The sequence below is a fragment of the Megascapheus bottae genome, chromosome 37 (genome assembly GCF_031878675.1).
Source record: "Megascapheus bottae isolate mThoBot1 chromosome 37, mThoBot2.hap1, whole genome shotgun sequence".
NCBI lineage: Eukaryota > Metazoa > Chordata > Mammalia > Rodentia > Geomyidae > Megascapheus > Megascapheus bottae.
In genome coordinates this window covers 25,867-94,122 of record NC_143545.1, presented here as the reverse complement: position 1 = coordinate 94,122, position 68,256 = coordinate 25,867, and the positions used below count along the sequence as shown (strand labels likewise).

Genomic DNA, 68,256 nt, shown 5'->3' with positions numbered 1-68,256 from the left:
AAGACTGGCAAAAAAAAAAAACAAAACAAAATAACCAGGAGCTGTGACTCAAGTGGTAAAACACCACTTTTTTTTTTTCCAGTCGTGGGGCTTGAACTCTGGGCCTGGGTACCCCGACTCTTCAGCTCAAGGTTACCATCCTACCCCTTGAACAACGGCACCACTTCTCATTCTCTAGTGGAGATAAGTGTCTCATGGACTTTAGTGCCAGGCTGACTTTGAACCTTGATCCTCAGTTCTTAGCCTCCTGAATAGCCAGGATTACAGGACTGAGATACCAGACCTGGCTCCTCCCTCTCTCTTTACTCTTTCTCCTCTCTTTCCTTTCTCCTTCTCTCTCTCTTCCCTCCCTTCCCTCTCTTCCCTCTCTTTCCTGTCTCCCTGTCTCTGTCTCCTGTCTCTGTCTCTGTCTCTGTCTCTGTCTCTGTCTCTGTCTCTGTCTCTGTCTCTGTCTCTGTCTCTGTCTCTCTCTCTCTCTCTTTTGTGCTCATGGATCTTGAACTCGATCTGGGAGCTGCCCCTGAGCTCTTCATCTCAAGGCTACCCCCCTACCACTGAGCCAAGCCCCACATCCCATTTTCTAGAGGTTAATTGGAGGGAAATAAAAGTCTCAGGTCCTTTTGTGCCCTGGCTGGCTTTGAACTTTTATCCTCAGATCTCAGCCTCCTGAGTAGCTAGGATTACAGGCCTGAAATACTGGGCCTGGCTCCCTCCTCCCTCTCCTTTCTCTCTCCTCTCTCCTTCTCTCTCCTCCCTCTGTCTCTCCTCCCTCTCTCTTTCCTTCTTCCTCTCTCTTCTCTCTCCTCCCTCTTTCCCTACCCTTTCTCTCTCCCTGACCTCCCCCCTCTCTCCCCTCTCCTCCCTCTCTGCCTATCCATCCTCTCTCGAATTCCTCTCTTCTCTCTCCCTTCTTCAAGGGTAAGCACTTCCTGTCTTTCCCAAGGCCCAGTCTATCTCCATATTTGGGAATCTGGAATGGGCACTGGGAGCTTGGTCTTCTCCCCGTGTCTGCTGGGAGCTGTAGTTCTCAGTGAGTGAGGGCTGGCTGTGCCCAGCAGGGGCCTGTACTTTCTCAGGAGCACCTAGAAAACGGGAGATATGTGCCCAGTGTGGTAGAAGGGCTACCAGGAGGCATGCTTTGTATTTCCAGTTCTGGTTTTAAGTAAGGCAGAGCTCTTTTATGGCTAAATCTGCTAGCCTGTAAATTGGGAATAATTACCTGTCCTCTTAGCTGCCAGATTTTTTTTTTGGGTGGGGTAATAAGCCAGTATCTATTAAGTGCTTTGAGCTCATTCCAGCAAGGATTGCTTCATAAATAAAAATTATTATCTCTAAGGGGGAAATATTCATTTTGATTGCCCAATGGCCTTCGTAAACCAACTTTCTGCCTACTACACAAGAAGATGTTGCTTAGTTCCTCATATCTTCCACCCACCCTGTGTTTAACTGGTTTTCCTGCATCTCATTCTATTTTCTTTCATCATCTCTAGTGGACCTGGACCTGATTGTAGCTCCAACAACCTCACTTACTCCTCCACAGCCTCTGTGGAGGAGGGCAATTCTACTGTGGTAGGAGAGGTGTTTGAGGATCTTAGTAAGAACTCCCCTGTCGGAGGCACAGAAATGGAGGGGCAAGGGTGAACGAATGAAGCAGTGGTCCTCACCGCACACGATATTGAAAATGAACTATTCAACTGTGGGTGGGCATAGGAGGAAAAAATTGGGAGAGAGCCAGGGAAGGGGTGACATTGCCCAAAAAGAAATGAGTAATTTATCCAACTTTTGTAACTGTGGCCCCTCTGTAGGATAAATTTTTTTAAAACTTCTAAAAAATCCCAAACATCCCCTGTCTGGAGGCTTGAAAGGAAGGCTTGGACACCTAGCACCTTTAGGTAGAGGAGAGAACCCGATACATGATGGAGAAAGCAGGAGAAGGTGTAGAATCAGAATGGCTAGCATCCTGGTTCTTCAATGCCAGCTAAGTCTCTTACCTCTCTAGCCTTCATTTCTTTTTCCGTAAAATCGAGATCACAGTCTATGATACAGAGTGTTTTGTAAAGTGCTGTACTAAGATTAGCTGTCCTAAGAGGCAATATGATGTAGTAGTAACAGGACTTTTACAGTCACACACCCTAGAATGGAATTCCACTTAGATTAGCTATGCAGTTTGGCCACAATACTTAGCCTGCTTATGCTTTAGGTATAATATTCTTTTTTTTGGGGGGGGGGGCGGTCATGGGACTTGAACTCAGCCTGGGCGCTGTCCCTGAGCTCTTCAGCTCAAGGCTACTGACCTACCCTTGAGCCAAGCCCCACTTCCTGTTTTCTAGATGTCAATTGGAGATAAGAGTCTCAGGCTCTTTTATGCCCTGGCTGGCTTTGAACATTGATCTTCAGATCTCAGCCTCCTGAGTAGCTAGGATGACAGGTGTGAGCCACCATGCCTGGTTAGTTATAATATTCTTAAGATGGAGTAATAAGGATTGAATGAGACAATGTACTGAATGGACCCAGCACAGAGCCTAATACACACTCACTTCTCAATAAATGAAGTTATAGCTATGGCTACCATTGCAATATTGATTATGTATCGTGTGTGTGTGTGTGTGTGTGTGTGTGTGTGTGTGTGTGCCCGCATGCACTAATCCGGAGACTTGAACTCAGGTCCTGAACATTGTCCTTGAGCTTGTTTGCTCAAGGCTAGCACTCTATCACTTGAGCCACAGTTGTATTGCTGTCCCTCTTTTTTTTTTTTGCCCAACCTGGGTCTTGAACTCAGGGCCTTGGGCTTTCTCAAGGCTAGAGCTCTATCACTTAAGCCACAGAACCACTTCTGGTTTTTTCTATGTATGTGGCACTGAGGAATTGACCCGGGGTCTTCGTGCATGCTAGGCAAGCACTCTACCACTAGGCCAAACTCCTGGCCCACTTCTGTCTGTTTTGTGGTTAATTGGAGATAAGAGTCCTTGGACTGCTGGGTGCCTGAGGTTCATTCCTATAATCCTATCTACTCAAAAGGATCACAGTTTGGAGCCAGTGTAGGCAGAAAATTCCCCATGAGACTCTTATCTTCAATAGACTCCAAAAAAAAAGCTGTTATGTGGTACTGTAACTCAAGTGGTAGAGTGCTAGCCTTGAGCACAAAGAGGCTTAGGGACAGTACTCAGGCCCTGAGTTCAAGCCCCAGGACTGACAAGAAAAAAAAAAAAGCATCAGGTGATTGACAGAGGTCTGGAGCCTGGGAGGCCCGCCCATGGGCGGTCCTTTCTATCTCTGCCACATTTATTTCTTTGGCTTTTATCTGGCCCAAGTCTGTTGCTGGGGGAACATTACCACAGATGTTAAATACTTAGGGGCCCTGGCCAGTGGACAGGATTTAAGGAAGAGCCATATTTGCTGCTCATTTTCCTGAAATATTGAACCAGGTGGAAGGCAGGATAAGGGCTGACCACAGATGTGGACAACCTTTGACATTTACATGGAAAAGTCAGGAGTCTGGGACCAAAAGTCAGTTTCGGGAAACTGGAGATAGAATACGATTCTGAGCTGTTCTTCACTATGTAACTAGTATCAGCCTGAGCAATCCCAGAGACTTAACAGGGTTCGTGTGCTGCCACAGCCTTCTTCTGCCTCTTAGAGCTGTGTTTTATGGCAAGCGATGGCATTCGTGTCTTCAGAGAAGACTGAGGCATAGAGAACTTGGGTGGCTGTGTATGGATCAGTTGGCCTTGTCAGCATTCTATCAGCATTCTAACCATTGGCCTGTTTTCCAGTCTAGGGTGCTTGTACTACAGAAGCATCAGCAGCCTTTGGTGGTATCCCAATGCCTTACCCTGCCTGTGGAAGGAGGAACACCAGTGCCAAAGCTTAGATCAGGTTAGGGGCAGGGCCACACTGAGGACAGAGATGTCTCATTTGCTTGACTGGGTTTTCCCACAGTAAAACACGTTAATTAGATATTAATTAGGGTTAGGATTTATAAGCTGGCAAGGCCTGATCTATTTCTACTCCTCGCTTTACCCCAAGATAAGATGAGAGGAAGGTAGGTGCTTTCTAAGTTTGCAATCATGGGCCCAGAGTTAGAAAGAAAGCTGTCTGGTTAGGAATATAATCGTGTATAATGCAGAGCACAGGTAGAATAAAATAGCTTTTCAAATTGTTAAGTAGTTATACAAAAAGTTTCCATTCTAAGTTAGGTTATGAGTGAGATGCATCTTGATCAAGACGAGATGCATCTTGATCAAGACGATCCCCTACATGGTTCTTTCCCCTTTTCCTCTTCCCATTTCTACAGTCAAGGTTATGCTGTTCAATCTTTACATAATGTACATTTGAATATAATGACCGCATTTGCTCTTCAAGATTTCTTGAGATGAGATGATGGTCACAGTGGTTGGGTGTTGAAGAATCAATTTGTGGGTATAACTGTGACAAAGGTTAGGCAGTTACAGACCACTACAGAACCCTGCACAATGCAGTTCAAAATTGGGTAAAACAGAAGAGAATCTAGTTGTTTTTATTTTTGTTTTTTGTTTTTTGTTTTTCCCAGTCCTGGGCTTTAGCTCTCTCCCTGGATTTTCTCAAACCACTTGAGTCACAGCACCACTTCTGATTTTTTCTATGTATGTGGTACCGAGGAATCAAACCCGGGTCTTTGTGCTGGCTAAGCAAGCACTCTACCACTAGGCCACACTCCCAGCCCCGAGAATCTAGTTTTAAAAAGTTATTTACTAAGGAAGCTGAGATCTGAGGATTGTCGTTTGAAGCAGGCCTGGCAGGAAAGTCCGTGAGACTCTCATCTCCAATTAACTACCAGAAAACCCTAAGTGGCACTGTGACTTAAAGTAGTAGAGCATAGCTTTGAGTGTAAAAAGCTCAGGGAAGGCCTGGAGTGTGGCCTAGTGGTTAAAGTGCTTGCCTAGCATGCATGAAGACCCGGGTTCGATTCCTTGATACCACATATATAGAAAAAAGCCAGAAGTGGTGCAGAGGCTCAAGTGGTAGAGCTCTAGCCCTGAGAAAGTCCAAGGACAGTGCTCAGGCCCTGAGCTCAAGCCCAGGACTGGCAAAAAAAAAAAAAAAAAAAAGCTCAGGGAAGCAACAGAAAAACTTAGTAGTGTAATTGTACACCATGATGGTGACATTCCCTTAGGTTTTTCTTATTACTATGTTCTCGCATATACATTATGATTTGTATGTGACATCCATTTTTTTAAAAAATAAAATAAAAATAATATTTCAATAAAAATATATGTGTAGATACTTTCTACGCTCCTCAACTTCATTCTGGCTGCCCCCACCAGCCGGGGAGCACATTTATTTCCAGAAAGGTTGTTTTTTTTTTCCCAAAGGCTGTTGTGACACCTCCTGGATCAGTGTGGCATAGCAAGCCCTTTGCTACTGGCCACAGAAGGGCTTCCAGGCCCTTTAGAGGTGCCTGGGTGTGGTCGTGCAGACCCACCTGGCCTGGGACGCTCAAGGTGTACTTTCTGCTGCTTTCCTGACTTTTCCAGGCACTCTTCGCGCCAGGACCGCACTTGACCAGTCCGCCGTCTGTCCCCACTCCGATTTCCCCACCCCGAAGCTGGAGCCCGGGCACGTGTCTGCGGGTCCAGCGCGTAGCATGTTGGGAATTGTAGTCCGTCCTGGCCACCCACTTCTAGAGAAGCCTCGAGCTGGAGAGCGGGACGGGACTGCAACTCGCAGAGCTTCACGGTCCAGGACCCCGTGGGTCAGCCCGCTTGGACGGGTGAGATCTCTCAGGGTTGGGACAGGGTCCTGCGCGCAGCATGCTGGGAGTTGTAGTCCTACCAGTTCCATCCATGTTTAGAGAGCCGCGAGTCGGAGAGCCAGGGACTACAACTCCCAGAGGCCCGGGCGTCCGCACACCTGGCTGGCGGCTGAGGCACTCCGCAGGTGGCAGGGCCGGAGACGCTGTCCGGGGGTCGCAGGTCCAAGTGTGAAGCGGCACCGCCTTTAGTCCGGTGCCCGGGGCGGGTCCGCGGCCATGAAGAGCGACCCCTCGGTCTCCGCAGCCCCCTTCAGGGGATCCACGGGGTCCGTGCGGGGCGGGGAACCTCGGCGGGCGGCCGCGGCCCCGGCCTCGCCCGGGCTCCTGTTGGAGGAGGCGAGCGACCTGCTGGTGGTGCACCTGGACTTCGGGGCGGCGCTGGAGGCCTGCGAGCGGGCCCTGCGCGGCCTGCCGGGCGGCCGGACCCGCGACGCGCCGGCCGCGGAGCCCGCGGGCGCGTACGTGCCGGGCACCCGGGCGGGATCGCGGCGCCTTCCGCCCGGCCTGGGTGGGCGCCTCCGGCCGGGGTGGCGCGCGGCCTCCCGGGGTCGGGAGGGGGCGCCCGGGAAGCCCCCCGGGGACCGGGCTGGGAGGCTGGGCGGGAGCGGGGACGGCTGTGGTTTTCGGGAGTGACAGGGTTCGTTGCATTGCCTGTGGATGGAGCCTTTTATTATTATTATTATATTATTATTATTAATATTTTCTTTCTCTGTCATCTGGAGTGTTAGGTAACTTTAGAAGGATACTTGTGGAATTTTTCTACTTACCTTTTTTGTTGTTGCGAGAATTAGGTTCCAAACCCATTCCTTCACTAAGCCTACGCTGGGCCTCACACCCACGGCTCCATTACCTTCCCGCGGATTCAAACCTTATTTCACCAGCACCTTAAGCTCATTTGCATCTAAGAGGTTTCCAAGAATTTAAAGGGGCAGCTTGTGAGGCCAGTTACTACCGTGGGAAGGCAGGGAGGATAGCTGTCCAGAGAAGAGGGTGGGGTGTGGGAATGGAAGTATGGGGATGACTTCTGAACCTGAATTGGTTTTTCTGCTGACAGCTCCATGGAAGTAAAATGCTCCCTGTGTATTGTGGGAATCCAGGCTCTGGCAGAAATGGATCGGTGGCGAGAGGTCCTCTCCTGGATACTTCAGTATTACCAGGTTCCTGATCTACCCCCCAAAGTCTTGGAACTGTGGTAGGTCTCTGTGGCTGATGTTGGGATCAATGCAGCAGCAGGAATGTTGTCCTGTCCGCTCCTGAGTCAGTCTTCCTCTTTTCCTGCCCCCTACCATTTCCCCTCAAAAGCTCATATCCCGCCCCCTCCCACCCCCAGGAATTCCTAATTCTTTCCATAGTGAAGGTGTAGATAGGACACAAAGAGGGGTTATGAGGATGAACCAACTGTGGAGCACTGACTCTTCCTTTTTGGGGGTTGCATTATTTGGGGAGACAGCATTCTTTTATACAGCAAAATGCAAGAACCTGGAGTTGTGCTGGATGTGGTCAGTGCCTGGCTCCAGGACTCAGACAACCAAGGTCTTCCAGAATATAGAGTTGTGGCTGAGCTGCACCTGCAACGAGTGCTGCTGCCCCTGGGCCTCGTGTCTGAAGCTGAGGAATTCGTGATGGGCTCTAGAGTCTTCGTTGAGGAGCAACGGCAGAGAGTACTGCAGGCTGTACATGCAGCGAGGCAACAGCTCGAAAAGAAGCACTCAGGCTTCCTGGAGGCCCAGAAGCTAAACCAAGAAGGTAGGCTTTTTCTTTTCTTTTTGTGATATCTACTGGTATACTTTCCTTGTACCTTAGGTCCTTTGTAACTTCTTTCTGTTTTTTTTTTTTGCCAGTCCTGAGGCTTGAACTCAGAGCCTAGGCACTGTCCTTGGGCTTTCTCAAGGCTGTAGCTCTGGAGCCACAGCACTACTTCCAGGTTTATCTGTGTATGTGGGTACTGAGGAGCCTACCCTTGAGCCAAGCCCCACTTCCCGTTTTGTAGAGGTTAATTGGAAATAAGAATCTCAGGTCTGGGCTCAGCCTCCTGAGTGGCTAGGATTATAGGAATCTCAGGTCTGGGCTCAGCCTCCTGAGTGGCTAGGATTATAGGCGTGAGCCACTGCATCCATTGGGTACCGAGGAATTTAACTCAAGGTTTTGTGCATGCTAGGCAGACTACTATTAGGCCATGTTCCTGGCCCCCTTTGTAATTTTGTAAGAGTTTGGGAGCAGCCTTTATGTAGGTAACTTCACAGAATAGAAACCTGATGAGTTGCTTCACAGAACCAGCCAGCCCCTGGCTGGAATGAAAGAAGGGTCTCCTGGGGAGATGTTACTGGGTCTCCTGAAAGTCACCTTCCTTTTTTTGTTGTTGTTGGTCCTGGGGCTTGAATTATGGCCTGGGTATTGTTCTTGAGCTTTTTTGCTCAAGGCTAGCACTCTTATACTTTGAGCCACAGCACCAGTTTTCTGATGGATAATTGGAGATGAGTCTCATGAACTTTCCTTCCCAGGCTGGCTTTGAACCTCAATCCTCATATCTCAGCCTCCTGAGTAACTAGGATTATAGAGGTGAGCCACCAGTGCCCGGCTCACTTTCCCTTTTATGTCTGATTGATTGGTCATTTTCTCTTTAGCTTGTGTCTCTTGCTTGCTTCTACCATGCTGGTCTGGCTAGGATGTCATTCTTCCTTTCACTTTTGTCCCCAATACAGACACTTCTGAGACATCCTGGTGTAGACAAACTAATACAATAACCTGGTCACTTGACTTAGGAAATAAAAGTTATTTGCCTTCAGAAGCTGGGAGTTTGGCCTAGTGGTAGAGTGCTTGCCTAGCATGCACAAAGACCTGGGTTCAGTTGTTCTGTACCACATTCATAGTGGTGCTGAGGCTCAAGTGATAGAGCTCTAGCCTTGAGAAAATCCAAGGACAGTGCTCAGGCCCTGAACCCAAGCCTAGGACTGGCAAAAAAAAAAAAAGAAAGAAAGAAAAGTTATTTGCCTTCAGCTTTAGGCTGCTGGGTGCAGCCTCTCATCTCCCTGACTATCAGCATGCACGCTGTTGACTCTACACTAAAGACTTCTAGATAGTGTTCTGAAGGGTCCCTTGCATGGGCGTGGGATGAGAATTGTCCAGATACAAGGGACAGTATAGATCCTTTATTCTAGACCCCTCCTTGGTTCCTGAATCCTTCAGCAACTTTTTTTTGCATCTGCTTAAAAATACTTCCAAGGATAGAAAATTCTGTTTTCTGAAGCAGCACATCTGTCTCTGAACAGTTATGTAGGGATGTTCTTTCTTATGCCTGATTTAAAAAAATTTTTTTACATCATATTTCAAATGAAGTGTTTAACAAACAAGTATTCAAGAAGGGAATCTCTATATACAGTCACTGGCACTTAGATTTTAGAACATAATCGAAATTAGGCTGAGGGTTTGTATGTCATAGATACGTATTAATCTATGTAATAAAACATTATGTCTATGTAGTTGCATTTATATTTCCAGTACCATGTCCATAGCATTGGGTATGCAACTTTTGAGTCCTCGCTCTTATACTGTTTGGATCTAATAGTCACATACTAAGGATACCATGCGCCTTTTGTTCCTTTGGTCTTGTCTCACTCAACATGATTTGCTCTAGATTCATCCACTTTCCTGCGAATGCCATTATTTTATCTTGTCTATTGTCTTATGCCTGATTTTTAACTATTTCACCAGGTAGGCTTTATCCACTGATTCCTGTGTTTTGGTTTTATTTTTTTCTTTTAGTTCTATATAAAATAGATATATCCCTGCTTTTTAAATCTTTCATAAGTATCTGTCAGCTTATGCTGGCTGAAATATAAGCATCATGGTTTGAAGCCAGCCTGGACAGGAAAGTCTATGAGACTCCCACATCCAAAAAACTATCAAAAAGCTAGAAGTGGAGCTGTAGCTCAAGCGGTAAAGTATGAGACTTGAGAAAAAAAAAAAAAAAAACAGGAACAGCACCCAAAACCTGAGTTAAGTCCTAGGATTGGCGCATGCACAAACACATACGTACACACACAGAGTGTCAACTTCCTTAGAAGATTATCATTTGGTTCTCTGAAGTATTTTTCTAAGAGCATGAACTTGCCTAGATGGAATTTTTTTTTTTCTCAGCAAGCAGGCTGTTGGCTTCAAGAAACCCTGGCCTGCCAGATCCACTGCCCTTCATCTCTGTGGTAGGGACGATAGCATCAGGGGTTTCATGTTAGGACTGGTACCCTTGTTTTTCAGTGCTGGTGTTCACATAGATAATCACAAGACATTTGGATTCTTCCCTGTATGTTTTATGCACCCTTCATTCCCCTGCATGTCTTAGAGTTATTCTTTGTGTGTGTGCTACAGGCCAGAATATAAAGAATGTTAAAAATGAGGAGGCTTAGTGGGGCACGGTGGCTCACGCCTGTCATCCTAGCTACTCAGGAGGCTGAGGTCTGAGGATCAAAGTTCAAAGCCAGTCCAGGCACAAAAGGACCTGAGACTCTTATCTCCAATAAACCTCTAGAAAATGGGACGTGGGGTTTGGCTTAAGGGTAGGGTGGTAGCCTTGAGCTGAAGAGCTCAGGGACAGCGCCCAAGCTGAGTTCAAGCCCCATAACCCACAAAAAAAACCCCAAACAAATAAAACACAGCTATGCCAGGCCTACTCAGATAAGGAGGGGCCTGCCCATGAAACTATGGTAATATATCCTCCTAATATTTCTAGATTGCTAGCATGTAGATCAGTAGTAGATCAATTTCCCAGCATGCATAAGACCCTGGATTTGATCCCCAGTGCTCTAAGTTAAAAAAAAAAAAACAAACAGCCCCCCTCCCAGTTTTGGAGGCTTTGTAATGTCCCCTTGAACTACCTCATGAGCTTTGTGAGAAAATTATCCTCGTGTGTGTGTGGGGGGGGGGGTTGAACTGAGGTCCTGGCTGCTGTCTTTTAGTTTTTTTGCTCAAGGCTGGCTCTCTACTACTTGAGCTATAGTTTTGCTATTAGATTTTTTGGTAGTTAATTAGAGATAAGAGTCTCATAGACTTTTCTGCTCCTGCTGGCTTCAAACCACCATCCTGAAATCTCAGACTCCTGGCATGATAGGTGTGAACCAGTGGCAGCCAGCTCTTTTTGCTCAGTTCTTATAATCTGACTCAAAGCTGAGAGCGAAGAAATCTGACTCTCCTGACTCACCCTGGAATTACATTCTGTGCCCTGGCCAGGGTCCTTGTCCCATCAGTTCCTGTCATTGCTGATGTTGCTTCGTCAGCTTTGGGACTCTGCCACGAGCCGCCTTCTTTCTTTGCCCCTGAAGAAGAGCCTCCTGGCTGCCCTGATTCTCTGCCTCCTGGTGGTGAGGTTTGACCCAGGTGAGTGGTGGAGTCTCTCTGCTCCTGGGGAAAGGGGGCCGGAGAGTGGCGGGGCCCCCAGGGAGCAGGGGCTCTGCCCCAGGCTCACCACCATGTTGGGGATAGAGCCACCTCCTGTGGCATTGCACCCTAAGCCCCACAAGTTCAAGTGTTACTATTTAACAAAGCATGGAATTGAAAATGAATTTCTCACACATTGTAGAAAATGTGGGAAGCAGAGGAGAGCATAAAGAAGAAAGCAGACACCTATAAGGGGCATTGCTATGGTCACTTGTACATCTGTCACCTAAGCCGCATAGCTCCCAGGCCTGAATTCAGGCTCCATGACCCACAAGAAAAATTGAAAACAAACTCTGTGTGTGTGTGTGTGTGTGTGTGTGTGTGTGTGTGTGTGTGTGTGTGTGTGTGGAGGGTGCAGATATGAAGAAGTTACCACATGGGCTTTACAGGCAAACACGGAAGGGGAATCGGGTGGGAGCATTCACAGCTGTCTTTTCATTGCCCCACAGCTTCTCCTTCTTCTTTGCCCTTCCTCTACCAGCTGGCTCAGCTCTACCGTCGGATCAGGAAGGCTACACTTGCTCACCTCCACCCACTTCTCCTCCATGACTAAGTGGTCCCCCTGGCTGTCTTGGCCTCTCGCTGTCTGCCTCCTCCTCCAATACAGAATAGCTGGGCTCATGATCTGGCTCTTGTGGCCACTCAGCCCCCTGGGAATGAGCCTGGCTGGTGTTACAATGAGCAACTGAGCAGGACGCCTCTTGTGGCTCTGAGCCCTCTCTTCTGCACCTCACTGGCTGGCCTTGGGGCATCATGTAAATAGTGTTGCTTGAGCACAGTGGTCTAGAACAATACCTCTTATACCAGTGGACACTGGGAAAGGAAGGAGGGGTTTGGAAACTGGGAGTTTGCCCCCAGAAACATTCTATTTTTTGGCAAAGGCAAGTGTTGACTTTCAAGGTCAGGGTGTTGATGGAACTGTAAGTTCTGAAATTACCCTATGGGGCAGCACCCTAATTACTGTAGGAAGTCAGAAGAACTTTTTTTTCCCCTATGCCTCTCCATAAAAAAGTAAGTATAATTATGTCTGCAGTTACCATCATCCCTCAGTGGACATGAGACCCCCTTTGCTGAAGGTGTGTTACCGTTCCGAACCATGCAGGTGACCATAAGAGCAAAGTGAGCCAGGCCTGTTATCATGGGGGAAAGTGATGTTGGACTTCAGTTCCATTTTCTAGCATGTTAGCTGCTAAACCCAGTTACATGGCACTGGATCTCTGCCATTCTGCCCCACCATGCCCTCTACCTGCCCTGAAAACTCGGTTTTCAAAGTTTCTTCAGATTCTCTTGCCTCCTTGGTCCCCACTGGAGCAGGTTTCCCTTTCTATGTACCTTGTCCTGGTTCTGTTCTATTATTTGTGTAATGCACAGGCTTTCTACACGTATAGCCTTGAAAAGTAGGCCAGCCTCAGAGGCCAATGAGCTGAAAATGGAACTGGGTAATCAGGTGAGCTGAAGGGCTGTGTGGGGGCCCAGCGGAGGCCAGCATGGTTTCGGGGCAGGAACTGTGAAGCTCGGGGAGGTGGAGCTGGAACCCTGGCATGGATGTGTTGAAACATTCCAGCATTTCTTCTTGATGGCCGCAGTATCTTCCATGTGTCCTTACAAGTGGATGCAGAGTACCCATCAAGGTGATGGAAGCCCTCCACAACAGGAAGCTCTGCTCAGAGGCCAAGCAGGCCACCCGCTGCGGGGGCTAGGCTGGATGCCAGGGATACAGGGGTTGATTTCAGGGATTTAGAAAAAGGAAGCTACAGGCATTGGAGTTGGATCTAAATCCCTATGGCTTGATCCAACTAAATAGGAAATAAATGTGTGGTTTTGCTTGTTTAGTTTTTATAGAGAACTTAGAAACCCAAGGTGAGAATGAAGATTTAGGATAAGGTTTCTGATCTGGCCTTTAGAATTCTTTTTTTATCTTTTTTGAGGTAGGGTCATGCCAGGTTGCTCCAAATCCCTGGGTTCACATAATGTTCCTGCCTCAGCTTCCCAAGTAGCTGGGACTTTCGTTCCTGGCTTGGCATAATTTTGTATGAGTACCTGGTCCCATTCACCATCCTAGAGAAAAGTCACCAATGCCTGTCACGTTCCAGAGCGTAAATCCAGATTCCTTTTCATGGAACTCAAGGCCCCTTCTGTGCAGGCTGTGGCAGATACTTCCCTTTGCCGAGTGGCCCTCGCCCTCCCGATACCAAGCACCAGGCCCAACATGCTTCCCAGACCTTTGCTGTAGCTCTTGTTTCCTTTGCAGGGTCCAGTACTTGCACTGTCCAGGGATCTCCTTGACCTAGGCTTGCTCTGGATTCCTCTGGGAATCTTCCTGACTCTACTTCTAGGCCCCTGTCTCATAACCCTCCTGCAGTATTGCTATAGCAGAGCATTTTCTGTTGGCTTCGTGCTCTCAGCTCTTTGAAGATGGGGAGTAAGACCATGGGCAGAGTCTAAGTTCAACTCAGATCCAGGCCCTGCTGTGTCGAGTGACTATTGGATATTAGTTTTACCTTTGTCAGACTTAGTCATTTCTTACACTGGTGGCTGGTAAAGGAAGGTACCTCGTGGGGTTACAGATAGGTTAACAGAAGTAACTCAAGGGGGCTTTGGGTGGCTATGGTCCTGTATGGTGAAACCATGAACGTTCAGAAGCCTTAGTTCTGCCCAACTCATTTTTCTGCTCTCCCTTGAGGTTCCCAGCGTTGCTTTGCCAGTCACGTTAGGACCTCTGGTGTGGTGGCTCGTTGATGCTGCCATCCAGTCTGGTACCCAGGGCAAGCCACCACTGAGTCAGGGATCCAGGCTGGAGCTCACATGATTCTCCATGCTGGGCCTAACAAGGTCACAATGAAAGGAGGGCCTTCCTTCTTGATAGACATAGACCTGTACCATCTGGTACAGTCGCCGTCACCAAGATGTGGCTTTAGAGCATTTGAAATATGTCTAGTCTATGTGGAGACAGTCCTTAATTGTATACTGTCACTGGGCTTTGAAGACTAAGTGCTAAAAGAAAGGAAACGGGATCATTTTTATCTTGATTTCATGCTGAAATGGTATTTTGGATACATTGTGTTAAATAAAATGTACAGCTAATTTCATCTTTCTACTTTGTGTGAGGCTGCTACTGTGAAATGATCTTCGTGGCTCACGTTTGGTGTGAGTTCTGTTTATGCACACCATACACATCTGTCTTCTCAGAGGGGGATGGACGTCAGGGCACTGCACAGGGCCGTGGAAAGAGCCCTTTCCACGTGGATGGCAGTGCTGCCTTTCTTGTTTCATGAAATTAAACCCCAGCAAGATGAAACTTTGTTCCAAGTCACACAGCCCAAATAAGACCCAGGTCTTCTGACTATCAGGCCTGGTGGCCTCACTCAACTCCCAAGACCTCATTCTCTGTCACTCACACAGATATATCCTGGAGATTTGATTGACTTTTTGCAGGGGTCTGGAAGTATGTGATGTACAACAAACATTTCTAACTTCAGGGGAGGGCAGGAATGTGTTTGGGGGGGTGGGGGGGCCGTGTGGAGAGTGAAATTACTGTAGGTGATCAGGGGTTGGGGGGACTGCTGGTGCCTGGAGGAGCACATGAAGTTCCAGAAAGGTCCAGTAGGGATGAGGTAACATTTCATAACTTTGTTCAGGGGATTCTATTCTTTGGCGTGGGTATGTGTATCTATGTGTGTGTGTGAAAACTGGTTTTGCACACATGGTACAAAGTACAAAAGCTACAAAAGGACAGTCATGTAAATGAAAAGTGTTCCCTTCATAGTGCCTGTTTCCTATCCAGAGGCAAGCACTGCTGAGTTTGCTAACCCTTCTAGGTATATTCTCTGATACCAAGTTTTTTATTTCTCATATACAAATGATACCGTACTTCATCCATTTTACAATCTGTTCACACTTTTTTTTGAAATATGAACTGGGAGTCTTTCCTATGAGCAGAATTGCCTTATTCCTCATTGAGAAATGGAACCAGTTACATTTGCCTTTTATATATGGAGAAATCTCTCCGCCCTTTCTCTAGGCTTAATAGTTATAAGCCATAGTCACTTGTCCATACTGTCACTTCTCTGAGGGCAGTTGTGGCTCTCCCTGCCTGGGGCCTACTCCAGCTGCAATGGGTGGGCAGCCATTTCGTATGCTAGACATTGAGGGTTTTTTTCATCGGTGCTAAAGCAGTCCCTGCCATGTGGCTGTCCTAAAGAAGAAAGAAAAGGCCGGACATAAATTGCACCTAAAGCCCTGTTAAGGACCTCAGCTCTCCTCTCCTCTCCCAGAGAAGCTCAGGGCCTGGACTGTAAGGTGCCTAAGGCCTGGCTGGAGTCAGCCTCTCCCTCCTTGGAACCTCACAGGCAGTGTTGAAGGAAAAATAGAGGGCCCTTCTGGCAGCTGTTGAGGGTCAGTACTTGAACTGTAATAGAACCTTGGTGTCATGATGGCAAGGACTGGACACTGGCCTTGAGTCCACTGGAGCTGATTGAGCAGATGAGCTTTCTCTTGGTTCCTCAGCATTAATGCCTCTGAACTTGGCTATCTGTGTTGGCTTGCAGCTCCTAGCACTCACTGCCTTACGTTCTCTTCTGAGTTCTCTGACCCTACCCCAGTACAGATGAATTAATAGGGGCTACAGCTAAAGTGAGGGTACCCTGAAAATCTCCATTTGTAACATCCATCTGGAGGAGTAGGAGCAGAGGAGAGGCAGAGTCTGTGAGGAGTTACTGGGGTTCCTGACTTAAAATGATTCCAGCCCCCAAGGTTGACTCCCCCACCTCCAGCCTAGGAAAACCAGTCTCTTGTTGAGGTTTGCCTTTTGTTTGGTGGATGCCACTTTTCACCTGGGATATTGGCTGAAATGCTCGTTCCCTCCTCTAAATGGCCTGACGCCTATGAGGTACAAAGTTGTAATGTCTACTTTTAAATATAAATTTGCTTAAGGTGTTATCTACATGTGGCTAATACCAAAGCTAGATACCCTCCCAATAAGTATTGTTTGCTCTCAGGAGTACACAATCTGACCCAGCAGTGTAGGTACCTGGATGTGATTCTTCCTATCCCCTTTTCCTTGGGTTGCCAGGCTCCCTCCACAGTGAACTCCATCTTTTTTTTTTTTTTTTTTTTTTGTGGGTCATAGGGCTTGAACTTGGCCTGGACATTGTCCCTGAGCTCTTCAGCTCAAGGCTACCACCCTACTCTTGAGCCAAGCCCGATTTCCTGTTTCTAGAAGTTAATTGGAGATAAAGAGTCTCAGGTTCTTTTGTGCCTGGACTGGCTTTTGAACTTTAATCCTCAGATCTCTGCCTTTTGAGTAGCTAGGATTACAGGCCAGAGCCACAACGCCCAGCTTGAACTCCATCTTTGACATCCTCCACCCACCCTATTCTATTTTGACTAAGAGAAGAAGGAGAAGCCTTTCTAAGGTTTGCCTTTCTAGTTTATCTCATAGCCAGAGATCAAATGTTTGTGTCCAATTCCCTGATAGAAACTTCAGTTCTGCCTTTTAGCAATTGTTTGAGGAGTAAGAATCAACAGTCTCCGGTTCCTTGCATAACAGGGATAATAAAATTTTATTTCACAAAATTGTAAGACTTATTGTTAATAACACACAGCAAGACTTTGGCATGTAGGAAGGGCTCACTGCCAGTAAATATTGTACAATTTAGACACAAGTATCTGCAAGCCAGCTTTCCCGTGGAATCACGTTATCTCTTATTACTACGAGAGTGTCATCACTGCCACTGTTTCTTTCTAACTTCCTTGTTTCTTGGTATTAAGGGGCTGACCTCCAGGTCTGCTGCTTGCTAGGCGGACCTGGGCTAGGCAGACCTCAACTATTTGAACCATGCCACAACCCTTCTTGCTTTTGGTTGTCTTTCAGGTAGATCTTGCTTTCCTTGGCCAGGTTGGCCTGGATTTTGACACTTCTCCTTTCCACCCCTGCCTCGCTAGCATGACAGGTACACAGCACCACACGTAGCTTGCTTCCTTGAGATGGGGGTATTACCAACTTTGAGGCTGGGCTAACCTAAAACGTGATCATTCTGACCGACCGCCACCTCTCATTCTGCTAGAATTACAAAGGTGAGCTTCCACACCCAACCTCACTGTAATGATTATATTTAATAATATTTTCCCATAACATAAAAATGCATACAAGAAAGTACACTCCTACATGCTCACTGGAATATCGTGGAGGTGGGATACTTTTTGGGGGTCCAGTCCTGGGCCTTGAATTCAGGGTCTAGGCACAGTCCTTGGGCTTTCTCAAGGCTGGAACTTTTTCACTTGAGCCCCAGCACCACTTTCTGCTTTTTCTGTGTATTTGGTGCCAAGAAATCAAACCCAGGGCTTTGTGCATGCTAGGCAAGCACTCTACCACTAGACCACGCTCCTGCCCACCTTTTAAAAAAAGATAGTTTTATTACATAGATTAATATATATCTATGACATACAAACCCTCAGCCTAATCTTAATTATGTTCTAAAATCTAAGTGCCAATGATTGTATGCAGAGATTCCCTTATTGAATACTTGTTTGTCAAACACATCATTTGAAATATGATGTAAAAAATCAATGTTAATAAATTCTTTAATAAAAGATATTTTAAATATAATGTAGATATTTTCTCATAAACAAGCTGTGTTTTGAAGTTTCTCCACCTGCAAAAAAAAAAAAGGATTGTATCAGGGTTATGCAGAGAAAGAACTAACTGGTAATATCTCTGTTTACATACCTATAAAGTTTTTATCTGTTTTTGCAGTGCTAGAGACCAAATCCAGGGCCTTGTAGGGAAGTTCTCTACCACTGAGATATAGAGATTTATTGCAAGAAATTGGCTTAGGAAGTTATGGAGATAGAGAAGCCCTAAGATCTGCAGTTGATAGGGTAAGAGACCTAGGAGAGCTGAGAGTGTAAGTTCTGGTTCAAAGGCAGGAGAAGACCAAGGTCCAAATGGAAGCTGCCCTTTAGGCAGCCACTCCCTTCTTTTCAGACTTCCAATCCATTCTGTTCTTCACTGGGTGGGATGGGTGCTCAATATCACAAAAGGCATCTGGCCGACTTTCTCTGCAGATTCAAGTGTTCATTCCCCCAACCCCAGCCCCAGCCCCACACTCCAGGAGCTTGACCCATGTGTGGACACCCTGTTGCCAGTTAAATTAATGCATAAAATTAAGCATCACAGAGACTAAAAACCATGTTGTTTTGCTTTTCCAAACTTCCATTTGGGGGAAAGGCACAAGGTTGGGGTGCAATGGGGAAAATATTAGTGCTAGATTTGGCACATTACATGTCAAATGATTGTAAGAAAGAAGGCTTAACAAAAATAAAGTGCTTTTGGACTGAGAGTTTGGCCTAGTGGTAGAGTGCCTGCCTAGCATGCTTGAAGCCCTGGGTTCAATTCCTTAGTACCACATACACAGAAAAAGCCAGAAGTGGTGCTGTGGCTCAAGTGGCAGACCATTAGCCTAGAGAAAGCCCAAGGACAGTGCTCAGGCCCTCCGTTCAAGCCCCAGGACTGGCAAAAATAAACATATAAATAAATAAATAAAGTGCTTTCATTTTACTAAAAGGACTGTCATAATGCCCAGTTTGTTAAAACAAATTTCCACAGACAGCAGCTTAGCAGAAATTTGTTTCTGGAGTTTGGAATTCCAAGGTCAAGGTGCAAACAGAGCCGGTTTCTTCTGAAGCCTCTCTCCCCACTTCTCCCCCTCTTGCTGTGTCCTTGCTTGGCCTTTCTTCTGTGTGAATGCATTCCTGGGTTCTCTCCCTCTTAAAAGGACATCATTCCTATTGGAATAGTGCCCCACTCTTACCACCTCATTTCACTTTAAAGATACCGTTTGCCAACACAGTCACAGTGGGGGTTGGTGTATTATTACCTTATGGTTTTTTTGAGGGGGGTAATATTAAATATAACAACCAACTTTCCTTATGATTCAGAATTTATGATGTCATAGCTTCTCTCATACAAGAGTATCTTCATGAAAAAATGTACTGCTTCGGCATTAGCATTTCTAGTATCATCAACTTTATGAACACTGAGCCTGATCCTGGCTTACAAAAATAATCCATTAAGCCACATTTTCTAAACACAGTCTTTACTTTTCAGGTGTTATAGTTTTGAAGGAATGTTGAACCCTCACCCACATACATCTGTAATCCAGAGTTGGTAAAAGGATGATAAAAACATGATGTGAAAGAAGTAATAGAATACATTATGGGAATTTGGAAGAGAAATGTAGAATTAGTAAGTGTGGCACAATTAGCTTCAACATGATTCTTAATTTGCAAAAATCTTTATTTATTGTCAGCTTGAATTTAGGGTCTGGGCATGCTCCTGAGCTTTTCTGCTCAAGGCTAGTGCTTTACCACTTTGAGCCACAGCACTGCTCCACTTCCATCTTTTTGGTGGTTAATTGGAGATAAGAGTCTCATGAACTTTCCTGCTCAGCTGTCTTCAAACCCAATCCTTAGATCTCTCCCTCCCAAGTAGCTAGGATTACAGGCATGGGCCATCAGTGCATGGATGCTTCTGACCTTTTAATGGTTAAAAATGTCTTTTAACTCTCCTGCCTAGTCTGGTTTTCAACTGAGATCCTCAAATCTCAGCCTTCTTACAGGCATGAGCCACGAACACCTAGGTGTGGTCAGTACTCTTTTAAATGAAAAGATGATCAAACCCTATCTTCTAGAAACTTACAAATTACATAGAAAAATATGTGAATGGTGGACACAGAGCAAACTTATACATAGATAAGGGGGAAAAATTCTCTACTGGCCAGAGTTTGGCATGTAGGTCTGGAAGGGAAGGTAATCTATGATTAAAGCCTTAGAAAGTCACCACAGCTGGTCAAAGCAACTTTCTCTAGCACTGTTTTGAGGAAGGGCTGTGCATTTGTTGGTGAGGGCTTAGTGGTAGGCGGTCAGCTGCCTGTGGAGAGCAGAAGGGGACAGAACTAGGTTATACCTTTTAGCATAAAGTGGACCTAGTGGGGAATTTTGCAGTGGGACCAAGAGCCAAGAGCCATCTAGACCCCTCTCCCCCAGCTTAGGGGAGACAATGGGAAAAGGATGCTAGTTTTAACAATGTGACCAACACCTAGAGTGTACAGGGGCTCTCATCAAGGCCAAGGCCATCTGACCTCATCCCTCCCTAACTAGAAGATGCATAATGGGAATTCTCTTGCCCATCAATGTCATCTATGGCCCCAAAGAGAAAGGGCCATAGGCACTGGGGACTCCAATATCAGTTCTGTATGTATGGAGGCATCTGTGGCACCTAAAAGGAGGAATAAATCAGATAGGGATGGATCAAGGAGAGAAACCTGAGAGTAATAGCTGAGAGAGAGAGAAGTACACTAATAGAATTTACAGCGTGTCTTGAGCTTTAATGTATACCATCTCTTCATTCTGTGGTAGAAGCAGAAGCAGGCTCCAAGAACAGAGTGCAATCGTTTGTCCAAGTGCACACCAAGAACAAGCAGCAGACCAGTAACCAACCCTGTGCCCTTGACCTGGACTGACACGATCCTGCTCAGGAAGCATGCTCTCCTGCCAGGGGCAGCTGGAGAATGAAAGATACAAGGCATTTTTACCTTGTTCTCATGAGCAGTCGTGTCCCCCTGCACTGTCTCCCCACTGAGAAGCCCACAGCCCAGCTCCCACTGAGTACAGACTGGCCCAGGAGCAGGGCAGGGTGGCAGTTGGTCCTGAGGGTGAGAAAGTGTTATGTCTCTCCAGGGGCAGCTGTCTGCTGGCCCAGCCTCTGTCCCAGCCCAGTGTCATTTCTGGCCCTGCATCTGTGTCCTGTGACTCCTCTGTATGTTCTGAGTCTGTCTTAACCGGGGTCACAGCTGGCCATGGGGCTATCCTTTCTTGGGCCACCATTGGCCCTGGATCTATCTCTCCCATTGTCACTCTGGCCCTGTTCTGCCCCTCTCAGTGTCACTCTGGCCCTGGCCTGTCCCTGTCAGTGTCACTCTGGCCCTGGCCTGTCCCTCTCAGTGTCACTCTGGCCCTGGCCTGTCCCTCTCAGTGTCACTCTGGCCCTGGTCTGCCCCTCTCAGTGTCACTCTGGCCCTGGCCTGTCCCTGTGTCACTCTGGCCCTGGCCTGTCCCTGTCAGTGTCACTCTGGCCCTGGCCTGTCCCTCTCAGTGTCACTCTGGCCCTGGCCTGTCCCTGTCGCGTCAGTCTGGCCCTGGCCTGTCCCTGTCAGTGTCACTCTGGCCCTGGCCTGTCCCTGTCAGTGTCACTCTGGCCCTGGCCTGTCCCTCTCAGTGTCACTCTGGCCCTGGCCTGTCCCTGTCGCGTCAGTCTGGCCCTGGCCTGTCCCTGTCAGTGTCACTCTGGCCCTGGCCTGTCCCTCTCAGTGTCACTGCTGCTCTTGCCTGCCTACCCCGCCCTCACCCTCGTCCTGCCCCGCCCTCTGGCTAGTCTCAGCTGCTCCTCCAGATCTGGAGCAGCGGGCAGCCGGCCCAGCTGGCGGTGAGGGGCAGAGAGCTGCGCAATGGTGAGCCTTCCCTGCAGTGGGGCACGTCCTAGCCAGGCAGGGGGCCTCGGGGAGACCCTGCGGGCCAGGCGGGCAGGGGTGGGGCCGGGAGGCTGGAGTGGGTGAAGCCACCGAGCCCGATCCAGCCACTAGTCACCTGGGGCCGCCCCGTCCTGGCTGTGCTGCGTCCTGGCTGTACTGCAGCCCTGCTCTGCTCGGGGTTCTCCCAGGCGGGGTCTGAGTCAGGGTCTGGCCCTCTCCGTGATGTAGGCCCCCTCTCCCTGGATGGACCCCCCTCTCCGCAATGGAGCCCCCCCTCTCCCTCAATTGAGTTCCCCCTCTCCCTGGATGGAGCCCCTCTCCCTGGATTGAGCTCCCCCTCTCCCTGGATTGAGTTCCCCCTCTCCCTGGATTGAGCTCCCCCTCTCCCTGGATGGAGCCCCTCTCCCTGGATTGAGTTCCCCCTCTCCCTGGATTGAGTTCCCCCTCTCCCTGGATGGACCCCCTCTCCCTGGATTGAGTCCCCCCTCTCCCTGGATGGAGCCCCTCTCCCTGGATTGAGTTCCCCCTCTCCTGGATTGAGCTCCCCCTCTCCCTGGATTGAGTTCCCCCTCTTCCTGGATGGACCCCCTCTCCCTGGATGGACCCCCCTCTCCCTGGATTGAGTTCCCTCTCTCCCTGGATTGAGTCCCCCTCTCCCTGGATTGAGTTCCCCCTCTCCCTGGATTGAGTTCCCCCTCTCCCTGGATGGAGCCCCTCTCCCTGGATTGAGCTCCCCCTCTCCCTGGATTGAGTTCCCCCTCTCCCTGGATGGACCCCCCTCTCCCTGGATGGACCCCCTCTCCCTGGATTGAGTCCCCTCTCCCTGGATGGACCCCCCTCTCCCTGGATTGAGTTCCCCCTCTCCCTGGATGGAGCCCCCTCTCCCTGGATGGACCCCCCTCTCCCTGGATGGAGCCCCCCTCCCTTGATTGAGCTCCCCCTCTCCCTGCTTGGAGCCACCTCTCCTTGGATGGATCCCCCTCTCCCTGGATGGAGCCCCCGCTCCCTGGATTGAGCTCCCCCTCTCCCTGGATGGAGCCCCCTCTCCCTGGATGGATCCCCCTCTCCCTGGATGGACCCCCTATCCCTGGATGGACCCCCCTCTCCCTGGATGGACCCCCCTCTCCCTGGATGGAGCCCCATCTCCCTGGATTGAGCTCCCCCTCTCCCTGGATTGAGCTCCCCCTCTCCCTGGATGGAGCCCTCTCTCCCTGGATGGATCCCCCTCTCCCTTGATTGAGCTCCCCCTCTCCCTGGATGGAGCCCCCTCTCCCTGGATGGAGCCCCCGCTCCCTGGATTGAGCTCCCCCTCTCCCTGGATGGACCCCCCTATCCCTGGATGGAGCCCCCTCTCCCTTGATTGAGCTCTCTCTCTCCCTGGATTGAGCTCCCCCTCTCCCTGGATGGAGCTCCCTCTCCCTGGATTGAGCCCCCTCTCCCTGGATGGACCCCCTCTCCCTGGATGGAGCCCCCTCTCCCTGGATGGACCCCCCCTCCCTGGATGGAGCCCCATCTCCCTGGATGGACCCCCCTCTCCCTGGATGGAGCCCCCTCTCCCTGGATTGAGCTCCCCCTCTCCCTGGATGGAGCCCCCTCTCCCTTCTGTCCTCCTCTCCACCCCCCCTCCCCGTCCCTCCTGTCCACCCTGGTTTTCCAGCAGCAGATAGGAAGGTCGAGGTCAGGGCCGGACCGGGAGGAAGGCTGTCCTCTCCAATGGGCTCCAGGGACCTCACCTCCCCCCCCCATCCCCAGCCCTCGCTCCAGCTGGCCAAACAACTGAGTCCAGCGGGTGGGGAGGGAAGGCCGCACTGCAGGCCCATGCGGAGTCCAGAGACCCGGGCGGTCCAGGGAGTCACCACCAGCCCGATGTGGGGCCGGTTCTCCTGGTTCTCCCGTGGGCAGCACAAAGAAGGGTCCCTGTTCACCCTGAGACTTTGCCGGACCGCAAGGTCTTAAAGGCTGCATTGTAGAGAAGCTTAGGTTCATTGTAGAGAAGCTTAGGTTCATTGTAGAGAAGTTTAGGTTATTGTAGAGAAGTTTAGGTTCATTGTTGAGAAGTTTAGGTTCATTGTAGAAAAGTTTAGGTTCTTGTAGAGAAGCTTAGGTTCGTTGTAGAGAAGTTTAGGTTCTTGTAGAGAAGCTTAGTTTCTTGTAGAGAAGCTTAGGTTCCTTGTAGAGAAGCTTAGGTTCATTGTAGAGAAGCTTAGGTTCCTTGTAGAGAAGCTTAGGTTCTTGTAGAGAAGCTTAGGTTCATTGTAGAGAAGCTTAGGTTCTTGTAGAGAAGCTTAGGTTCTTGTAGAGAAGCTTAGGTTCATTGTAGAGAAGTTTAGGCTCATTGTAGAGAAGCTTAGGTTCATGGTAGAGAAGCTTAGGTTCATTGTAGAGAAGCTTAGGCTCATTGTAGAGAAGCTTAGGTTCATGGTAGAGAAGTTTAGGTTCTTGTAGAGAAGCTTAGGTTCTTGTAGAGAAGTTTAGGTTCATTGTAGAGAAGTTTAGTTTCTTGTAGAGAAGCTTAGGTTCTTGTAGAGAAGTTTAGGTTCTTGTAGAGAAGCTTAGGTTCTTGTAGAGAAGCTTAGGTTCATTGTAGAGAAGTTTAGGTTCATTGTAGAGAAGCTTAGGTTCATTGTAGAGAAGTTTAGGTTCTTGTAGAGAAGCATAGTTTCTTGTAGAGAAGTTTAGGTTCATTGTAGAGAAGCTTAGGTTCATTGTAGAGAAGCTTAGGTTCACTGTAGAGAAGCTTAGGTTCATTGTAGAGAAGCTTAGGTTCATTGTAGAGAAGCTTAGGTTCTTGTAGAGAAGTTTAGGTTCATTGTAGAGAAGTTTAGGCTCATTGTAGAGAAGCTTAGGTTCATTGTAGAGAAGCTTAGGCTCATTGTAGAGAAGCTTAGGTTCATTGTAGAGAAGTTTAGATTCATTGTAGAGAAGTTTAGGTTCTTGTAGAGAAGCTTAGGTTCATTGTAGAGAAGTTTAGGTTCATTGTAGAGAAGTTTAGGTTCTTGTAGAGAAGTTTAGGTTCTTGTAGAGAAGCTTAGGTTCTTGTAGAGAAGCTTAGGTTCATTGTAGAGAAGTTTAGGTTCATTGTAGAGAAGCTTAGGTTCATTGTGGAGAAGCTTAGGTTCTTGTAGAGAAGCTTAGGTTCATTGTAGAGAAGCTTAGGTTCATTGTAGAGAAGCTTAGGTTCATTGTAGAGAAGTTTAGGTTCTTGTAGAGAAGCATAGTTTCTTGTAGAGAAGTTTAGGTTCATTGTAGAGAAGTTTAGGTTCATTGTAGAGAAGCTTAGGTTCACTGTAGAGAAGCTTAGGTTCATTGTAGAGAAGCTTAGGTTCATTGTAGAGAAGCTTAGGTTCTTGTAGAGAAGTTTAGGTTCATTGTAGAGAAGTTTAGGCTCATTGTAGAGAAGCTTAGGTTCATTGTAGAGAAGCTTAGGTTCATTGTAGAGAAGTTTAGATTCATTGTAGAGAAGTTTAGGTTCTTGTAGAGAAGCTTAGGTTCATTGTAGAGAAGTTTAGGTTCTTGTAGAGAAGCATAGTTTCTTGTAGAGAAGTTTAGGTTCATTGTAGAGAAGCTTAGGTTCATTGTAGAGAAGCTTAGGTTCACTGTAGAGAAGCTTAGGTTCATTGTAGAGAAGCTTAGGTTCATTGTAGAGAAGCTTAGGTTCTTGTAGAGAAGTTTAGGTTCATTGTAGAGAAGTTTAGGTTCATTGTAGAGAAGCTTAGGTTCATTGTAGAGAAGCTTAGGTTCACTGTAGAGAAGCTTAGGTTCATTGTGGAGAAGCTTAGGTTCTTGTAGAGAAGCTTAGGTTCATTGTAGAGAAGTTTAGGTTCTTGTAGAGAAGCATAGTTTCTTGTAGAGAAGTTTAGGTTCATTGTAGAGAAGCTTAGGTTCATTGTAGAGAAGCTTAGGTTCACTGTAGAGAAGCTTAGGTTCATTGTAGAGAAGCTTAGGTTCATTGTAGAGAAGTTTAGATTCATTGTAGAGAAGTTTAGGTTCTTGTAGAGAAGCTTAGGTTCATTGTAGAGAAGTTTAGGTTCTTGTAGAGGAGTTTAGGTTCTTGTAGAGAAGCTTAGGTTCTTGTAGAGAAGTTTAGGTTCATTGTAGAGAAGCTTAGGTTCATTGTAGAGAAGCTTAGGTTCTTGTAGAGAAGCTTAGGTTCATTGTAGAGAAGTTTAGGTTCATTGTAGAGAAGCTTAGGTTCTTGTAGAGAAGCTTAGATTCATTGTAGAGAAGCTTAGGTTCATTGTAGAGAAGCTTAGGTTCTTGTAGAGAAGCTTAGGTTCATTGTAGAGAAGTTTAGGTTCATTGTAGAGAAGCTTAGGTTCTTGTAGAGAAGCTTAGGTTCTTGTAGAGAAGCTTAGGTTCATGGTAGAGAAGCTTAGGTTCTTGTAGAGAAGCTTAGGTTCTTGTAGAGAAGTTTAGGTTCTTGTAGAGAAGCTTAGGTTCTTGTAGAGAAGCTTAGGTTCATTGTAGAGAAGCTTAGGTTCATTGTAGAGAAGCTTAGGTTCATGGTAGAGAAGCTTAGGTTCTTGTAGAGAAGCTTAGATTCATGGTAGAGAAGCTTAGGTTCTTGTAGAGAAGTTTAGGTTCTTGTAGAGAAGCTTAGGTTCTTGTAGAGAAGCTTAGGTTCTTGTAGAGAAGCTTAGGTTCATTGTAGAGAAGCTTAGGTTCTTGTAGAGAAGCTTAGGTTCTTGTAGAGAAGCTTAGGTTCATTGTAGAGAAGTTTAGGCTCATTGTAGAGAAGCTTAGGTTCATGGTAGAGAAGCTTAGGTTCATTGTAGAGAAGCTTAGGCTCATTGTAGAGAAGCTTAGGTTCATGGTAGAGAAGTTTAGGTTCTTGTAGAGAAGCTTAGGTTCTTGTAGAGAAGTTTAGGTTCATTGTAGAGAAGTTTAGTTTCTTGTAGAGAAGCTTAGGTTCTTGTAGAGAAGTTTAGGTTCTTGTAGAGAAGCTTAGGTTCTTGTAGAGAAGCTTAGGTTCATTGTAGAGAAGTTTAGGTTCATTGTAGAGAAGCTTAGGTTCATTGTAGAGAAGTTTAGGTTCTTGTAGAGAAGCATAGTTTCTTGTAGAGAAGTTTAGGTTCATTGTAGAGAAGCTTAGGTTCATTGTAGAGAAGCTTAGGTTCACTGTAGAGAAGCTTAGGTTCATTGTAGAGAAGCTTAGGTTCATTGTAGAGAAGCTTAGGTTCTTGTAGAGAAGTTTAGGTTCATTGTAGAGAAGTTTAGGCTCATTGTAGAGAAGCTTAGGTTCATTGTAGAGAAGCTTAGGCTCATTGTAGAGAAGCTTAGGTTCATTGTAGAGAAGTTTAGATTCATTGTAGAGAAGTTTAGGTTCTTGTAGAGAAGCTTAGGTTCATTGTAGAGAAGTTTAGGTTCATTGTAGAGAAGTTTAGGTTCTTGTAGAGAAGTTTAGGTTCTTGTAGAGAAGCTTAGGTTCTTGTAGAGAAGCTTAGGTTCATTGTAGAGAAGTTTAGGTTCATTGTAGAGAAGCTTAGGTTCATTGTGGAGAAGCTTAGGTTCTTGTAGAGAAGCTTAGGTTCATTGTAGAGAAGCTTAGGTTCATTGTAGAGAAGCTTAGGTTCATTGTAGAGAAGTTTAGGTTCTTGTAGAGAAGCATAGTTTCTTGTAGAGAAGTTTAGGTTCATTGTAGAGAAGTTTAGGTTCATTGTAGAGAAGCTTAGGTTCACTGTAGAGAAGCTTAGGTTCATTGTAGAGAAGCTTAGGTTCATTGTAGAGAAGCTTAGGTTCTTGTAGAGAAGTTTAGGTTCATTGTAGAGAAGTTTAGGCTCATTGTAGAGAAGCTTAGGTTCATTGTAGAGAAGCTTAGGTTCATTGTAGAGAAGCTTAGGTTCTTGTAGAGAAGTTTAGGTTCATTGTAGAGAAGTTTAGGTTCATTGTAGAGAAGCTTAGGTTCATTGTAGAGAAGCTTAGGTTCATTGTAGAGAAGTTTAGATTCATTGTAGAGAAGTTTAGGTTCTTGTAGAGAAGCTTAGGTTCATTGTAGAGAAGTTTAGGTTCTTGTAGAGAAGCATAGTTTCTTGTAGAGAAGTTTAGGTTCATTGTAGAGAAGCTTAGGTTCATTGTAGAGAAGCTTAGGTTCACTGTAGAGAAGCTTAGGTTCATTGTAGAGAAGCTTAGGTTCATTGTAGAGAAGCTTAGGTTCTTGTAGAGAAGTTTAGGTTCATTGTAGAGAAGTTTAGGTTCATTGTAGAGAAGCTTAGGTTCATTGTAGAGAAGCTTAGGTTCACTGTAGAGAAGCTTAGGTTCATTGTGGAGAAGCTTAGGTTCTTGTAGAGAAGCTTAGGTTCATTGTAGAGAAGTTTAGGTTCTTGTAGAGAAGCATAGTTTCTTGTAGAGAAGTTTAGGTTCATTGTAGAGAAGCTTAGGTTCATTGTAGAGAAGCTTAGGTTCACTGTAGAGAAGCTTAGGTTCATTGTAGAGAAGCTTAGGTTCATTGTAGAGAAGTTTAGATTCATTGTAGAGAAGTTTAGGTTCTTGTAGAGAAGCTTAGGTTCATTGTAGAGAAGTTTAGGTTCTTGTAGAGGAGTTTAGGTTCTTGTAGAGAAGCTTAGGTTCTTGTAGAGAAGTTTAGGTTCATTGTAGAGAAGCTTAGGTTCATTGTAGAGAAGCTTAGGTTCTTGTAGAGAAGCTTAGGTTCATTGTAGAGAAGTTTAGGTTCATTGTAGAGAAGCTTAGGTTCTTGTAGAGAAGCTTAGGTTCATTGTAGAGAAGCTTAGGTTCATTGTAGAGAAGCTTAGGTTCTTGTAGAGAAGCTTAGGTTCATTGTAGAGAAGTTTAGGTTCATTGTAGAGAAGCTTAGGTTCTTGTAGAGAAGCTTAGGTTCTTGTAGAGAAGCTTAGGTTCATGGTAGAGAAGCTTAGGTTCTTGTAGAGAAGCTTAGGTTCTTGTAGAGAAGTTTAGGTTCTTGTAGAGAAGCTTAGGTTCTTGTAGAGAAGCTTAGGTTCATTGTAGAGAAGCTTAGGTTCATTGTAGAGAAGCTTAGGTTCATGGTAGAGAAGCTTAGGTTCTTGTAGAGAAGCTTAGATTCATGGTAGAGAAGCTTAGGTTCTTGTAGAGAAGTTTAGGTTCTTGTAGAGAAGCTTAGGTTCTTGTAGAGAAGCTTAGGTTCTTGTAGAGAAGTTTAGGTTCTTGTAGAGAAGCTTAGGTTCTTGTAGAGAAGCTTAGGTTCTTGTAGAGAAGCTTAGGTTCATTGTAGAGAAGCTTAGGTTCATTGTAGAGAAGCTTAGGTTCATTGTTGAGAAGTTTAGGTTCATTGTTGAGAAGTTTAGGTTCATGGTAGAGAAGCTTAGGTTCATTGTTGAGAAGTTTAGGTTCATGGTAGAGAAGCTTAGGTTCATTGTAGAGAAGCTTAGGTTCTTGTAGAGAAGTTTAGGTTCATGGTAGAGAAGCTTAGGTTCTTGTAGAGAAGTTTAGGCTGACACAGAGAACGCAGGCTATGGTGAGCTCCTCCTGTCCCACCTCCAGTGTGATCATCATCCATGGGGGTTCACTCATCCCCTTCCATTATTCCCAGAAAAGTGCAGGCTAGGCCCCTTGACTTGATACTTAGTATTTATGATAGCAAGCACATAGCTACTGCTTTATAATTTATGAAATGCTTTTCCTTGAGAGGGTTAGCTTATAAAGAGTCTAAGAATCAGTCATAACCTACCTTTGAGGAAACTTCAATGTGTGTACAATAGGAGAGTTCCTGAAAAACAATGATAAATTTAAAAATTTATAGTAAGACCTTATTTTGTTTTATTTATTTTTGTTGTTTATAGGGCTTGACCTTAGGGCCTGGGCACTGTCTCTGAGCTATTTGGGCCTTGAACTCAGGGTCTGGGCACTATCCTTGGGCTTTTTCAAGGCTAAGGCTCTACCCCTTGAACCGCAGCACCACTTCTGGCGTTTATTCTGTGTATGCAATGCCAAGGAATCCAACCCCAGTCTTTGTGCGAGCTAGGAAGGCACTCTACCACTAGGCCACACTCTCAGTCCTGCAGAAAGGTCTTTAAGAACAAATGTGACTCATGAAAACTCTTTGAACCATCTTTGCTCAGTCCCTTCAATTAGAGTGCATTGGAAATCACTGGCAACAAAGAACAGACAGCAAACTAGAAACAGCAAGAACACAGAGGCAACCTAAATTAACATCAGTGTGAGAAGATAGCTCGGAAAGGGGTCAGTTGTCCTGCAGTTAGTTAACATTAAACCTGCTGGGTGTCTGCTTCTCAAATACCCATCACCCCTGAAGGTGTGTGTGTGTGTGTGTGTGTGTGTGTGTGTGTGTGTGTGTGTGTGTGTGTGTGTGTGTGTGTGTGTGTGTGTGTGTGTGTGTGTGTGTGTGTGTGTGTGTGTGTGTGTGTGTGTGTGTCCCTAGGTGCTGGGAGTACTGGCTGCTGGGAACATCTGGGTTATTTCCTTCTCAGGGCTAATGGCCACCTATCCTTGTTTGTAGCATGGAGGGTCAGCTTGTGAAACTGAATTAGAGAGCAATGGCTCTTGATGTCTCTGACCCTTTGAGGTGTTGCCCAGGGTGTCTTCTAAGTTCTCAGGAATCCTGAACTTTGACATGGACAGCCTGCTGTCTCGAGGCACTGCTTCTGGCTTGGGTTACCTGGAGCTGGAAAGTGCCACCTAAGGACATGGGTAAGAATAGAAACCCACAGAGCAGGCCCATGTTTCTCTGCTGGGTTCTGCTGTGTCCTTGGCACAGAGCTGTCTTGTGTGGGCCATTATTTCTCCACGGGCAGGACATAGATTTTCCCATCAAAACATTACAGAAGTTTTGTACACACACACACACACACACACACACACACACACACACACACACACACACACCTCCCAAAATAAGTCAGGCGATGTGGCATCATGTCAGAGTTACCAGAGGTAGGGACACTACAGCTTAGCTTTATTTAGCACTTGGCCTGGTATAAGCAAGAGGGTAGATATAGTGGCTCCACAAAGAATTTTCTTAGGCTTCAGTAAGAGCCAACCTTACAATGCCAGCCTTTTCTTCATCCTTGATGATGTGCAATTTTTTGTTCATTTCTACATTTGTAACCCTGACATACCTACCCACACCTACTGCCCACAGTGTTTATCTGCTCTGTGACATGCTGAGATTCTGTGTATGCCTCAGAAAGTCAAGGATTAGCCACTGTATGTGGTAGTAACAATTGGGAGATAATTTCTGTTACCTTTCATTCCTCCTTCTCTTTTTCTTCCTCTTCTATTTTTGCCAGTCTTGGAGCTTTAAGTCAGGGCTTGATCACTGTCCTCGGGCTTTCTCAAGGCTAGAGTTCTACCACTTGAGCCACAGCACCATTTCCGGCTTTTTCTATGTACGTGGTACTAAGGAATCAAACCTGGGTGTGCATGCTAGGCGAGCACTCTACCACTAGGCCAAACTCCTGGCCCCTCTTTTTTTTTAATTTTATTTTATTTTTGTTAGTCCTTGAGCTTGAACTCAGGGCCTGAGCACTGTTCCTCAGCTTCTTTTGCTCAAAACTAGCACTCTACCACTTGAGCCAGTACTTCCAGCACTTAGGGACATACACACACACACACACACACGCATGCACGCACGCACACACGCACACACGCACATGTACAGGCCTTCTCAATTTTCTTGCAGTGCTCTGTGACCTAGGCTGAGTTACTCACCACGCCCCGCCCTATCATAGCCAGCATTGTCCCGTGATACTGAGGAATTGAACCCAGGACCTTATGCATACTAGGCAAGCATGCTACACTAAACCACATTCTCAACCCCTCTTTGATCCATCTTATGGCTTTCTTTTTTTTTTTATTCTGCATGTATTTGAATTTATTTTTTTAATTAAAGAATTTATTAACATTGATTTTTACATCATATTTCAAATGATGTATTTAACAACCAAGTATTCAAGAAGGGAATCTCTATATACAATCATAATTAATCATAATTAAAATTAGGCTGAGGGTTTGTATGTCATAGATACCTATTAATCTATGTAATAAAACATTATGTCTATAGAGTCATAAGTTTTTATGTCTATATAGTTGTGTTTATATTTCCAATACCATGTTCATAGCATTGGGTCCGCAAATACTGTGTCATTGCTCTTGATCTGTTTGGATCTAATAGCTTATGGCTTTCTTAATCAGTGCCTACTCTAATGATTTGAAGTGGTCCTCTGGTTTTGTCTCTGCAGCTTTCTTCATTTGTTCTTTTCACAAAATATTAAACCTGGGAGGTAACTTTGAGCAACCCACAGAACAAATGCTTTAGAGATTTGTCCAGATGCAGAGGTGCTCAGGCACCTAGAACTCTGCATACCACTGCTTGTGGGGTGACATAGCTGGAGGGTGGGTGCCTGCCAGAGGCATACCGGGAACCACAGTCCAGGGCGAGGTCCTGAGGCCCCTCTGTGACCTTGACACAGTGCTGCCCGTCAGGTCCCGTGACTGTCTGACCTGACGCTGCACCGTTCCCACAGCGCGAGTGCATATCGGTGCACGTGGGTCAAGCTGGAGTTCAGATTGGCAATGCCTGCTGGGAGCTCTTCTGCCTGGAACATGGCATCCGGGCTGATGGCACTTTTAGCACTCAGGCCAGCAAGACCAACGACGATGACTCCTTCACTACCTTTTTCAGCGAAACGGGCAATGGAAAGCATGTGCCTAGGGCTGTCATGGTTGACCTGGAACCTACTGTGGTAGGTAAGTGCTAAATCGACTCCACAGAAGGCACCATGAGATCCCTGGTTCCCTGGTGTTTTGACTAGAGGCTTTGGCCCACAAAAGCTAAAGAAGCTGCAAGGTGGGTGACTCCTTCGAACTACTACCCCTGAGACTTCTGTTAGCACTGTGGGGTCTCCAGTCCTGTAATAGGGATCTATGCAGAACATAATACTTCTTAAATCTGTTGAGACACAGAAATGACCAAGATTACCATTGCATACTAAGAACTATTTTTTTTTTTTTTGCCAGACTTGGGGCTTGACCTTGAGGCCTGAGCACTGTTCCTCAGCTTCTTTTGGTCAAGGTTAGCACTTGAGCCACAGTGCTACTTTTAGCCTTTTCTGTGTATGTGGGCTTCATGCATGCTTTGGTGTCACCCTAAGGCTTCTCACTGGGTGCTCCATCTTCAAACTGTGCTGGAATTACTCAGGAGTTCTCTTAGCCTTGTGCAGATTTATTCATGGGGTCCCCTAGTCACAAACTGGACATATGTCATGTGGTGTTTTCAGAGGGAGGAAAACTTGTACCCCAGAAACCTGGTGGAAAGGCCTAGTCACGATCCTCTCTCTTGGTAGATGAAATCCGGGCAGGCGCCTATCACCAGCTCTTCCATCCAGAGCAGCTGATCACAGGAAAGGAGGATGCAGCTAACAATTATGCCCGGGGCCACTACACAGTGGGCAAGGAAAGTATTGATCTGGTGCTGGACCGTATCCGGAAGCTCGTAAGTGTCCACAAGGCTTGGGGGGCGGGGCGGGGGCTGGTGAGCAAGGCTGCAGTGCACAGAGCTGGGCTCAGACCCCTTTTTTGTCTTTTTTATTTTTGAGGTATTAAACAAGATTGGACTTGCTAGTTTCCTTTTAATTATTAAAAAAACAAAAGCAAACCTGAGTGGTAAGGAGGAAACATTTTGTGAGTCTTCACTTTCTCCATGTAGAGTGGGGAGGGGGCCATCAATCTCAAAGCTGGGATGTGTAGAATTACTGGACTGAAAGATGATAGATCCCACCCTGGGACGAGATCTAAGATTCCATGAGTTCTCTTAATTCTGACAGGAGTCAGCAGTGAGTACTGACTCCATGTTAGAGCCTCGGTCAGGTTATGCTCTCTCACTTAACTATCACAGTGACCTATAAGGTATTTTTCTCATTGCTCCCAGGTTAACCAAGAGAAAGTAGAAGTTTGGAGGTGCTAAGAACTTGCTTTAATGTTTATAACTGTGGAGTTGATGGGTTTTGTGGTCATTTACAACATATGTGAAAAACACAGTTATTATGTTGTACCCTATAAACAGGCACAGAACACCTTGTGATTCCCTGACTCAGTTTACATTGTTTTAACTGTATTGTGAGACACCTTCAAGGTCAGCTTGAGACACACAGGTCATTAATTCCCACAGACTCCTATGACAAGGACAAGGACAATGGGTCAAGTTGGAACTCTCAGTGGTGGGTACAATCACTGACGATTGTGGCACTGCTTTGTTCAGTCCTGGTTTAGTAAAGCTTTTTTTTTTTTTTAAGCTGAAGACTTTGTGCCATGCTTCTTTCAGTATCAAAACTAATTTCCTGTTGAGGAAATTTCCTGCTGACAGATCTGAGGATCGTGGTTCAAAGCCAGTCTGGGCACTAAAGTCCATGAGATTCTCATCTCCAATTAATCACCAGAAAACTGGAAGTGGTGTTGTGGCTCCAGAGGTAGGGTGTTAGTCTTGAGCTGCAGAGCTCAGGGACAGTGCCCAGGTCCAGAGTTCAAGTCCCATGACCAACAAAAAAAAAATTCCGTGTGTTTCCTGTTTTTCAAGGCTTAGCTATTCTCTGGAGGGATTCTTAGAAATGTGACTTGATGATTTTTTTTTTCTTTGCTCTTCCCAGACAGATGCTTGCTCTGGCTTGCAGGGCTTTCTGATTTTCCACAGTTTTGGTGGGGGCACCGGTTCTGGTTTCACTTCTCTGCTGATGGAACGTCTGTCCCTTGATTACGGCAAGAAGTCCAAGCTGGAGTTTGCCATCTACCCAGCTCCTCAGGTCTCCACGGCGGTGGTGGAGCCCTACAACTCCATCCTGACCACCCACACCACCCTGGAGCACTCAGACTGTGCTTTCATGGTGGACAACGAAGCCATCTATGACATCTGCCGCAGGAACCTGGACATCGAGCGGCCGACCTACTCCAACCTCAACCGCCTCATCAGCCAGATCGTCTCCTCCATCACCGCCTCGCTCCGATTCGACGGGGCCCTCAACGTGGACCTCACCGAGTTCCAGACCAACCTGGTGCCCTACCCCCGCATCCACTTCCCGCTGGTCACTTATGCCCCCATCATCTCGGCTGAGAAGGCCTACCACGAGCAGCTTTCCGTGGCCGAAATCACCAACTCCTGCTTTGAGCCCAACAGCCAGATGGTGAAGTGCGACCCACGGCATGGCAAGTACATGGCCTGCTGCATGCTCTACCGGGGCGACGTGGTGCCCAAGGATGTGAACGTGGCCATCGCAGCCATCAAGACCAAGAGGACGATCCAGTTCGTGGACTGGTGTCCCACCGGCTTCAAGGTGAGGGTTAGAGAACTGGGGAGGCAGAGGCCACACCAAGGATGGGGAGAACAAGCTGTCAGGGGCTTTGGGTCTTATGTGCTGATAGGAGAGGGCGTACACAAGATGTAGTATTATTGCCTTGGCTTTGGTGAGACACAAATAATGTTGAAGTTTTGTCTGCTCAAATCATTTTAGGAAATACACAAGTTTGTCTGGCATTAGTGACTCATTCCGGGAATCTTAACTGTTCAGGGGGCTGAGATCTGAGGATCTTGGTCCAGAGCCACCCTAGCTGGACAAAAGAAGTTGCAAGACTTCCAGCAAAAAGCTGGAAATGAATGTGTGACTACCAGCCATGAGCAGCAAAAGCAGAGTGAGAGTGAGAGGGTGTGAGTTCAAGTGAGCGTGAGTTCAAGTCCCATATTCACATCGTAAAAGCAAAACATACATACAAACAAACAAAAAAAACCCACAAAAATAACGACCCAACAAAAGAGGAAATGTATTAATCTGGTGTTATTTTAAACAGGTTAGACATTTCTGTTTACTTTTAAACTGAAATAGTGAGGTTACACTCTTTTAGGGGTTCGTGTTTCTGATCAATTTGCTTGAAGTTAGTCCTAGACATTTGGCATTTCTTAGCAGCCCTCCTGTCTACCAGCAATATAAGGCCCTGGTTAGCATTAATGCCCTCCTGATACCTTCCGATAGTTTTAATTTATTGCTCTGGAATGTTCCTATGGATCTGCTAACCACCCTTCACACTTGGCAGAGAACCTTCTGTATTTCAATATAAGTAAGAGAAAGTTGGGATAAACGTGTGAGAAAGAACAAACCTTAAGCTAGGTTCATGCTTGTTATTCTAGCTATTCAGGGGTGAGATATGTGGATCATGGTTCAAAGCCAGCCTGATCAAAAAAGTTCATGAGATTTTTAAGTAACCACTAAAAAGCTGGAAGTGGAGCTGTGAATGCAAGTAGTAGCTCACCAGCCTTGAGCAAACAAGCTAAGGAACAGTTCTTAGGCCAAGTTCAAGCCCCAGTACAGGCACCAAAAAGAAAACCAAAAACCCAAACAACAACAACAAAACTTTATAACAACTGTACTTCTATAGACTGTTCTTTTTTTTTTTTTTTCTCTTGTCAGTTGTAGGGCTTGAACTCTGGGCCCAGGCGCTGTCCCTGAGCTCTTTTCAGCTCAAGGCTACCGACCTACCTCTTAAGCCACAGTGCCACTTCTGGTTTTCTGGTGGTTAATTGGAGATAAGAATCTCAGGTCCTTTTGTACCGGTCTGGCGGTCTGGCTTTGAACCTTGATCCTCAGATCTCAGCCTCCTGAGTAGTAGGATTTCAGGTGTGAACTACTGTGGCTAAATTGTTCTGCCTTTAAAAGATAAAATTTTGTTGTTGTTGTTGTTTGTTTCTTCCTAGTCCTGAGATTTGAACTTAGGGCCTGGGTGTTGTTCCTGAGTTTTTTGCTCAAAGCTAGCATTCTCTCACCTGAGTCACAGCTCTACTTTTGGCATTTTGCTGTTTAATTAGAGATGAGTGTCATAGACTTTCCTTCTTGGGCTGGCTTGAACCCAGATCTTCAGATCTCAGCCTCCCGAGTAGCTAGTAACATAAGCATGAGCCACCAGGACCCTTTTTTAGAGAGAAACTTATAATGGATAACTTCTGATCATTGTAATGTCACTCAGTACTTTCATTTGCCAACTTGCTATTTTGCAGTATTATTTCTTCTTGCCTGTAGACTTTATTATTATTATTTTTTAGCCTTAGATTCCCCTGCCCTTGAATTTGCCAGTACCCAACACCATTTGCTCTTATTTTCTCTTTAACACCCACCTTTTTTTTTTTTCCCCCCAACCGCCCTGATTCCCATTCTCCCATTCTACCTCATAATCCCATCCCATCCACACCCAGGTCTTGCTGCCACACCTTGTTATTGCTGAGCTGTCCTGCTGACTTGTCTATTCTTCTGTGTGCTTCCTCTTTCTCTGTTCTCTAGGTGGGGATTAACTACCAGCCACCCACTGTGGTGCCAGGAGGGGATCTAGCCAAGGTTCAGCGAGCCGTGTGCATGCTAAGCAACACCACGGCAATTGCAGAGGCCTGGGCCCGCCTTGACCATAAGTTTGACCTAATGTATGCCAAGAGGGCTTTTGTGCATTGGTATGTTGGAGAGGGAATGGAAGAAGGAGAGTTTTCTGAGGCTAGAGAAGACCTCGCTGCCTTGGAGAAGGATTATGAAGAAGTGGGGACTGATTCATTTGAAGAAGAAAATGAAGGGGAGGAATTTTAAATAAATGTGTCCCTTGACTGTATCTCTTTAATTTATGCCACTCCAATCCACTCCACCAACTCCTGGCAATTATATTCTTTTTGTTGTTGTTGTTGTTGTTTTGTTTTGTTTGCTTTGGCCAGTCCTGGGGCTTAAACTTAGGGTCTGAGGGCTGTCCTTGGGCTTTCTCAAGGCTACAGCTCTACCACTTGAGCCATAGCACCTTTTCTGCCTTTTTCTAGGCATGTGGTACTGAGGAGTTGAACCAAGGTCTTCGTGCATGCTAGGCAAGCACTCTACCACTAGGCCAATCTCCCAGCCCCCTGGCAATTATATTCTTAAAAGTGAGAAACAAGGGTGGAAATGTGGCTCAGTGGTAGAGTGCTTGCCTAGCATGCATGAAGCCCTGGGTTTGATTCCTCACTACTACATACACAGATAAAGCTGGAAGTGGTGCTAGCCTTAAGCAAAAGAAGCCCACGGATAGACAGTGCCCAGGCCCTGAGTTCAAGGACCATGACTTGCGCGCGCGCGCGCACACACACACACACACACACACACACAAAGAGAAGCTGGCTGGATGTAGTGGCTTACCCTATGATCCTGGCTATTCAGAAGGCTGAGATCTGAAAATCACAGTTAGAAGCCAGTGGGGGCAGAAAAGTAGATCGAACTTTTATCTGCAACTAACCAGCAAAAAGCTTGAAATGGAGGTATGGCTCAAGTGATAGAGGAAGTCTTGAATGAAAAAGAAAAGGGAGCATGCTAAGCCCTAAAGTTCAAGCCCCGGTATCAGCATGTACACATACCCACATGAGAAACACTTTGCCAGAGGCATCCCAGTAAATTTAGTCCCCTGCACATTTTCTTTCATGCATATTTTGGTCAGTTGTGGGGCTTGAACTTGGGGCCTGGGCGCTGTACAAGATACTCTACCATGTTGAGTCACAACAACACTTCTGATTTTGCGGCAGTTAGTTGGAGATAAGAGTCTCACTGACTTTCTTGCCCCAGATGGCTTCAACTATCGATCCTCAGATCTCAGCCTCCTGAGTAGCTAGGATCACAGGCGTGGGACACCAGTGCCCAGCTCATCGCATGCACTGTGCTTGTTGAGATAGAGTCTCCATCAACGAAGGAAGCTGGGACTCTTGATGCTCATTATCATCCTAGATGTAAAGAAGGCTCGACTAGGAGACCTAGGGTCCATTTCAACCTGGAGATAAGCCCAATTCTAAAACAACAAAAGCAAAAGTGCTGGGGTGTGGCTCACCAAGTCCCCCTTTCCCCCCCTAAAGGTTGATTTTTGACTCTATGGGGTTTTGTGTGATTCCATATGAATTTTAGGATTTTTTTCCTAATTATACAAAGAGTATTAATGGTATTTTGATAGGAATTACACTGTATTTTTAGATCACTTTGCAGTAAGAACATGTCACAATAGTCATTCTTCCAGCCTATGATCACTGGATATCTATAGTTTCTTCACATGTTCATATAATTTTTACCACTGGGGAAACAAGGAAAAGAGGCCCCAGAATCTATTATTTCTTACAACTGTACAGGAATCTGCAATGATTTCAACTAATAATAAGAAACTTAAATGGATGCACGTGGGAGGCGGATCCTGTATTGGCAAAAAAATAAAAAAGGGTAATTGACAGTATTGGATAATTGCACCAATTGAATACTGTGTGTTTTAGAAAATCACATTGCATCCACACACATGTCCCGGCTGGGTGATAATGACACCGGCTGTGTAAGAAACATGTACATTGAATTATCAGATGTGAATGACTTACTAAATCTTGAAGTTTGTAGTAGCCTAGCAAAAAAATAACGCCCCCCCCCCCGCAATATTGAAGTGTGTGTGTGTGAGTGAGGAACAATGACATAACTGTGCCCAAGTGGGAGTAAGTGAGCAGTACCTGGGGTGACGGGACCAGGGTGCAGTCCCGGCTGGGAGCGGGTCTGCAGCCAGGCAGGGTCGTCTCCCAGGCTCGGGGCGGGTCTGCAGCCAGGCAGGGTCGTCTCCCGGGGTGCAGTCCCGGCTGGGAGCGGGGTCTGCAGCCAGGCAGAGTCGTCTTCCCGGCTGGGAGCGGGTCTGCAGCCAGGCGGGGTCGTCTTCCAGGCTCGGGGCGGGTCTGCAGCCAGTCAGGGTCGTCTTCCAGGCTCGGGGCGGGTCTGCAGCCGGGCAGGGTCGTCTTCCAGGCTCGGGGCGGGTCTGCAGCCGGGCAGGGTCGTCTCCCAGGCTCGGGGCGGGTCTGCAGCCAGGCAGGGTCGTCTCCCGGGGTGCAGTCCCGGCTGGGAGCGGGGTCTGCAGCCAGGCAGGGTCGTCTCCCGGGGTGCAGTCCCGGCTGGGAGCGGGGTCTGCAGCCAGGCGGGGTCGTCTTCCCGGCTCGGGGCGGGTCTGCAGCCGGGCGGGGCTGGAGGACGCCCTCAGCGCCAGGCCTGCCGAGGCCCGGTGCTCCCCTGAACCCGCGCTCCCCGTCCCTCTAGGGTGAAGGATATTTTTTCTCTTTTCCAGTCCTGGATCTTGAGCTCAGGCCTGAGCGCTGTCCCTGCACCTCCTCAAGGCTGGCGCTGCACCTCGTGAGCCTCGGCACCCTGACGGGGTTTTTTTCTGGGTACGTGGTACCGGGGAATCGAACCCGGGTCTTGGCGTCTGCCAGGCCAGCGCTCCGGGGCCCTCGTGGAGAGCTTTCGGGTTCATCCTGATTGATTTTGTGCTGGGGGTCCTGAGGAAGGGGACCCGGGGCCGGGGAGGGGGGCCAGGGAGAGGGGGCAGGGATGAGCGGGGCCGGGGAGAGGGGGCTGGGGAGAGGGGGCCGGGAGAGGGGATCGCGGAGGGGGGGCCGGGGAGAGGGGGCAGGGGTGAGGGGGCCGGGAGAGGGGATCGCGGAGGGGGGGCCGGGGAGAGGGGGCAGGGGTGAGGGGGCAGAACCGGGGTGAGCAGGGCCGGGGTGAGCAGGTCCAAGCCGGGTTGAGGGGGGCGGGCGCGCTCCTCGCTCCCCGCCCCGCCCCTCTCCCCGCCCCTCTCCCCGCCCCTCTCCCCGCCCCTCTCCCCGCCCCGCTCCCCGCCCCGCTCCCCGCCCCGCCCCTCAACCCGCCCCGCCCCTCTCCCCGCCCCGCCCCGCCCCGCCCCCCGCCCCGCCCCTCAACCCGCCCCTCTCCCCGCCCCGCCCCGCCCCGCTCCCCGCCCCGCCCCTCTCCCCGCCCCGCCCCGCCCCGCTCCCCGCCCCGCTCCCCGCCCCGCCCCTCAACCCGCCCCTCTCCCCGCCCCGCCCCTCCTCCCGCCCCGCCCCGCTCCCCGCCCCCCCCTCAACCCGCCCCGCCCCTCTCCCCGCCCCGCCCCGCCCCGCTCCTCTCCCCGCCCCGCTCCTCTCCCCGCCCCGAGCCTGGGTTTCGCTTTCGGCTCCAGAGAAAACGAAAGCTTGGCCCGGGCTGCGCGGGGAGGGGAGGCGGGGAGGCGGGGCGGCCAGGATCGCAGACCGACGCCGGCTGTGCCTCGGCGGGGCTCCTGCGGGCGGCGGCGGCTCTCCGGCCAGGTCGGGGCCTGGGGTCTCAGGCAGGTCGGGGTCTGGGGTCTGGGCTCTCCGGGCAGGTCGGGGTCTGGGGTCTCAGGCAGGTCGGGGTCTGGGCTCTTCGGGCAGGTAGGGGTCTGGGGTCTCCGGGTAGGTCGGAGTCTGGGGTCTGGGGTCTTCGGGCAGGTAGGGGTGGGGTCTGGGGTCTCAGGCAGGTCGGGGTCTGGGCTCTCCGGGCTGGTAGGGGTGGGGTCTGGGGTCTCAGGCAGGTCGGGGTCTGGGCTCTTCGGGCAGGTAGGGGTGGGGTCTGGGGTCTCAGGCAGGTCGGGGTCTGGGGTCTCCGGGTAGGTCGGGGTCTGGGGTCTCCGGGCAGGTCGGGCTCTGGGGTCTCAGGCAGGTCGGGGTCTGGGCTCTCCGGGCAGGTCGGGGTCTGGGGTCTCCGGGCAGGTCGGGCTCTGGGGTCTCAGGCAGGTCGGGGTCTGGGGTCTCCGGGCAGGTCGGGCTCTGGGGTCTCAGGCAGGTCGGGGTCTGGGCTCTTCGGGCAGGTCGGGGTCTGGGGTCTGGGGTCTCCGGGCAGGTCGGGGTCTGGGCTCTCCGGGCAGGTCGGGGTCTGGGGTCTCCGGGCAGGTCGGGCTCTGGGGTCTCAGGCAGGTCGGGGTCTGGGCTCTCCGGGCAGGTCGGGGTCTGGGGTCTCCGGGCAGGTCGGGCTCTGGGGTCTCAGGCAGGTCGGGGTCTGGGGTCTCCGGGCAGGTCGGGTCTGGGGTCTGGGGTCTCCGGGCAGGTTGGGGTCTGGGGTCTCCGGGTAGGTCGGGGTTTGGGGTCTGGGGTCTCCGGGCAGGTCGGGTCTGGGGTCTGGGGTCTCCGGGCAGGTCGGGGTCTGGGGTCTCCGGGCAGGTCGGGGTCTGGGGTCTCCGGGCAGGTCGGGCTCTGGGGTCTCGGGGCAGGTCGGGGTCTGGGGTCTCAGGCAGGTCGGGGTCTGGGGTCTCCGGGTAGGTCGGGGTTTGGGGTCTGGGGTCTCCGGGCAGGTCGGGTCTGGGGTCTGGGGTCTCCGGGTAGGTCGGGGTTTGGGGTCTGGGGTCTCCGGGCAGGTCGGGGTCTGGGGTCTGGGGTCTCCGGGCAGGTCGGGGTCTGGGGTCTCCGGGTAGGTCGGGGTCTGGGCTCTTCGGGCAGGTAGGGGTGGGGTCTGGGGTCTCAGGCAGGTCGGGGTCTGGGGTCTCTGGGTAGGTCGGGGTCTGGGGTCTCCGGGCAGGTCGGGGTCTGGGGTCTCCGGGTAGGTCGGGGTCTGGGGTCTCCGGGCAGGTCGGGGTCTGGGGTCTCCGGGTAGGTCGGGGTCTGGGCTCTTCGGGCAGGTAGGGGTGTGGTCTGGGGTCTCCGGGCAGGTCGGGGTTGGGGGTCGGGGGTCTGGGGTCTGTGGTCTGGGGTCTCTGGGCAGGTCCGGGCAGCAGCCCCCGCACCTGGGTAACTCTGGGACTCAGGGCTCTGCGGGGTCCTGTCTTCCCTGTGCCCCCCCCCCCCCCCGCAACGTCCCCCGTGTCCCCCATTCCCCGTGTCCCCCCATTCTCCCCGTGTCCCCTCGTCCCCCCGTGTCCCCCCGTGCCCCCCCAGTCTCCCCCATCCCTCTGTGTCCCTCCATCCCCCCTTTTCTCCTCCTCCTCTTGGTGTCCTCCATCCCCCTGTGTCTCCCCATGTCCCCCCATACCCCCTGTGCCCCCCTGTGCCCCCTGCCCTCCCCATGTCCCCCCCCCCCCGTCCCCTCATGTCCCCCATCCCCTCGTCCTCCGCCTGTCCTCTCCATGTCCCCTGTCCCCCTGTGTCCCCCTCCCCTCCGCGGGCCAGGACAGGTCTGTCACTGGTGTTGAAATCTTGCTCCTCCCAGGGCATCTGAACACCCCAGGTGGAGAGCCGGCCCCCCCCCCCCCCCCCCCCCCCCCCCCCCCCCCCCCCCCCCGCGTCTGGCTCTGTGGCTCTCCTTGGTGGGCACAGGGCAATCACTTCTGTCATTTTCCTTTTCCACATGTTTTCTGTCTGTGGTGGGGCTTGAACCCCTGGGCGCTGTCCTGAGCTCCAGGCTGGGGCTCCACCACGTCGACCCACAGCTTCCCTTCCCTTTTTCTTTTTCTGCCAGTCCTGGGGCTTGAACTCGACCTGGGCCCTGTCCTTGGGCTTTCTCAAGGTCAGAGCTCTACCACTTGAGCCAAGGCACCAACTTCCAGGTTGCTTCTAAGTATGGTACAGTGAATTAAACCCTGGTCTTTGTGCATGCTAGGCCAGCACTCCACCACTAGGCTCTCCACTTCCGTTTTCGTTGGAGGCTCATTGGAGATAAAGGGTTTTGTTCACATTCTTGCCAGTGCTGGCTTTGAACTGTGACCCTCAGCTCTCAGCCTCCTGAGTAGGTAAGATGACAGGCGGAGCCCCTGGGACCCAGCTTCTTTTCATCATTTATAAGGATGGAAGATTTAGGAAGGGTGGGGCTGTTTGTTCAGTACTATGGGGCCAGTGTTTAGAGTTGGGTTGAGCGTACACCTTCAGCGCCCTCTTCTCTGGTGGATGTGTGCACAGTCTCATCCTTCAGCTGTACTCTCTGGGCCTCTCACAAAGAGATCAGTCTCTCCTCTGGTGGACGTGTACACAGTCTCATCCTTCAGCTGTATTCTCAGGGCCTCTCACAAAGAGATCAGTCTCTTCTCTGGTGGACGTGTGCACAGTCTCATCCTTCAGCTGTATTCTCAGGGCCTCTCACAAAGAGATCAGTCTCTTCTCTGGTGGATGTGTGCACAGTCTCATCCTTCAGCTGTATTCTCAGGGCCTCTCACAGAGAGATCAGTCTCTCCTCTGGTGGACGTGTGCACAGTCTCATCCTTCAGCTGTTCTCTGTGGGCCTCTCACAGAGAGATCAGTCTCTTCTCTGGTGGATGTGTGCACAGTCTCATCCTTCAGCTGTATTCTCAGGGCCTCTCACAGAGAGATCAGTCTCTTCTCTGGTGGACGTGTGCACAGTCTCATCCTTCAGCTGTATTCTCAGGGCCTCTCACAGAGAGATCAGTCTCTCCTCTGGTGGACGTGTGCACAGTCTCATCCTTCAGCTGTATTCTCAGGGCCTCTCACAGAGAGATCAGTCTCTCCTCTGGTGGACGTGTGCACAGTCTCATCCTTCAGCTGTATTCTCAGGGCCTCTCACAGAGAGATCAGTCTCTCCTCTGGTGGACGTGTGCACAGTCTCATCCTTCAGCTGTATTCTCAGGGCCTCTCACAGAGAGATCAGTCTCTCCTCTGGTGGACGTGTGCACAGTCTCATCCTTCAGCTGTATTCTCAGGGCCTCTCACAGAGAGATCAGTCTCTCCTCTGGTGGACGTGTGCACAGTCTCATCCTTCAGCTGTATTCTCAGGGCCTCTCACAAAGAGATCAGTCTCTTCTCTGGTGGACGTGTGCACAGTCTCATCCTTCAGCTGTATTCTCAGGGCCTCTCACAAAGAGATCAGTCTCTCCTCTGGTGGACGTGTGCACAGTCTCATCCTTCAGCTGTTCTCTGTGGGCCTCTCACAGAGAGATCAGTCTCTTCTCTGGTGGATGTGTGCACAGTCTCATCCTTCAGCTGTATTCTCAGGGCCTCTCACAGAGAGATCAGTCTCTTCTCTGGTGGACGTGTGCACAGTCTCATCCTTCAGCTGTATTCTCAGGGCCTCTCACAGAGAGATCAGTCTCTTCTCTGGTGGACGTGTGCACAGTCTCATCCTTCAGCTGTATTCTCAGGGCCTCTCACAGAGAGATCAGTCTCTTCTCTGGTGGACGTGTGCACAGTCTCATCCTTCAGCTGTATTCTCAGGGCCTCTCACAGAGAGATCAGTCTCTCCTCTGGTGGACGTGTGCACAGTCTCATCCTTCAGCTGTATTCTCAGGGCCTCTCACAGAGAGATCAGTCTCTCCTCTGGTGGACGTGTGCACAGTCTCATCCTTCAGCTGTTCTCTGTGGGCCTCTCACAGAGAGATCAGTCTCTTCTCTGGTGGATGTGTGCACAGTCTCATCCTTCAGCTGTATTCTCAGGGCCTCTCACAGAGAGATCAGTCTCTTCTCTGGTGGACGTGTGCACAGTCGCATCCTTCAGCTGTATTCTCAGGGCCTCTCACAAAGAGATCAGTCTCTTCTCTGGTGGACGTGTGCACAGTCTCATCCTTCAGCTGTATTCTCAGGGCCTCTCACAGAGAGATCAGTCTCTTCTCTGGTGGATGTGTGCACAGTCTCATCCTTTAGCTGTATTCTCAGGGCCTCTCACAGAGAGATCAGTCTCTTCTCTGGTGGACATGTACACAGTCTCATCCTTTAGCTGTATTCTCAGGGCCGCTGGCAGAGAGATCAGTTTCACTTCCCTTCCTTTGATCTCCTGCCTTCCTCCAGGTCCTTTGCAGCCAGCCCGAACCTTTCTGTTGCCCCTCTGAGGTGCGGGCCATTCCACTTGAACAGGTGGTGGTATTATCCTGTTTTCTGCTGATCGATTCTGCCTGCCAGCATTCTTACTTTAGCTAAATTCCTCTAGTTTGAGCTTTGTAAGAGGAACAGTGGTTTACAACTACATTTAAAATATTTATTGTACATTTTAGTTTGCAAATGAATTTAAGGAATCTAGTTTACTATGTCAATAATTGTGTACAATGTGGATGATCAGGTCAGGGTAACTGACATTTCTATCACCTCAAGTATTGTTCTATTGCACTGGAAACATTAGCTGTTTTGAAATATGCCATTTGCTGTGCTGAAGAATGTTAGAAATTATTGTACCTAGCAGTGCCTTTTCCTCACTAATCACTCCTCACCCTCTATGCTTTCCAGTCTCTGGTAACCTCTGTTCTGTTCTTGAAGACATTACTATTTTTTTCTTTTTAGCTTTTACATATAAATAATACTTTGAGTATTTGTCTTTCTGTACCTGACTTATTTCACTTAGTATTATGTCATCTAGAATTATCTACATTGCCACAGATGACAGGAGTTCATTTTTGTGATCACTTAATAATTCATTTCATTGTATAGCCTTACTACATTGTCTTTATCTGTGTCTTTGCTGAGTAACAATGTCAAAGCCACATGTAGGGCTTTCATGTGTCAGTCCAAAGTCTTCCTACCATGGGTAGCATGTATGTAGACGTTGTGTGACTTTCCATGTCTTCCAAAGGCAGGAACTGTATTGGGACTTGGTTGTCTGTAGGTGTATTCCAGGCAGCCCATGGTGTGGAGAGCAAGGAGTCTGCCAGCAGCAGTTGTCTGGTGTGATAGACAGCCCTTATGATTGGCAGGGTTTGAGTGTGAGGAACATGGATACAACTCTGGTCTGGACCCTATGGCTGATGTTGAAAGTGGAGATACAGGGGTGGGGGAGGTGGTTCAGTGTTAGGAAATGGCAGCTCATTCTGAGCAGGAACAAATGGAAATGTGAGGGTCCAAGGGCTGGTGTCCAGCATGATGGTATTTCCAGATTTAGAGTTTTGTGCTCCAGCTCCTCACAGGGGCCACCCTCTCTGAGAACCATCTGTTTGGAATCAGAACTGAATGAAAGATGTTGTCCTTACCTCTCTGCTATATGTTTTCACAGACGTTCCTCTGTCCCTGGCTCACGGAAACCCTTGCTGGTGGTAAAATTGTGGCGTCTTGAGCACCGGTTAGGCATCCTTGGCCTGGAGATTTTATGGTGATTACTAATGGGCAAGATGTTTGGGTTCCTGAGAAAGAATTGCCAGTCAATCCTGGCTGAATCTCAGCATTGCCCAGGAGAACTTAACGAGACAGAAGAAGACAACAGCATGGAGAGAAAGAAGAGAGTGCAGCTAAGAGAACATCTCAGTCCCTGGGACTACCCTCACGGTCAGGAGAGCTTCATTTCTTTCTCACTGTGCAGCAACATTTTTCTCACTGACAGTACTCTGAAGCCTCTGAGCCTATGATTAGTACAATTTCTACATCTGAAATGGAGCGAGCAGTTTCCAGCCTAGCAGGTTGGGAGGACTGGGTGAAGTAACCTGTGACATTGCTTTCAATGAATGTGTGGCAGATAGTAGCCATCCTGTTACCTTTAGATGCAAGGTGCTACTGCTGACTTGGGAGCTGGAATCTGATTTGGGAGCTGTATTTCCCCTTGCTTTTCACATTTTTATGTCCTCCTCTGATAGGCACCAAAGCCCTTTCCACAGGAATTTTGAGATCACCTTCATTCTTCCCTTTTTCTTTCTTTCTTTCTTTCTTTCTTTCTTTCTTTCTTTCTTTCTTTCTTTTCTTTTCTTTTCTTTTTTTTTTGCATTCTCCCCCTTTTCAACAGCTCATCTTTGAGAGCAGCTGAGCTTATGGCTGGGAGATTGGTTGCTAGTGTGTCAGGTTTGCTAATAACCCCTAAAGTTGTTTTTGGCTTTTCATCACTTGACTAGAAATGTTGCAGCAGGTGAACCTTCCTCACTCAGAGCTGTCCTGTTTGTTTGTTTTATCCTTCCCCCTCCCCCTCCCTCCATTCTTTCTTTCCTTCTTTCTCTTTCTTTCTTTCTTTCTTTCTTTCTTTCTTTCTTTCTTTCTTTCTTTCTTTCTTTCTTTCTTTCCCTCCCTCCCTCCCTCCCTCCCTCTTTCTTTCTTTCTTTCTTTCTTTCTTTCTTTCTTTCTTTCTTCCTTCCTTCCTTCCTTCCTTCCTTCCTTCCTTCCTTCCTTCCTTCCTTTCTTTCTTTCTTTCTTTCTTTCTTTCTTTCTTTCTTTCTTTCTTTCTTTCTTTCTTTCGATATAGGGCTTGAACTCTGGGCCTGGGCGCTGTCCCTGAGCTCTTCATCTCAATGCTACCACCCTACCCTTGAGCCACAGCCCCCTTCTTTTTTCTAGAGGTTAATTGGAGATAAGAGTCTCACTGTTTTTAGTGCCCAAGCTGGCTTTGAACCTTGATCTTCAGATCTCAGCCTCCCTAGTAGTGAGTATGACAGGTGTGAGCCACTGTGCCCAGCATTCTTCCCCCCATCTCTGTGGTGGGGACTCTTCCACTGGAGTTAGACACAGACAGGCTGATATTTCTCCTGTCCCAGAGCCCCAAGGACCCACGCATCCCTCAGATAAGCATTCAGTAATTTTTTTTTTGCCAGTTCTGGGTCTTGAACTTGGGGCCTGGGCACTGTCCTTGGGCTTTCTCAAGGTTAGAGCTCTACCACTTGAGCCACAGCACCACTTCCAACCTTTTCTGTATATGTGGTACCGAGGAATTGAACCCAGGACTTCATGCATGCTAAGCAAGCACTCTACCACTAGGCCAAACTCCCGGCTCCAATATTTGCTTTTTAATTTTGTCTTTCTTTAAATGCGTGTACTACTACTTCTTTTCAGTGAATAATACTCTTTTTGTGACATCTGTTTTTTTTTGGTAGGCTATTCAAACTTACCTCATCAGTTACCATTCCAAAGTTTCATGCTTGATATCTTCTCTCCTAATTATTTAAAAGTTCCCTAGTGAATTCTTTGTATCTCAGAGAGAATTTTACATTTCAGGGCCTTAGTAGACTCTAGGAAAACATCTAATTTTTGTTGAATGCTTTATCTTTCCTTTGGCATTGTTTTCTTGCTCCTTTACAGGCCCAGTTGGTTTACACAACATTGGAAATACTTGTTGTCTTAACGCCCTGATTCAGGTATTCATTATGAACCTGGACTTCACAAAGATATTGAAGAGGTAAGACTTTTATTCATGGTCATAAAATTGTGGATTAATTTATTTTTTCATAGTGACCTGGACTTTTAGAGCTTTCTGTCATAAATTGCCAGAATAGGGAAATACTTCCCTGTGTATTCTGGGCTACAAATTAGAATCACTTAAGGGTGCATGCGCGTGCGTGTGAGTGTGTGTGTGTGTGTGTGTGTGTATCTCTGTCTCTGTCTCTGTCTGTCTGTCTGTATGCCTGCCTGCCTGTCTGTCTGTCTTGGGGCTTGAACTCAGAGCTTGGGTGCTTCCCTTGAGTGTTTTTTGTTCTCAACGGTCCTGCTCTATCTAGCTTTCTAGATAGTTCATTGGCACTAAGAATCTCACAGACTTTCCTGCCTGGGATTGATTGTGAACCATGATTCTCAGGTCTCAGCCTCTCAAGAAGCTGGGATGACAGCCGTGAGCCCCTGGGACCTGGCAGGAGTGTTTAAGAAATGTGCAAATGCTTGTTGTCATCTTCAGTTATCTATGTTCAGGTGGCCTGGGTTGGGGTCTGGACATTTGCTCCTTTCTTTTCTCTTCCCCTACCCCCTTCCCTCCTTTCCTACTGTTTCAGTCTGCCAAGGCAGACGCACCTCCTATGCCTAGCCACTGGTACTTTAGAAATACTTGGTTGGGGATTTTCTTTATTAAAGAATTTATTAACATTGATTTTTACATCATATTTCAAATGACATGTTTAACAAATGAGTATTCAAGGAGCGAATCTCTATAGACAATCACTGGCACTTAGTTTTTAGAACATAATCAAAATTAGGCTAATATTAATTTATGAAATAAAACATGTCTATAGAGTCATAGGTTTTTATGTCTATGTAGTTATGTTTATATTTCCAATACCATGTCCATAGCATTGGGTATGCAAATATTGAGTCCTCGCTCTTGTACTGTTTGGATCTAATAGCCACATATTAAGGATACCATGCGCCTTTTGTTTGTTCGGTCTTGACTTGTCTCACTCAACATGATTTGGATCTAGATTCATCCACTTCCCTGAAAATGCCATTATTTTATCTTGTCTGTTGGCTATGTAGAAGTCCATTGTATCCTTTCATCTGCAGTAGGGCATCTGGATTGTTTCCATTGCCTGGCTGTTGTGAATAGTGCAGAGATAAACATAGCCGAGCAGGTGTCCTTATCATATCTTGGGTTATGATGTTCAGGATAAATGCCCAGAAGTGGTATGGCGGAATCGTAGGGAAGGTTAATTTTCAGTTATTTAAGAAACCTCTATGGGGCCGGGAGTTTGGCCTAGTGGTAGAGTGTTTGCCTAGCATGCATGAAGACCCGGGTTCGATTCCTAGGTACCACATACATAGAAAAAAACCAGAGGTGCTGAAGCTCAAGTGGTAGAGCTGAAGCCTTGAGAAAGTCCAAGGACAGTGCTCAAACCCTGAGCCCAAGCGCAGAACTGGCAAAAAAAAAAAAAAAAAAAAAAAGAAACCTCCACTGTTTTCCAGAGTGGCTGAAGTAGTTTACAATCCCACCAGCAATGTAGTAGGGTTCCTTTTTCTCTACAACCCCGCCAATTGGTTGGGGATTTTAACCTACAGCTTTAATTTTTAGTGCTGGTTTGATAAAAAGGGAGTTGGGACTAGAGCAGTACAGCAGAAAGTCATTGAGATCAGTCACAGACAAATTTCAGCAGTCTTTCTCTTTGGCCCTGACCTGTCTCCTTTTCTCCACTGATTAAAGAAGTGAGGGATGCCCATAAGTAAATGAACTACTGCCCAAATACATTGTTATTCTTTTCTGTTGTCCTTTCTCTCCAGAACCTAACTTTGCCAGCCTGAGTGCTTCAGGCTGGACTTTTTGCCGCTTGCTGTACATGTAGGCCCAGAATCTTCTGAAAAAGATTCTTTTTCTGGAAATTTCTGAAAGGCATTTAAAAGTTCAAGTCACACTGGGCACATGGCCTGTGGTAGAGTGCTTGCCTAGCATGCATGAAGCCCTGGGTTCCATACACAGAAAAAGCTGTAAGTGGTACTGTGGCTCAAGTGGTAGAGAGTTAGCCTCTAGAAAGCCCAAGGACAGTACCTAGGCCCTGAGTTCAAGATCTAGAACTGGAAAAAGAAAAAAAAACTTCAAGTCATTGTAAAGAACTGGATGTTCAAGGCAAATATTAATAAATAATGAGTTAATTTATTTTCTTCTCATTTTTTTTTGCCAGTCCTGGGCTTGGGCTCAGGACCTGAGCACTGTCCTTGGACTTTCTCAAGGTTAGAGCTCTACCACTTGAGCCTCAGCACCACTTCTGGCCTTTTTCTATGTATGTGGTACCGAGGAATCGAATCTGGGTCTCTGTGCATGCTAGGCAAGCACTCTACCACTAGGCCAAACTCCCTGCCCTATTTTCTTCTCATTTTAACCTTTTTTTTCCCGCCTGGGTCATAGGGCTTGAACTTGGCCTGGGTGTTATCTCAGAGCTCTTCAGCTCAAGGCTACCGCCCCCTTGAGTCTCAGGTCCTTTTGTGCTTGGCTGGCTTTGAACCTTGATCCTCAGATCTCAGCCTCCTGAATAGCTAGTATCACAGGCGTGAGCCACGTGCCCAGCCATTTCAACCTTTTTATTAGTGTATTTTCATTGTACAAAAAGTTGTCATTATGGCATTACCATACTTAATATACTTTGGTCAGATTTACCTCTTTTATTCCTTTTCTTATGTCTCCCTCATTTTAAACAATAGCAGGCTTCCTTACTCTCTTTTCATACATGCACAGGAACCAGTTTCCCTGGACTTGCCCTCCTTCACACTGTCCCTGCCCCCCTCCCCCCCCACTTGTTCCCACTCTGCTGGTTCTGTTTTGCACTTGAGTGCACAGTTTATCCGTCCCTCTGTTCTACCCTTGAGGATACATGTTACCCTTCACTGTAATGTGACTGTGGAGCTGGGGGGGGGGAGTGGGACTGATTCCTCCTCTCTAGAGGGTTCTGTGCACAACCTTCATGGGCACTTCTTGACCTTAGTTACCTAAGGTACCCCATCCTCTGACAGATGTAATTCACGGGAAGGGCATAGCCTGGAGATGGAAATTTCTCCAAGTGATGTAATTAATGCTCGCCTCACAAGGAGAATGGTGGGGGGAATAGGCTCCTGGCTGTTCTTACTTGACAGGATAGCGGTGCCCAAAGGAGCAGAAGAGCAAGAGAGAAGCGTCCCGTTCCAGCTGCTTTTACTGCTAGAGAAGATGCAGGACAGCCGGCAGAAAGCAGTGCGACCTGTGGAGCTTGCATGCTGTCTCCAGAAATACAATGTGCCATGTAAGATCTCCTCTAAGCAGTGGCTCCTGTCTGCTTATCTAAAGAGGGTGGAAGCCAGAGAGAAATTGTGGGAGGTAGAGGAAAGGCAGGGGAGAAGAAGAGAGTGAGGGAGAGGAGGGAGGAAGGGCAGCTGAGGGGAGGGGAGATGGAGGAGGAGAGAAGGTTCAGATGGGCAGTATTCTGTGATGCCATTGAGAATGATCAATTCTCAGCTCATTCTATCATCACTTCAGCTCAGTGATTCGGTCCTCCTCTACTTCACTGTGATTCTAATCCTTTGTGTGTGACTGTTGACTTTTTTGAGGTGTCATGTCTTTTCATACCTGCTGTGTTCCTATGTTAAGATTTGCTCAGCTGTGTGCCTGTGGCTCACGCCTGCAATCCTGCCTACTCAGGAGGCTGAGATCTGAGGATCACGGATCAAAGCCAGCCAGGCAGAGAAGTCCAGTGAGACACCTATCTCCAATAAACTACTCAGAAGAAGCTGTAAGTGGTGCTGTGGCTCCAGTGTAGAGGGCTAGCCTTGGAACAAAGGCTCAAAGACAGTGAATGTCCAGGCCCTGAGTTCAAGGAAAAAAAAGATTTACTCATTTAAACTCAATGGTTGTTTGAAAAATTTCCATTGAAAATGGGTATTATCTGGGTTGATAATCCATTTTTTTTGCCAGTCCTGGGCTTGAGCTCAGGCCTGAACACTGTCCTTGGACTTTTCTCAAGGCTAGAGCTCTACCACTTGAGCCTCAGCACCACTTCCAGCTTTTTCTATGTATGTGGTACCAAGGAATCGAACCTGGGTCTTCGTGCATGCTAGGCAAGCACTCTACCACTAGGCCAAACAGTCGGCCCTGATAATCCATTTTTTACACTGGCTTAGGGATATAACTTACTACTAACAATCTCATTGATTCAATAACTGACCAAATATTTACAGTAAGTAAAGTTCAGTGGTATGTGAGAACTGATGTTCTTATATAATACAGCAGGAGACTGGAAGAATAAAAGATGACTGGGTGCCGGGGGCTCATGCCTGTAAATCTAGGTACTCAGGAGGCTGAGATCTGAGGATCACTATTCAAAGCCAGTCCAGGCATGAAAGTCCATGGAACTCTTACTTCCAATTAATCACCAGAAAACTGGAAGTCGGGGCTGTGGCTCAAGTGGTAGAGCACTAGCTTTGAGCTGAAGAGCTCAGGGACAGTGCCCAGGCCCAGAGTTCAAGTCCCATGACTCTCTCACACACATACACATACGCAAAACAAGTAAAGAATTCCCAGGGCAAGAAAAGTTAGGGATAAAGAAAGAAGGAAAAAAGACGGTAGAATAAATGTATAGTAGAATGCTTTGTAAGTGTAAGACAGGTAAAGTGAAAAGAAAAACTACAGAGAATGACAATTTGCAAAAGGGATGAAGGGTAAAACATTAAAAAGAAAGTCAGGCACCTGTGGCTCATGCCTGTACTCCTAGCTACTTGGGAGGTGGAGATATTAGGATCACCGTTTGAAATCAGCCAGGTAAGAGAGTCCATGAGATTCTTAGCTTCAATTAACTACCAAAAAGAGCCTGGAAATGGGGGCTGTAGCTGTAGTTGTAGAGTAGTAGCCTTGAGCCAAAAACCTCAGGGCCAGTGCCCAGGCCCTGAGCTCAGCCTGCAGAACCAGTATTAAAAAAGAAAAAGGTTTTTTCTTGTGTTTTGTCTTTCTGAGGATGAATGCGTGTTGGCTCTATCAGCAAGATTTTAGCTGCAGTGTTGCCGTCTCTGGGTCCATTTGGAGTTGTGACATGACTGGGCGTGCCCCGGGTGCAGTGTCCTGTGGTCAGGGAGCGAGAGCAGCTGCTGGGGTGAGGTGTGGCTGGCCCCGTGCAGTGGACATCCCCGGAGGTGGTCTGTCCTCCTGGAACCCAGTGTGTCCACCCTGGCCCTGCCAGGCAGCTGCTGGTTCTGCTGGTGTTGTCTGAGAACACAACTGGCGTGTCAGAACATGCTCTGCCTCTCCTGGATCCTGCAGTTGACCCAGTTCCTGCTCTGGCTATTCTGTGGCAGGCTTTTCCCTTTACATCTAGGCTGCCAGTTTAACAGATCCTTTAGAGCAAGCAGAGCGGATGGGCTGCAGACTTTGAGCCCTGTTCCATTCTGGTGTCATAAGTTTAAGAGGAACTGTCCAATTCAGGACCAAGAATACTTTTTGTGTCCTGAACAGCTCATAGGTAGTACATACTGACCTTTGGCAGAGTCGGGGAAAGAGAGTAAAAGTGGTGAGTGTTGGTGCAGCCAGGGCATCAGGCGCCCTCACTACTGTGCTGTTACTTCTTTCTAACCAGTGTTTGTCCAGCATGACGCCGCTCAGCTTTACCTCACGTTCTGGAACCTAATTAAGGATCAAATACCTGATGTGGACTTGGTAAGAGCCTGAAGCTGGAGGAGTCAGAGGACCCGTAGAAGTCTCTCACCATTGTTTATGCCACGTGCAGAGAGGGTTCCCAGAAACCCGGTGTTCTTCCCCCACCCACTGCACCCTTGTGTGCAGGGCAACCAGCGTGAGGGGCTAGGCAGTCTAACAGGTCCAGCTCTGGACACCAGCCTAACCTGTCCTTGGCTCCTTCTTTCAGGTGGAGAAGCTGCAGGCCCTGTACACGATGCAGGTCAAGGATTCCTTGGTTTGCCTCAGCTGTACCAGAGAGAGCAGTAGGACCAGCTGTATGCTGACCCTCCCTCTTCCCCTGTATGACATGGACTCAAAACCTCTGAAAACGCTGGTGAGACCTGGTGAATCCGCACGTTCCACTTTGCCAGTGCCCTGTTGTTTGCGTCATTTCCCCTTGATATCAAAAATAATTCTGTTTCACTTGCATAGCTCTCGAGGGTCAATTTCATTGATCAGAAAACGTTCTCTCTCCTATTTCTTCTTTTCTTATACTGTTCTACTAACAAGGGCTTCTCCCGTTTTTCCCCCTCCAATTCATGGAAGATCCTGGCACATGTAGCAGTAGAGGTGGGGGTTATTTAGAAGAGTGTGGGGAAAGTGGAAGCAAAGCTTGATCCCTCACCTTCAGGGGCGGGCTGCTTTCTTGATGGAAAGGGTCCGCTAACATTGCCTGTCCCTGTTCCCCTCCACCGGGCAGGAAGACGCCCTGCGCTGCTTTTTCCACCCTAGGGAGTTAGCCAACAAAAGCAAGTGGTTCTGTGATAACTGTGGGATGGAGACACGTGGAAACCAGGTACTCACACCTCAGATTCAAATACTTCCCCTGTGGGTTTCCTGGCCAAGGCTTCCCAGACACCTTCAGGGCCCTTCAGATTTCGTGGTGGGGTGGGGTCCAGGTGGTGCCAGGATCCCTGGGCTTTCGATGTAGCTTCACTGAGAGCTGAAGGGCAGGGAGAGTGCGGGGCCAGGTGGTGGTGGGTGGGTGGCGGGTGGGGTTTTCTCTCCAGTTTTAGACCAGCTCCCTATGACAGACGCCTGCTCCTAGGGTTTCAAGGGCCTGTGTGCAGCCCTGGGAAGCTCATGGCTTTTGTCTGAGATCTGCAGTGCTGTGTCAGTCAAGTGTCACTTGAGTCTTGGAGGAGCTGAACAGAGTCCCCGGTGGGAGCCTTTAGCCCTGCAGTGTGTGTCCTACACACCTCTTCCTGGGGAGAAGAGTAAACCACCAGCCCTGGCATTTCACAGTGATTTTTGCTTTTGCAGGTCTTGAAGATGATGCATTTGCCCCAAACTTTGACCATTCACCTTATGCGATTCTCCATTAGAAATTCACAGACTGAGAAAATCTGCCACTCCTTGCATTTCCCCCAGACCTTGGATCTTAGTCATGTTCTCCTGACTGAGCAACAAGACCTCAGTGAGGCCACGGAGCAGGTGAGGTATTCCCACACTTCTGGATCCATCTCACCAGACAGGACTTCCTTCAGGCTCAGCTGCTCTAACCCCTCAGCTGTTAGATGGCACCTACTCAAGAATTCTCCAGGTCCAGGTTCTTACCAGCCAAGGCCAGTGATTGGGTCTCTTGCTGGCTTCCACTGTGGGGTGAGGTGAGCAGCTGTGCTGGGTGCACACTGGCTGAGGAAGGGCAGCGTCTCAGGCAGTGAGGTCTGCCTCCTCTGAGCACTGCGCTCATCTGAGAATGGATGCTGTTTGCTGGCCAGACCAGGGGAGTACCGAGGAAGACAGGTGGTCCTCAGGTTGTTGTGAGTCACAGGAGCGAAGGTGTATTTCAGGCAGAGTGTTTATTTATTTATTTATTTATTTTACCAAGTATAGTGGCACTGCCTATAGTCTTTGCAGTGGGGAGACACAGGCCAGAGGATCATTGGTTCAAGGCCAGCTTGGGTGACATGGTAAGACCTGGTCTCACAAGAGCAGAAAGAAAGGGGCCAGAAGTGTGGTCTAGTGGTGGAGTGCTGGTCTATTATGCATGAAGACCCTGGTTTGATTCCTCGGTTCCACCTCCATAGAAAAGGCTAGAAGTGGTGCTGTGGCTCAAGTGGTAGAGCTCTAGCCTTGAGAAAACCCAAGGACAGTGCTCAGGCCCTGGGTTCAAACCCCAGGACTGGCAAAAAAAGAAGAAACCAAGATAAAACAAAGGCTCCAAAATCCCCTCCTTAAGTCCTTCCTCAAACAAAACCAAACCCAAACCAAAACAAAACAAATTCCCTTTGGATAACTGGTCTGCCATTGTTATCCACCCTTCTTTTCTTGGGGGTTAAAACAGGTCTTTTCCTGGGGGTTTCCACTTTTCTCAGGGGACAAAGATTGACCATCCCTACTTACTGTAAACATGTATCCAATATAAAGCAAGCCATTACAGTTCTGCTTTATAATGTTTCCTTTTAAGTAGCTATGAGATTCTCCAGGTCAAGGACTTTTCTCTAGGACCTTTGAAGAACCAGTGCCTAGCACAGAGCAGTAACAAATGCATGGCAAAACATGCTTCCTTCAAGACTAGGGCTGGGGAAGGCGGGATAAATCACTGAGAGCCTTGTCTTCTTCCAGCCTGAAGGGCAGTATGATCTCTTTGCTGTGATCGCCCATGTCGGGATGGCCGACTTTGGTCACTATTGTGCTTATATCCGGAATGCAGTGGATGGAAAATGGTTCTGCTTCAACGACTCCAATGTTGGCTGGGTGAGACTTACCATCCACACGTTCTCTTGTTCTGAATTAGCCATTGCTAATAAACCCTCAGCAGAGTTGAAGACACAGTATGGCCTTCTATTTTGTGTGTAGGAGCTGGGGAGTTCTGTGGTTCAAAGCTGTTCCTCTATCTAGATTTAATGCTTTTTTTCTAGTCCTGGAGCTTGAACTCAGGGCCTGGGTGCTATCCCTAAACCTGTTTGTGTTCAAGGGTAGCATGAGCCACAGTGCTATTTCCAGCTTCTTCTGAGTAGTGTATTGGAGTCCCACTGAGTTTCCTGCTTGGGTTGGCTTTGAACCACAGCCTCCTGAGTAGATAGAATTACAGGCCTAAGCCACCAGTGCCCAGCTGGTTTACTGCTTTCTAAGAGTCTGCTTGCTTCAGTGTTTAGGTTTCTGGACCTGAGGGTTCAGTGCCTTGATGTTTTTTGCTCGGTAGGAAACTTATGAAACCAGAAATTAGAAAGATGCAAGATAAAACTCTGGGGGCATAAGTGTAAGAGTTTAAAGATGAGTGAGGACATTACAGAGGGCATTGTTATTTAGGGCATCGTGTCACCAGCTGTCATCACAGTGGGCTTCTTTATAGGAGCCTAATGGGCAGATTACAGAGCCCTGTATTCCCTGAATACTTCCTGGTTACCAACTAGCTGCTGCTGTCGTCTGTGTGTGTTCTTCCAGGTGTCCTGGGAAGACATCCAGTGCACGTACGGGAGTAATTACTACCGCTGGTAAGAGAAGCACATGTGTGACGGGGTGCGTTGGGTTCTCAGAGCTTTATGAAAGATGCATGGATGAATTATTGCCTTTCTTCTGAGCATTCCCTAGTTACTAAACCATTCTGTCCATCTTTCAACACTCATCCCATATACTATACTTCTCTGAGAATGAAGGCTTCAGCAGTGCTCAGGTAGAAGTATCATCTGTAACTATGCCCATGTGGTTTCTGGCCTCTTATTACCTGATCCTAATTTAACCTCTGAGCAAACGCCTCCTTGTGCTTTCATAATCATGGCCTTCTCTACTGTGCAAAGCCTTTATGATGCACTCAAGCAGATTGGTAGGAAATCTTCTTTGCTCTCATTGCTTCTTGAGCATGCCTCCTTTATTACTTCCAAAAACTTTTTTTTTGCTTATCTGACTCGCCCCCACCCCATTAGAGCATGTACTCTTTTTTTTTTTTTTAATTTTTGGTCCTGGTTCTAAGGTTTGAAGTCCAGTCGTGGGCATTGTCCCTGAGATTTTTTGCTCATGCTAGCTCCCTACCACACGTCCTGCTTTTGGGTGGGAAATAGGAGATAAGGGCATTAAAGACTTTCCTGCTCTGCTGGCTTTGAACATAAATCCTTAGGTCCAAGCTTCCTGAATAAGTAGGATTACAAGTATGAGTCATGGTGCCTAGCAGACCAAGGGACAGGACCAGTCTTCTCATCTTTCCCAGTCTGGCCTAGCGGCATGCAGTCAGTACACATGAAGACATACTTTTAATGGCTACGGAGGTGAAACTAGAAGAAAAGCTGAAGAAAGTTAAGGCAGAGAGGTTTTTATATGTGCCCATGGTGGCACTGGAGGTGGTACTGGAGGGCATACTCAACCACAGAAGGAGGCTTGATTAATTAAAAATTAATGGATTAGGTGGTGTTTATGTTTGATGCTCTCCTTTAACCTACTTTTCCTGTTTTTCTTTCATTTATCCTGAGCATTTCTCTTAGGTGCCTGTTCTTAGCCAATTTTGGCTTATTGACTCCTCTGTGATCTAGAACAGGGGTTAGCACACTTTACATGACCATGGCTAGAGAGAAAGAACTTCAGAGTTTGTGGGGCACAGTTTTTGTAGCTGTTACTCCCTTTGACTTTGTAACACATCGGCTGCCATAGACAGTACATGAATGAGTGAATGAATATAATTGGCTGCGTTCCAATAAAAGTTGTTTTCCAAAAACAAGGTTGCAGTTGGCTTATACTCCCACTCTCATAATTTGCCTGTCCCTGATTTATTATTTTATGTTATTTATGTATTTGTTTATTTTTGACAGATTAGGGTCTTGAACTTAGGGCCTGGGAACTGCCCTTGCACTTTTTCAAGGCTGATGCTCTACCACTTGAGCCACGGCACTACTTTCAGATTTTTCTGTGTATGTGGTACTAGGAATGGAACTCAGAGCTTTCTGCATGCTAAGGAAGCACTCTGCCACTAGGCACACTCCAGGCCCCTTATTTTATCTTATTTATGTAATTTGCTTGTCATGGGTCTTGAACACAGGGCCTGGGTGCTATCCCTGGGATTCTTTGTACTCAAGACTAGAGCTCTACCACTTGAACCACAGTGCTACTTCTGGCTTTTCCTGTGTAGTTTATTGTAGATTAGAGTCTCACACATTTTTCTGTCCAGGCTGTGATCCTCAGGTGTGAGCCATCTAGCATCAGGCTGGCTGTGATTTGTGCTAACTAACAAGAGCGTAAGAGTGACTATTCCAGGTCACTGTTCTCTCCTTGATGAGATGGATGGTAGGTGATGGGTAGATGAACATTTGCCAACTCACAAGAGCGTAGAAGTGACTTTCCTAAGTCACTGTTTTCTCTCCCTTGATGAGATGGGTGGTAGGTGATTGGATGAAGACTTGCTCCGCTAGCCTGGAAGCTTGCTGACCCTCATTCCTGCTGTCCTTTCACTGCAGATGTTTAATTTTACTGTGCTGATAAATCTCTCTTTTTTAGGCGGGAAACTGCGTATCTTCTGGTTTATACGAAGAGTGAAGGCTAATGGAAATACTTCAGACTTTCAGAGACTGACTCATTCATTTCCTTTTCTGTCCTGGGATCTGCTAAGTCTTCTAGGAGATTCTACAATGAAGAAAAAAATAATTTAAACAATTACATAATAATTTATATCTTAAGTTATAACGACGGGTGATTGCTGATGTGATTTGGAGGAGGGTTGTCTCTCAAGGTCATGTGTCAGGAGCCTGGTCCCTTGTACAGCAGTGTTGTGGGGCATAGTCTTGTGAGTGGTGAGGCTTGTGCAGGGCATCTGGCTCATGCTTGTAATCCTAGCTACTGAGGAAACTGAGATAGTTCAAAGCCAGATAGGGTAGAAAAATCCACGAGATAGACTTTCAACTGACAACAGAAACAAAAAGCTGGAAGTGGAGTTGAAGTGGTAGTATGCAAGGCTTGAGTGAAAAAGCTATAGGACAGCACCTAACTCCTGAGTGCAAGGCCTAGTGCTGTGACCCAGGTGAACAATTTCTTTCAGCTTGGCCCCCATTCTGGAGCCTTGAAAATACCACTGCCATCTGGAGAGTAAGCATTTTTCACAGGAGCCTGTGGAGGACATATCTTATTCAAACCATCTCATTAGTGAAATAGGCACCATATGCAGATAAAGTTGTTTCTGTCAAAAGGAGTGTAGAGTGTACATCTTAATCTGGGGGTAATGAAAACACATAAGATGCAAATGATTTCTGCTATAGAAATTGGAAAGAAGGGCTGGGAGTTTGGCCTACTGGTACAGTGCTTGCCTAGCATGCACAAAGACATGGGTTCAATTCCTCTGTACCACATACATACATAGAAAAAACCCAGAAGGGTGCTTCGGCTCAAGTGATAGAGCTCTAGCCTTGAGAAAGTCCAAGTACTCAAGCCCCAAGCTCAAAGCCAGGACTGGAAATAAAAAGAAATTGGAAAAAAGCTGGGATTCCTTCTTTAGTAGAAATCTTGAGGCTGTAGAGAGGTCTAGGGGTTAGGATAGTCCATATACTCAGAAAATACATTCAAAGACTCGGCTGAGAAGGTCACAGAAACCCACAAACTTAGGCTACGGTGAGAGTTAGAGTTAGTCAATTCACAGAGGAGAGGACGGTGAGCACAGGCTCAGCGCGCCCTCTGGTGGTAAGTGGACCTCACTGCACCACGGAGGGGAGGAGATTAGTGAGCATTCACCCAGATCGCCCTCTGGTGGAAGCGGAGGTCACTGCAACACGGGAGGGAGAGATGGTGAGCATTCACCCAGTTTGCCCTCTGGTGGTAAGTGGAGGTCACTGCACCACAGATAGATCTACGGTGGTGAGCATTCACCCAGATCGCCCTCTGCTGGGAAGTGGAGGTCACTGCACTACGGGGGGGTGTAGGGCGGTGAGCATTCACCCAGAGCGCCCTCTGCTGGGAAGTGGAGGTCACTGCACCGTGGGGTGGGAGGTGGAAGGCTGTGAGCATTCACCCAGAGCGCCCTCTGCTGGGAAGTGGAGGTCACTGCACCGTGGGGTGGGAGGTGGAAGGCTGTGAGCATTTGCCTAGAGCACCCTCTGGTGGGAAGGGGCTCTCACTGCACTGCGGGGGCTGTAGGGTGGTGAATATTCACCCAGAGTTCCCTCTGGTGGCAAGAGGAGGTCACTGCACCACGGTGGGGGGTGAAGGCGGTGAGCATTCATGCAGAGTGCCTGTTGGTGGCCAGCTGAACTCACTGCACCAGAGAGGGGTGAAGGGAGGTGAGCACTCACCTAGAGCGCCCTCTGGTGGGAAGCCGAGCTCACTGCACCACGGATTAGTGGAATGTGGTGAGCATTCACCAGGGTGCCTTCCAGTGGCAGGTGTAGCTCACTGCGCCACGGAGGGGAGGAGGGTGGTGAGCATTCACCTAGAGCGCCCTCAGGTGGAAGGCAGAGCTCACTGAACCAGGGAAGGGTGGAGGGTGGTGAGCAGGGGTGTAGTGTGCCCTCTGGTGGGAAGACGAGCTCACTACACTAGGGAGGGGAGGAGGGTGGTGAGCAGGGGTGTAGTGTGCCCTCTGGTGGGAAGCGGAGGTCACTGCACCTTGGAGGGGAGGAGGGTGGTGAGCAGGGGTGTAGCGCGCCCTCTGGTGGGAAGACGAGCTCACTACACTAGGGAGGGGAGGAGGGTGGTGAGCAGGGGTGTAGCGCGCCCTCTGGTGGGAAGACGAGCTCACTACACTAGGGAGGGGAGGAGGGTGGTGAGCAGGGGTGTAGCGCGCCCTCTGGTGGGAAGACGAGCTCACTACACTAGGGAGGGGAGGAGGGTGGTGAGCAGGGGTCCAGCGCGCCCTCTGGTGGGAAGACGAGCTCACTACACTAGGGAGGGGAGGAGGGTGGTGAGCAGGGGTGTAGCGCGCCCTCTGGTGGGAAGACGAGCTCACTACACTAGGGAGGGGAGGAGGGTGGTGAGCAGGGGTGTAGCGCGCCCTCTGGTGGGAAGACGAGCTCACTACACTAGGGAGGGGAGGAGGGTGGTGAGCAGGGGTCCAGCGCGCCCTCTGGTGGGAAGACGAGCTCACTACACTAGGGAGGGGAGGAGGGTGGTGAGCAGGGGTGTAGCGCGCCCTCTGGTGGGAAGACGAGCTCACTACACTAGGGAGGGGAGGAGGGTGGTGAGCAGGGGTCCAGCGCGCCCTCTGGTGGGAAGACGAGCTCACTACACTAGGGAGGGGAGGAGGGTGGTGAGCAGGGGTGTAGCGCGCCCTCTGGTGGGAAGACGAGCTCACTACACTAGGGAGGGGAGGAGGGTGGTGAGCAGGGGTCCAGCGCGCCCTCTGGTGGGAAGACGAGCTCACTACACTAGGGAGGGGAGGAGGGTGGTGAGCAGGGGTGTAGCGCGCCCTCTGGTGGGAAGACGAGCTCACTACACTAGGGAGGGGAGGAGGGTGGTGAGCAGGGGTCCAGCGCGCCCTCTGGTGGGAAGACGAGCTCACTACACTAGGGAGGGGAGGAGGGTGGTGAGCAGGGGTGTAGCGCGCCCTCTGGTGGGAAGACGAGCTCACTACACTAGGGAGGGGAGGAGGGTGGTGAGCAGGGGTCCAGCGCGCCCTCTGGTGGGAAGACGAGCTCACTACACTAGGGAGGGGAGGAGGGTGGTGAGCAGGGGTCCAGCGCGCCCTCTGGTGGGAAGACGAGCTCACTACACTAGGGAGGGGAGGAGGGTGATGAGCAGGGGTCCAGCGCGCCCTCTGGTGGGAAGACGAGCTCACTACACTAGGGAGGGGAGGAGGGTGGTGAGCAGGGGTCCAGCGCGCCTTCTGGTGGGAAGACGAGCTCACTACACTAGGGAGGGGAGGAAGGTGATGAGCAGGGGTCCAGCGCGCCCTCTGGTGGGTAGTGGAGCTCACTACACTAGGGAGGGGAGGAGGGTGGTGAGCAGGGGTCCAGCGCGCCCTCTGGTGGGAAGACGAGCTCACTACACTAGGGAGGGGTGGAGGGTGGTGAGCAGGGGTGCAGCGCGCCCTCTGGTGGGAAGACGAGCTCACTACACTAGGGAGGGGAGGAGGGTGGTGAGCAGGGGTCCAGCGCGCCCTCTGGTGGGAAGACGAGCTCACTACACTAGGGAGGGGAGGAGGGTGGTGAGCAGGGGTCCAGCACGCCCTCTGGTGGGAAGACGAGCTCACTGCACCTTGGCGGGCGTCCTCTGATGTTCACGTGGGAAATGTCAGTGTGGCATGTGAACACCATGTGTGGAACAGTGTGGTGGTCACACATCCATAGTTTTCCTTACATTAATTCTGTGTATGTGTGTGTGCGCACACACTGTTAATGGAGTTTGAATATAGGGATTGGGTGCTGTTCCTCAGCTTGTTCACTTAAGATGGTGCTGCAGTACTTGAGCCTCAGCCCCTCTTCTGGCTTCATATTGTCTAAATGTGTGTATCTATGGGTGTGTGCTTTGTCTCTCTGTGTTTTCCAACATGCATATCGTTCTTTAAGCTCTTCTAACTCTGTTGGACTGAGGGAAGGAAGAAGACAGGAAGAGAGGGAGAGAGGGAGAGTGCAAGCTCGTCTTCTCTCCCTTTTTCACTCGTGTTTGCAGTTTATGAGGGAGCATGAAATAAACTAATAAACAAATACACTAATCTTGGATGGAAGCTGTGAGACAGCGCTTGTTGTCTCTGAACACGTGGCTGCTGTGTCTCCCTGTTTTAAATTTTTGAAGGAAACATTGTTTGAGGCAGAAGATGGAATGTTTTCATTTAAATTCATCTTTTATCAACTGGATTCTGTAAAGGTTTATTTTCCCAGTCCTAACTGAAAACTGGAAATATCAGTTCAGCCTGTTTTTTCTTGACTTGCTTTGCTCTCTGGTCTACTTTCCTCCATGTTCTCCACTCATCCCCCCCCCCACCCTAACATACTGATAATCTGGGATGCACGAGAGAGGCCATGCAAGGCCCTAAGTGACTGTCCCTAGTAAGTGTCTGTGGAAGGTCTGGGCCTGCCTGTCCCATTGGCTCTCCAGTTCCAGTGTCAGCAAAGTGTTCCCAAACGCTCGTGGGCTGCCGCACAGTCAGGGGTTGATCTCAGGTCTTCTGCTAGGCAGGCAGGTTGGCAGGCAGGCAGTGAAGCGGGAACCTCCTTGGGGGAAGAACTGGGCTGGGAGGGGAGGCCGTGGACAGGGCTCGTCTTCCTCTGCCAGTACTGAGCCTCCAGGCCGTCTGGAGGGGCTGTGGGGTTTCAGACATTGGACAAACATTTCTCCCCACCAGGTGCTCACAACCTAGGCCTCCATGCTTCCCCCGGTAGAAGTAAGCAGCGGCATTCGGCCTCAGGATCTGGAGCCCTCCAGGGTCCCTCCACGCCCACCCCTGGGCAAGCAACCTATTCCTCCCCACCACCCCAGAACGGACAGCGGGTCCCCCCATGCCCAACCCAGAGCACGGATTCCAAGCCCTGTCCATGGCCACCAAAGCAGACCACCCCCGGAAACTGTCCTGGTTCACAGGCTGCTGCTCTGTTCTCCCCGCCAGTCCAGGTGGGAAGGGGAAGAGGCAGAGCTGAGTGGAGAGCAGCCAGACGCAGTGGGAAGAACAGCCAGAGAAAAAGGCGGGCTGGAGCCGGAGTGGGGCTGAGGCTTGAGAAGGGCGGGGCTTGTGGGGGGCTGAGCGCCAGGGGTGGGGCCAGGAAGTGGAAGGGAGGTGAGTGGTTTAGGGCGGGGCTTGGAGGGAGAGCTCCAGGGTAGTGGTGCCAGGGCACGGAAGTCATGGTCTGGGGGCGGGGCTTGCAGGGTCAGAGCCCCAGAGCGGTGGGGCAGAGCGAGGACATGAGGGGTCGGGGGCGGGGCAAGGATGCTGAACTGGTTTGGGGCGGTTCTGCCTGGGACCAGTCGGCCCGTGAGAGGCTCCAGTGCGGCCGCCTCAACTTCCCCAGAGAGAGTGGCGTTTGTTCTGGGGCCTACAGAGCTGGGCGGGGCACTCTCAGCCTGAGGCTGTTGTCTGTTCACCCGTCCTGTAAGGTGCCGGCAGCGTTTCTTCGTGGGGAAGCGCCTGAAGGAGGCTGCCTCTACCCAAACACAGCCTGTGTGTGTGAGGAAGGCCATGTTAGGCCTAAGCCAGGCCTCTGGAGCCAGCTCCCAGTCAGAGGTGCGCTTTTTAGCCCAGGCAGGCCTGGGGCCTGGGTGTGTGGTGGCTGTGAAAGTGTGTGAAGTGCGGACTGCTGCTTCATTTTTCCTCTTCCTGAAGGGGCTTTGGCCAAGTTAGGCCTAAGCCAGGCCTCCGGAGCCAGCTCCCAGTCAGCGGTGAGCTTTCAGTGTAGGCTGGGGCCTGGTCAAGAGTGGATAGGAGCGGCAGCCCACCGGCTGCTGCCTCCTCTTTTGTTTTATTTTCCCCCCTCCAGGCCCGGGGATGGTGCCGCTATGGGAGGGAGTGGTCAGTGCAGATGGGGCCTAGGCTGCTGCCCCTCCACCTTGAGGACATGAGGGGTCGGGGGTGGGGCTTGCGGGGGTCAGAGCCTGAGAGGGGTGGGGCGGTTCTGCCTGTGAGAGGCTCCAGTGCGTCCGCCTTCCTCTAAGAGAGCGGCATTTGTTCGGGGGCCTACAGAGCTGTCCTGAGGCCAGGCGTCTGTTGCCTGTTAGCCCGTCCTGGAAGGTGCGGGCAGCATTTCTTCATGGGGAAGCGCCTGAAGGAGGCTGTCTCTACCCAGACGCAGCCTGTGTGTGTGAGGAAGGCCATGTTAGGCCTAAGCCAGGCCTCCGGAGCCAGCAGCCAGTCAGAGGTGCGCTTTTTAGCCTAGGCAGGCCTGGGGCCTAGGTGTGTGGTGGCTGTGAAAGTGTGTGGAGAAGTGGGGCGGGCAGCTCGTTTTTCCTCTTCTTGAAGGGTCTTCAGCCATGTTAGGCCTAAGCCAGGCCTCCGGAGCCAGCTCCCAGTCAGCAGTGAGCTTTCAGTGTAGGCTGGGGCCTGGTCGAGAGTGGATAGGTGCGGCAGCCTGCCCACCGCTGCCTCCTCTTTTATTTTCCTCCGTCCAGGCCCAAGGACGGTGCCACCACGGGAGGGACTGGTCAGTGCAGATGGGGCCTGGGCTGCTGCCCCTCCTCCTCAAGGACGTGAAGGGTCGGGGGCGGGGCTTGCGGGGTCAGAGCCTGAGGGGGGTGGGGCGGAGTGAGGACGTGAGGGGTCAGGGGCGGGGCGAGGACGCTGAACTGGTTTGGGGCGGTTCTGCCTGGGACCAGTCGGCCCGTGAGAGGCTCCAGTGCGGCCGCCTCGCCTTCCCCAGAGAGAGTGGCGTTTGTTCTGGGGCCTACAGAGCTGGGTGGGGCACTCTCAGCCTGAGGCTGTTGTCTGTTCACCCGTCCTGTAAGGTGCCGGCAGCGTTTCTTCACGGGGAAGCGCCTGAAGGAGGCTGTCTCTACCCAGACGCAGCCTGTGTGTGTGAGGAAGGCCATGTTAGTCCTAAGCCAGGCCTCCTGAGCCAGCTCCCAGTCAGAGGTGCGCTTTTTAGCCTAGTCAGGCCTGGGGCCTGGGTGTGTGGTGGCTGTGAAGTTGTGTGAGGTGGGGCCTGCTGCTTTGTTTTTCCTCTTCCTGAAGGGGCTTCAGCCATGTTAGGCCTAAGCCAGGCCTCCGGAGCCAGCTTCCAGTCAGCGGTGAGCTTTCAGTGTAGGCAGGTCCAGGGCCTGGTCAAGAGTGGAGAGGCTTGGCTGGCCACCTGCCGCCACCTCCTCTTTTATTTTGTTTTACTTTTTTCATTCCAGGTCTGAGGACGGCGCTGCCATGGCAGGAAGTGGTCAGTGCAGACTGGACCTCGGATGCTGCGCCTCCACCGCCTGACTTCCGGGCTCTGTCTGCTCTGGTAATGCTCCCCCACCCCCACTTCCTGTCTCTGTCTGCTCTGGTAATCCTCCCCCACCCCCACTTCCTGCCTCTGTCTGCCCATGTAATGCTCCCCCACTTCCGGTCTCTGTCTGCTCCCATAATGCTCCCTCACCCCCACTTCCGGTCTCTGCCCCCTGTAATGCTCCCCACCCCCACTTCCTGTCTGTCTGCTCCCATAATGCTTCTCCACACCCACTTCCGGTCTCTGCCCCCCCTAATGTTCCCTCACCCCACTTCTGCTCTCTGTCCACTCCCATAATGCTCTCTCACCTCCACTTCTGGTCTCTGCTCCCATAATGCTCCCCCACCCTCACTTCTGGTCTGTGTCTGCTCCCATAATGCTCCCTCACCCCCACTTCCGGTCTCTGCCTCCTGTAATGCTCCCCACCCCCACTTCCGGTCTATCTGCTCCCATAATGCTTCCCCACACCCACTTCCGGTTTCTGCCCCCCCTAATGTTCCCTCACCCCACTTCTGCTCTCTGTCCACTCCCATAATGCTCCCCCACCCCCACTTCCGGTCTCTGTCCGCTCCCATAATGCTCCCCCACCCCCACTTCCGGTCTCTGCTCCCATAATGCTTCCCCCACCCCCACTTCCGGTCTCTGTCCGCTCCCATAATGCTCCCCCTCCCTCACTTCCGCTCTGTGTCCACTCGTGAAATGCTCTCCCCCTCACTTCTGGCCTCTGTCCACCCGGTAAAGGTCCCCGGCTCCTGTACCGCCCCATCTTCTGTCCCCCCTCGTCTCCTGTCCCCCCTTGTCTCTTGTCCCCTCCCCATCTCTTGTCCCCTCCCCATCTCCTGTCCCTCCCCATCTCCTGTCCCCTCCTGTTCCCCCTCTGCCCCTCTCAGAGCCTGAGGACTGATGGTTGGGAACATCACTCATTCTCCAGTGTGGACGTTGTTGGGGACATCATTCATTTATCCTCCAGTATGGAGGGCTCCTTCACATTTTATTGGGCACATCAGGATTTTGTCTATATTTTGGAGCATGCCTCCCCAGCCAGACAAGCACCTTGATGCTGAGCCATGTCCCCTGTTGGTCTCAGGAAGCCATCATTGCCTCAAGCCTGGCCTGGGATCTGTCTCATGAGGAACTTGGTGGGGTAGTAGAAGGTGGGAGCAGAAAGTGTGGTCTACATGGCTTTTTCTTTTTTTCCTTCTGTCAGCTCTACCCTAGATCCTGCTCAGCAGAAGAGAGGCCTCAGGATGCTGAGCCTCTGTTCTTCAGAGACTCCTTTCACTTTA

General features: G+C 49.3%; 3 protein-coding genes across 6 annotated transcripts; all 3 read left to right on the top strand.

Moving 5' to 3' along the window:
- Positions 1-5,845: 5,845 nt before the first annotated feature.
- On the top strand, positions 5,846-12,293 carry Pex26 (peroxisomal biogenesis factor 26). 2 transcript variants are annotated; one of them, XM_090325146.1, is made up of 5 exons: positions 5,846-6,249; positions 6,846-6,983; positions 7,242-7,537; positions 11,015-11,161; positions 11,703-12,293. In XM_090325146.1, the coding sequence occupies exons 1-5, from the start codon at positions 6,008-6,010 to the stop codon at positions 11,768-11,770; spliced, it is 891 nt and encodes a 296-aa protein (XP_090181272.1). In that variant the 5' UTR covers positions 5,846-6,007; the 3' UTR covers positions 11,771-12,293. The 2 variants fall into 2 exon arrangements, with proteins under 2 accessions (XP_090181272.1, XP_090181271.1); XM_090325145.1 differs by having other exon boundaries at positions 5,856-6,249; positions 11,671-12,293.
- Positions 12,294-32,231: 19,938 nt separating this feature from the next.
- Tuba8 (tubulin alpha 8) lies at positions 32,232-37,335 on the top strand. Its single transcript, XM_090325125.1, has 4 exons — positions 32,232-32,451; positions 33,048-33,196; positions 34,347-35,027; positions 37,020-37,335. Exons 1-4 carry the CDS (start codon positions 32,424-32,426, stop codon positions 37,311-37,313), a joined length of 1,152 nt encoding a protein of 383 aa, XP_090181251.1. The 5' UTR covers positions 32,232-32,423; the 3' UTR covers positions 37,314-37,335.
- A 3,334-nt stretch (positions 37,336-40,669) lies between these two features.
- Positions 40,670-60,202, top strand: Usp18 (ubiquitin specific peptidase 18). 3 transcript variants are annotated; one of them, XM_090325236.1, is made up of 11 exons: positions 40,670-40,840; positions 46,407-46,675; positions 48,407-48,503; positions 51,650-51,795; positions 54,115-54,194; positions 54,403-54,549; positions 54,916-55,011; positions 55,479-55,649; positions 56,784-56,915; positions 57,606-57,655; positions 59,643-60,202. In XM_090325236.1, the coding sequence occupies exons 2-11, from the start codon at positions 46,513-46,515 to the stop codon at positions 59,686-59,688; spliced, it is 1,128 nt and encodes a 375-aa protein (XP_090181362.1). In that variant the 5' UTR covers positions 40,670-40,840; positions 46,407-46,512; the 3' UTR covers positions 59,689-60,202. The 3 variants fall into 3 exon arrangements, with proteins under 3 accessions (XP_090181362.1, XP_090181364.1, XP_090181363.1); XM_090325238.1 differs by lacking the exon at positions 54,916-55,011; XM_090325237.1 differs by lacking the exon at positions 57,606-57,655.
- Positions 60,203-68,256: the final 8,054 nt, after the last annotated feature.

Bases quoted from the DNA above. Each gene is read 5' to 3' on its own strand.
- Pex26 (XM_090325145.1), top strand. From the start codon at position 6,008: ATGAAGAGCGACCCCTCGGTCTCCGCAGCCCCCTTCAGGGGATCCACG. The intron at 6,250-6,845 runs GTACGTGCCGGG...TTCTGCTGACAG, and splicing joins GCCGCGGAGCCCGCGGGCGC to CTCCATGGAAGTAAAATGCT. The intron at 6,984-7,241 runs GTAGGTCTCTGT...TTGGGGAGACAG, and splicing joins CCCAAAGTCTTGGAACTGTG to CATTCTTTTATACAGCAAAA.
- Tuba8 (XM_090325125.1), top strand. From the start codon at position 32,424: ATGGTTGACCTGGAACCTACTGTGGTAG. The intron at 32,452-33,047 runs GTAAGTGCTAAA...CTCTCTTGGTAG, and splicing joins CCTGGAACCTACTGTGGTAG to ATGAAATCCGGGCAGGCGCC. The intron at 35,028-37,019 runs GTGAGGGTTAGA...TCTGTTCTCTAG, and splicing joins GGTGTCCCACCGGCTTCAAG to GTGGGGATTAACTACCAGCC.
- Usp18 (XM_090325236.1), top strand. From the start codon at position 46,513: ATGGGCAAGATGTTTGGGTTCCTGAGAAAGAATTGCCAGTCAATCCTG. The intron at 48,504-51,649 runs GTAAGACTTTTA...CTTACTTGACAG, and splicing joins TTCACAAAGATATTGAAGAG to GATAGCGGTGCCCAAAGGAG. The intron at 54,195-54,402 runs GTAAGAGCCTGA...TCCTTCTTTCAG, and splicing joins AAATACCTGATGTGGACTTG to GTGGAGAAGCTGCAGGCCCT.